Consider the following 72089-nt stretch of genomic DNA (forward strand, 5'->3'; position numbering starts at 1 on the left):
TATCCCAATTGTTTACAAATAGTCCAAGCATCAGTAGAACTAAAACCATCATCACATATTGTTCCCCACTGTCATTACAATAGACTTCCACACGACCTTGATTAGAATAACTACTCCTTGAAGACGTATCATACCAGAATAACTACAAGAGTACAGAGAATGGATTACTGTTCCAGATCTTGTCGTATCTGTAAAAAAGTGTAACAGTGCTAAGAAAGTATTGATACACTCACAGCAGTACACAGTAGCATCATAAGAGTTCGTATTAGTACATCACTATCAATGTATGTAGAGAATGAACACTGAAATATAGTAAGGTAGTTGCTTATAGCACAGTTGAGATCATCCATCTTCATAGGACAGTGTGTCAGTGCCATAACTAAATAGTTATTTTAATACCTGACTACATGCATAATTAGAAGTTCAAACCTCACTAATCCAGCTCTAAAGTAACTTGATGCTCCAGTATATCCCAATTGATGACAGATGACATTGGCTTCAGTAGAACTGTAGTGGTAATCATCACAGATATTACCCCATCCATTATTGTAATAGACCCTCACAATACCATAGTAATAAGATGATGAGGTATATCCATTACGATACAATCTTATGGCTCCATTTGTTTAAAGCTATAGTATTATAAAACATTAAATTATATCTTTTAATAGGATTGTTATTGTTACCCAAACTATTGTTTATCTATTGAATAACTACAAGAGTGTTTAAAGATAAATATGAGTATGTTTGTACTCTTAGGGTGGAAGACAAACAAGAACTGTACTAGTGTCTTTATAATAGCACAGAAGTCTTTGAACACATAGAGATTGATACTATTTATATTATTGCTACACACGTCACTCTACTATAAAGTATTAAATTAATACTTTATAGTAGAGTGACGTGTGTAGCAATAATATCAAATTAAATTTCAATTCATAGAGCAGATAAAAGTATACAGTTTTGTTCCACTAGTAATAGTTTGTGGTAAAGGTGTAGTTAATGTATTTATGGATCTGGAATAGTATCAGTATGATATGATATGATTTTTAAAACACAACAAATAATTATGACATCATTTTTCTATTAATAATATGCATAAATTCAATTTCTTTTTGATCAGTACAAAATCTCCTAGCAATATAGCTTTTCAAATTGATAGTTAATAAAACAAACTCTTTAATATCAGTTTAATGTATAGCTAGTAATTATATTGATTTATATATTAATATGACTATGATCACAAAGATTAAAAGTGTATTATAGAAAATGTTATTATAGGTTATACACCGAAGTTGAGGTAACTATAAGATTTATACACAGATGGCAGCAGGCCTGATTTATATAAACACGTAGCTAATGACATGTATCATGTTGACCAATGAAATTGCTTCATTTCAATTATTATATTAGATATGCTGAGTCTGCTGCGTGTGCGTCAAGATCTGCTTATAGCATTAGCCAACAAAGGAATGGTAACCATTTACCCTGCAGTAGGATAAATGGAATTTCTTATTTACGCTTTTGCTTACAATACACAGCAAGACTATTCTTATAGAGCATTCATTAGCCCACCCCTACAATTGACGTTCATTTGAGCGTCGTAACGAATAGCTAATTGGCTTATTAACAATAGTTATTACTTCTAAAAACAGAGGATTATTCTCCAAAATCAACGATGGTTTTTAAAGTTCATAGAAAAATTTTATACTTAGTATTAGACCCTATCTACGGGAAAATTTTGACTACTGAAATTATCTTCCGAGCCAGCCCTTTACTTAGATAAAGACCTCTCAAAGTACCACTGAAATTGTCACCATCTCATCAACATTCATCAAGTTAATTTCTTTAAATCTCAGTCTTTTTTTTTTTTCATTTTCTCAGAGGCATTGCTTTAGATATACAAACAATCTGAGTTGCATAAACTTTAATTTAAATTGATGATCTTTTAAATTTACTGATTTATAGAAAATAGAAAGACATATTTCAGCCAAATTAATTACAATAACCTTGGAAAATCATAGCTTCGATAAGAGGTGTATACTTATTTATTGAGCTAAAAACGGAGCAATCAGAATAGTCAATTAATATAAGGCAAAGAATGGTACAATAATAGTAAATGTATAAAGAAATAGATGGAAACTCATTTAACTGCATTATAATCCCACTCAATACAGCTTTGTCATTAGTTAATAATGCATTAACAAAGCAATACTACATTATACTATAAATCAATCTGATATCCAATAATGCTGGTAATGTGATTTTTTGGCATATGGGGTAGGTCGTGCAAATTTATAATTTAATATATAATATGTATAATTACTTAAAAAGCTACAATGCAATATTAAAATTGTTTTGTCATGTCCTAAGAGAACATTCTCTTAGTAATGACCTTTCACTACTGTATCTTTGATGTTAAAATTTTGTATAGTGGTTTCGCTTCAAAAATCTCAGTGCATACGAGAGATGTTATTTGTTATTTATGTATCACAATTTACTTACTTTACTTAATTTACGTACTTTTATGGATTATGTGAAGTAGTTTTTATGCAAATAACTACTTTAACTGTTATGATTGTCTTAAAAATACATAACATGTACTAGTAAACATCCTTGCTATACTGAATGTCATGCATAAAACATCATTATTATAACAGAAGTCCCCCTAGCTAACAAATGACTAAGAAATTTACAATAGTCTTTATATATATCACGTATCAAAATTAAATATTAGCTTATGGCACATAGTCAAACTTTAAAAAAATAAAGGTAAATCATATCTTGTGAATAGAGAATACTTAAGTTATATAAAAATACAAAATTAAGTAAATAATTAGCTGTCAGTATTTTAAGGTAGCAAAAAGTTAATTTTCACAGTCTTAATTTTAATCAAGTAAGGATACTACTGTTCAGATTGAATGTATATTAATACCTGAAAACTAAACTCAAAGTGTTACATTGTCTACATCACATGAACTCAAAATGTAGACAGTCTAGTAATGATAATGAGATATATTATTTAGTAAAGATACTTGCTCTTAATACAAGAACATAGTTTAAACAATATTGGGTCTAGTCTGAGTGAGTCCAAATTAGAGCAGTCAATGATAGATAATGTATTTGCTAAGATAAACACTAGGAACAAATTGAATTACTATACTCTTCAGTAATTATGGACTCAATAGCTATTTAGACAAATTGTGGACTCAATAGCTATTTTTGGTTTCAAAACTGTAGTAATAACTTAATAATTCTTGCTATCTTTCATCACAGATGTGCAGCAATATAACTCAATCAACTATTAAGCCAGCTGCATAAATGGATCCGTTTGGGTTACATTAGAGTCTAATATTTATTGCTAAATGAAATGATGAAATGTGGTTGTCATACTCTGAACTACAAAAGTGATATACATCACACTTGAAAGAGTGTTATAAAAATACTGCTTAGTCTGCAAAATGTGTATTTTCGTTTTAAACAATAGGAAAATGCCAATATAATTTGATAAAGTAGTGAATGGATATTATTAAAACAAAAAGGGAAATTTATAAGTAGGTTCATTATTAGGTAACAGTAGTAATGATGTCACTACTGAGGCAGCAAGCTGTATGAGGTCATTACAGGGAAAATATATACACTTACATATGTAGAGTGAACTGAATAACTCAAGAAAATGCGAGAAGGAAGAAAACAGAGAGCTGCTGTTCTTCGGCCATCGCTGAAAAGTTTAGCGTCATAAAGGAAGTAAGTAGTATTAGTGTCTATTAATAGCAACCAACAACAGGAAGTCAGGAAACCCAACCAATTGGAAACATCGCGCTGACGCTCGTGATACTCCGCTCTACGTTTTTATTATCTAAAATAAACATCGCCCTCGGCTTCCGTGATTTTAATTAGACAGCTGTTTTTAGTAGATTATAGAAAGTTTATTTAAGGTAATAGAGATCTTTCATACGTCAAATTTGTAAACTGTTACTCTGATTATTATGGGGACAGGCTGCACGACTAATGAAATTAGCATAAATATTTAAAGACATTATCATCTCAATCACACAGATAGCATATTTTCACTTTCCTTCTACACATCATCATTATCATATATGTCAACTACAATTACCAGTAACATATATAGTAGATACAATGTCCTATATACTGGCAATGGAGTATAGTAACACTGTCTATGGGTCTAACCAAAGACTGTTTTATTTCTCCATATATATTGTATTTTGTTAAGAGTAGCAACAACTACTATGTACAAGTAACACATACTCAATTTACCTAAAACTAAATGCTAGTTGTACAGCAGGGATGTTGTAAAGGTAATTGAGCAATTTATTGTCTAATTAATATTAATTAGGAATTTTTTGGCAATAATGATAAGTGTAATAGTTATTGAGTACATTTACATTTAATGATAATAGTAATTATTTCATGATTTGGTGACAGTACTGTCAATGGTAGTGGGTAATTGTGAAGTAAGTTTTGTAATTATTATTTGATAAAGTAATTGATAACATTCCATTATGAATTTAAACCATCTGAATTAAATGATAATATTGTTCCATTAGCTTCTTATAAAAACAAAGAGTGACCATCAAAATCTATGACAATTCACCAGATCTATAATATTATTTTTTTCCACAATAAATTTTTCTGTCAGTTATATTTTAATAAATATATTATGTGAAAATGTGTTTGTTCACCATTGGATACTGCAAAAGGTGGCTTATTTTTGGAAATTAAAACTGATATTGTGATGTATATTTCTATTTCTACGATAGATATGTGCAGAGTCATTCTTTTTTAAAAACCCAAAAACAGAGAGCTGTGCTCTTTGGCCATCTGCTGTCATTGTACAGGAGGTAGTCTTGTCAATATGTTTCAGTGCTGGAAGCTTGTGCATTATGAGCAAGAATTCAGATGATGTATATATATGTATACCATAGCCATTATCCAGAGAAAGCTATCCTAAATCTTAAGCAGAGGTCTTCTGCAGGGAATGAATAATTTACAATATGATAAAGCTTATATTAAACAGAAAGAAACTCAGTAATATCAAATTGAGATCAGTTGCATGACTAAGATTACAGCAAAACATAACTTACAACAAAACAGCAATAACGTTAATGGATTGATACCCATAGTTGTTTTGTTGTCCGTCTCTTAGTACTATCCAGAAAAATATTGCTATAAGGATATTAAGTGGTCCTGTCTGTTGTATTCACAAACTAGAAGATGATTGTCATTAACTGCATGGCTGTTATTCCAGCATCAACCACTTGATCAGATAATTCATATATCAGTTCTGGATAATCTATGTAGCATTATTGAAAGTCATTGTTTTGTATCTAAATGGATACTTAACAAAGATCAACAGAGAAATATTTTTAAATTGCCGAAGCACCTCATTATTGTCCTAGTCATTTCAAATTTGGAAGATACTGGTTCTCTTCAGCTCTTTATAAACACTATGACATCTAGCCAAAATATTCACTATCTGGTATATAATTTCTGCATTTTCACCTATGGGTACCCATAGGTGAAGCATAGAAGTGATATACTATAGTCTGACATATATGAGATATATTATCTAGAATTTGGTGCATACGCTCTCAGAGGTGTCCAATGAACAGAGATGAAGGTCAACACTCTCATCCATATTCTTCACCACCCATTATTAGTCCTTTATATATATATATATATATATATATATATATATATATATATCATATTCCATTGGATGAAATGATTATCATTACGCATGTAGCACATTAATTATATTGGTTTTTAATTATATATCTGGTATACAAGGAATTTACTTTAACATGCACAACCTATTAATCATTCATATTCATAGAATATGGAAACTTTACATGTCATCGTTTGTTACAAGGTTATCCATTATTATTTTAGGCACAGAAAAGTGCTGTATATTGTGAAAATGAAAGTTCTTTCGGTTAATAATAAATCATCAATCGTTTTAGTTATAGAAAATAAAGTTGGTAGCTTCTATTTTTGCCATTTCAAAAAAACATATAAATATGCTCTTGACAATGTTCAATATTTAACCTTAATTATTTAATTATTTCTTCTCAATTTAACTATAATTAGGAAACTGCCCAATATTACTTTTTTTATTTTTACTACATATATAACTGATGGATTAATAAATGAGTATTGTTAACATTTATTCACATTACTTATTATAAGTTTAATAAATATATTTCAAAAAACGTGACAAATATAATGAGAGCTAAAACAATTAAGTTATAAAAATAGATCTAATGTTTTTTAATTAACCATATTTAATAAAATAGCAAAAACTGTTTTGATGTAGTGTGTGTTTTTCACATTTAAAAAAAGGTCAATATAAGTTGGAAGAAACAATAGCCACAATAACTAGTATCAAAATAGAACCAATTGTACCACCATTGGTCCAGCTATGTTTGATGCTAGAAAAAATAAGTAATAATAATTAAACTGTAGAGCTAGAGTATTGCTCTGATAGAGAAATAGCTGCATAGTTACTTACTATTGTAATAATGTAATGACTTACAAATTAATCCGGAACAAGTAGTTTTTAAATTTGGAGTCTTTGAATATGAAACTGCTGTAAACTAAAGAAAAGCAATAATACAATTTAACAAAATGTCCAATTATTTTTTTTTTCTTATTGAATGTCCATTAAATACTACTAGTTTTAAGGGCACAAACTGACTAGAGCATGTAATAATAAATAGTACACTCTATCCTTAAATAAGAGTTAGCTTAAAATGCAAAGTAAGATTTACTATCCTCACTACATGTGACAGTAACATCTTCAGAGTGGGAACAGCTAGTCACTGAAGATGATGGACAGGAATTACTAGTACCATAACATGAGTAGATGAAGAACTAGACATGTATGTACTCCAAATTGGTTGACTGGAACTACCAGATCTATTATAGTGATATAATGAACTGTAATCATTTTAATCAAGATAACAGTATTATAAATTAATATCTGAATAATGATTACTTCTTATCTTACAGACTGAGGTGATCATAATTATAGTAACTGTTATATCCCAGTTGTTTACAGATAGTCCAGCATCAGTAGAACCAAATCCATCATCACATATTGTTCCCCATTGTCCATTACAATAGACCTCAACACGTCCTTCATTTGGATAACTACCTCCCTGAAGACGTATCATACCAGGAAAAGGATTACTATTCCAAATCCTAGTGGCATCTGTTACAAAAATGATAAGTATTAGGAAATATTTATACACTTACAGCAGTAAACAGTAGCGTCATAAGAGTAGTATTAGTACATCCACTATCAATGATGGTTGAGAATGAACACTGAAATATAGTGAGATAGTTGCTACTAGCACAGTTAAGGTCATCCATTTTCATAGATAGACTATCAGTGCCATAGCTAGACAGAAAAAGTTAAATTTCTATAGTTACAGCTAAGTTAAATCTAACCTCACTGATCCAGCTCTTGAGTAACTAGATGCTCCAGTATATCCCAATTGATGACAGATGACATTAGCTTCAGTAGAACTGTAGTAGTAATCATCACAGATATTACCCCATCCATTATTGTAATAGACCCTCACAATACCATAGTAATAAGATGATGAGGTATATCCATTACGATATAGAACAATGGCACCATTTCTAGCAGTATTAGCTAGATGAAAATAGATTGACATTTTCTAAATGTCAACTATTATTCTATTGTTCTACTCAATATATATATTTATATAGATAGTCTGTACAAATGAATGGATTAAATATTCAAATAATTCTAGAAATAATTTCACAATTTCCAGATACAAATCTATCATACCTCAAAGAATGTACCAGTAACAAAACTATGTAGCTTGTAATATAATTGAAATCATATATAATCTAGTCATAACTATGTCATGCTAACTTACGATATAGTCCAGAACAAGTAGTCTGTGTATTAGAAGATTTGGAATAAGAAGTGCTGTAAGCTGAAGGAAATATTATACATAATATTTAAATATTTATTAAGTTTTATCTAGTAAAACAACCAGATTTTTCAAAAAGTGAATAATTTTTAGATAATGTTAATGTGGAAAGTGTTGTGATGTGTCTAAAGATTAATACTTGTAACAGATTAAAATTGAATATTTGTCATAAATGCATCAAATAATTATAGTTATGGGACATTAGTAGGCAATAAAGTGAATGTTGAACAGGTTTTTGAATAATACTAATAGTAAAAGTATATATTCCTTTTACTTTAAAAAGTGATAACATTACTCTCTATTCTTAAAATGCAAAGTACGATTTAGCTATCACTCACTACATGTGACAGTAACATCTTCAGAGTGAAAACAGCTAGTGACTGAAGTTAATGGACAGTAATTGCTAGTACCATAACATATGTCAGATAAAGAACTAGACATGTATGTACTCCAAATAGGTTGACTGGAACTAACCAGATCTATTATAGTGATATAATAAACTGTAATCATTTTAATCATGCATAACAGGATTATACATTAATGTCGGAATAATCGTTATTCTTACACTTACAGACTGAGGTGATCATAATTATAGTAACTGTTATACCCAGTTGTTTACAGATAGTCCAAGCAATCAGTAGAAACCAAATCCATCATCACATATTTTCCCCACTGTCCATTACAATAGACCTCAACACGTCCTTCATTAGAATAATTTCCTCCCTGAAGACGTATCATGACAGGGAATGGACTACTGCTCCAGATTCTAGTTGTATCTGTAACACATATTATAACTGTATCTAAAACATTAAACTCACAGCAGTACACAGTAGCATCGTAAGAGTTAGTATTAGTACATCCACTATCAATGATGGTTGAGAATGAACACTGAAATATAGTAAGGTAGTTGCTATTAGCACAGTTGAGGTATCACCATCTTCATAGGTAGAGTGTCAGTGCCATAACTAGACAGGAAAAGTATACTTACTATAGTTAAAACTAAATTAATCTAAACCTCACTAAACCAGCTCTAGAGTAACTTGATGGCTCCAGTATGTCCCAATTGATGACAGATGACATTAGCTTCAGTAGAACTGTAGTAGGTATCATCACAGATATTACCCATCCATTACTGTAATAAACCCTACAATCCATAGTAATAAATGATGATGTATATCCATTACGGTATAGAACAATGGCACCATTTCTAGCAGTATAAAATAGACGGAAAATAGATTTGACATTTTCTAAATGTCAACTAAAAGAACTAGTTTAAGTCAATATACATATTACTATAGTCTGTACAAAACAAATGGATTAAATATTCAAATAATTTTAGAATAATTTCACAATTTCCAGATATACATATATTATACCTTAAACAATGTACAGGTAAGAAAAAACTATCTAGCTTGTAATATAATTGAAATCATTTAATATAGTCATAACTATGTCATGATAACTTACAAATTAGTCCAAAACAGTAGTTTGTATATTAGATGATTTGGAATAAGAAGTGCTGTAAGCTAAAGTAAATATTAGTCATAAATCGAAGTATTAATTAAGTTTATCTATTAAAACACACAAAAAAATAATTAAAAATACTTTGTCTAAGAATATTTTAAGATCATTTAAATGTAGAAAATGTTGTTTACAATTAAATATTGTAACAGATTAAAATTAAGATTAAAATTAAGTATTAGTTATAAATGAATCAAATAATTATACTCATTGTGCACTGGTAAGCAATGAGGTGAATAGTGAACAGGTGTCCAAATAATTTGTAAAAATTATAATCATTTTATTTTAAAAGGTCATTATACTACACTCTATTCTTAAAACACAAACAAAGAGTTTGGTATTACTATCACTCACCACATGTGACAGTAAACATCTCAGAGTGAAAGCAGTTAGTCACTGAAGTTAATGGACAGGAATTACTAGTACCATAAACATGTGTCTGAAGAAGAACTAGACATGTATGTACTCCAAATTGGTTGACTGGAATTACCAGATCTATTATAATGATATAATAACCCGTAATCATTTTTAATAAGGCTAAATAGTATTATACACTAATGTCTAAATAATGATTATTTTCTTATACTTACAGACTAAGGTGATCATAATTATTCCAACTGTTATATCCCAGTTGTTTACAAATAGTCCAAGCATCAGTAGAACCAAATCATCATCAACATAATTGTTCCCCATTGTCCATTACAATAGACCTCAACACGTCCTTCATTTGGATAACTACCTCCCTGAAGACGTATCATACCAGGAAAAAGGATTACTATTCCAAATCCTAGTGGCATCTGTTACAAAAATGGTAAGTATTAGGAATTATTTATACACTTACAGCAGTAGACAGTAGCATCATAAGAGTTAGTATTAGTACATCCACTATCAATGATGGTTGAGAATGAACACTGAAATATAGTGAGATAGTTGCTACTAGCACAGTTAAGGTCATCCATTTTCATAGATAGACTATCAGTGCCATAGCTAGACAGAAAAATATACTTACTATAGTACAACTAAGTTAAATCTAACCTCACTAATCCAGCTCTAGAGTAAACTTGATGCTCCAGTATATCCCAATTGATGACAGATGACATTAGCTTTCAGTAAACTGTAGTAGGTATCATCACAGATATTACCCCATCCATTATTATTAATAGACCCTCACAATACCATAGTAATAGGATGATGAGGTATATCCATTACGAGACAGACTTATGGCACCATTTGTTAAAGCTATAGTATTAAAAAACATAAAAAATAATCATCATAGTGATTTTTATAGCTTATTTCATCATCATTTGAATAACTACAATAGTGCTAGAGATAAATGTGAGTATACCCTTAGAATAGGAAAGGAACAAGAACTGTGTAATATCTTATGATAACTTATAATAATTAAACAACCAAAACACCAGACCAACTGGAAACTAAAATACAGCACTATTTATACCCCAAATATCACTGCAATAAATTTGTATATATTCAACATAACAATACAACAGTTTTTTTCCCTCAAAAATCAGTCAATAACAAATATAAGTTACATAACAATTGGTGCACTATGAGCATAGGTTGAATAATGTGACTGTGGTAGTAAACAAATTTCCATGTCCATTGGGTGTTTTGTGTACCTGTGTTTAACTAACAGCTGCTTCATTCACAAGGACAAAACTAATAATAATTGTTATAATCAAACATATACTCAAATAATTAGAACTGTAATATTGAATTACCACGTGAGGCTTTTAAAGGCAAAAATTGTTATCCATTAAATACTCGAAGGTGAAGTATGTCGAAGGTATACCATTGAAAATCTATGGAGTTTCATAGTTTTCTACTTTCTTGTTGTACTAGAGAGCCAAATTTTATACATAAATGCGCGTTTGCATGCTGAATTGATTTGTGTAAGTCCATATGGATAGCAGGTAAAATGGCAAAGTTATTATTTACGTGTTTAGTTTGGTCTTCTCAACTCAGACATTCAGCAATCATTAAGTTAACTTGTTGTACACATTTTGATATTATTTACTAACCTTATTTTCACAATGTTTATGGTAATAAATTTATGTTTTAACAGTCTTTTTTTCACAAATCAGGTCTATTCTACATGTATGCAAAACTGTTTTTCTTATGTTTTAACAGTCTTTTTTTTCACAAATCAGGTCATAAATGTTGTGACAGAAGTGGTCCCTTTTTTGAAAATCAAGTCACATATGATTTTAGTATGACATAGGTTAGGTTAGGTCACATTGACAATTGTAATTATAATGTTGTGTAATTACTTTAAAAGCTATAACATTATTAAAACTTCTTGTCATGTCCTATGGAAATGTTTGTTAGTAATATGATAATAATTTGATCTCATTAATTCTCATGGGTGAGTTACATTTTTAATTTTTATATATGAAATGTATCATTACTTTAATAGCTATAATGAAAATAGTAAAAATGTTTTGTCATGTCCTAAGGGAAAAAAGTCCTAGTAATGTGATAGTAATATGCTCATGGGGTAGGTCACATTGTAATTTTATATATGAAATGTATCATTACTTTGAACAGCTATAATGAAATATATAGTAAAACTCTAAGGAAAGTGTCCTAGTAATGTGATAGAAATATAATCTCACTGCTCATGGGGCGAGTCACATTTATAAGTTTATATATGAAATGTATCGTTACTTTAATAGCTATAATGAAATAGTAGAAATGTTTTTGTCATGTCCTAAGGGAAAAGTGTCTTAGTAATATGATAGTAATATGATCTTACTGCTCATGGGGCGAGTTACATTTATAATTTTATATATGAAATGTATCGTTACTTTAATAGCTATAATGAAATAGTAAAATGTTTTGTCATGTCCTAAGGAAAAAGTGTCCTAATAGTGTGATAGTAATATGATCTTACTGCTAATGGGGCAAGTCACATTTATAAAATTATATATATGAATTGTATCATTATTTTAATAGCTATAATGAAATAGTAGAAATGTTTTGTCATGTCCTAAGGGAAAAGTGTCTTAGTAATATGATAGTAATATGATCTTATGCTCATGGGGCGAGTTACATTTATAATTTTATATATGAAATGTATCATTACTTTAATAGCTATAATGAAATAGTAAAAATGTTTTGTCATGTCCTAAGGAAAAAGTGTCCTAATAGTGTGATAGTAATATGATCTTACTGCTAATGGGGCGAGTCACATTTATAAAATTATATATATGAATTGTATCATTACTTTTAATAGCTATAATGAAATAGTAGAAATGTTTTGTCATGTCCTAAGGGAAAAGTGTCCTAGTAATGTGATAGTAATATGATTTTACTGCTCATGGGGTGCGTTACATTTATAATTTTATATATGAAATGTATCATTACTTAATAGCTATAATGAAATAGTAAAACTGTTTTATCGTGTCCTAAGGAAAAGTCTGTTATTATTATGACGCTAATATTATCTTATTCTAATGAGGCAAGTCATATATAATTTTATCTATGATATACATTGGTTTCAATAACAAAGATAAAATGTGGACTCAATAGCTATATTTGGTCTCAAATTGTAGTAATATTTTTAATATTGTTAGCTATCTTTCATTACAGGGTTGTGCATCAAACATAACTCAATAAACTGTTAGGTCATCTGTGTAGAAAGAATATGTTTGGATCACATTAGAGGCTATTATTTGTTCTCACAAAATTAATATAAATTAATTATACAACTTTGTCTGAAACATGTGTCTCTTTATTTTAAATAGTAGAAAATACTAATATAAACTTTTTATAGTAGAATGGATTATTATTAAAACAAAAAGTGAAAATTTATATGGCTACATGTGTTATTATAAAACTATGCAAATATCTTGATGATCACTAAGCTTCTGGAAGTAGTTATTCTGTTACTACTAGCAAGCTGTGTGAGGTGATTACAAGGGAGAAAATTATACACTTACCATATGTAGAGTAAACTGAATAACTCAGAGAGAATTGTAAGAATGAGGACAACAGAAAGCTGTTGCTGCTCATTGGCCATTGCGGTTGTTGTTCTACAGGAAGTAAGTAGTCTTGACAAAATGTTTCAATGACGGGAGAACATGAATTATGAGCACTAATTCAAAATGGTATACTTCTGTCATTCGTCATTGTTTAACGTCATACAGGAAGTTGTATTAGTGTCTATTAATGTCTAGTTATGAAAAAAAAAAAATAATTATTGATCGAAAACTTATTTAATTAGACAAATGGTTTAAATATATAATAGAGATCTTAATAAAGTAGTAGAGAGCTTTCATAAAGTTCAAATTTGTAAAATTGATGTTAGTCTGATTATTATGGGCTCAGACTGGGCCCATAGACTGGACTACTATAGAAATTAGCAAAATTGCAACAGACTTAGTTAACCACGTACCAGTAATGGACTAATTTTACAAGACATTTTTAAAGTTACTAAAGGTCTTGTATTATAATTCTGTATTTTTGAGCAAGAATTCAATTTGGTCAAATATTTGGTAGTTCATATATTTCAGTCTTCATTAGCTGAAATAAATATTTATTAATGTAAATATTTCAACCTCTGTAAAGAGTACTTCAGTGAGTACAGCATTAGCTTATTGTTTTATCTTAATCAATTGAGATGATCTTTATTATATATATAGATATATAGTAATTGACAAGATCCCAATATGCTACTGTCTGAATTAAAACTAATATTGCTCCCATAACATTTTATAAAACAAAATGTTATCATCAAATTCTAGGCAATTCCAAACAGGTCTGCACTAGTTTTGTCTTCAATAAATGTTTCTATTTGCTGTATGTTCATGAATTATATTACCTGGAAATTTGTTTGATCACCATTGGACCTGCAAAAGGTACTTTAAGTTCTTTTGAAATTAAAGTTGATATTATGATGTATATTTCCCATCATCTGTGATATATATGTACTGACTTATTCTTTTTTAGAATCACCATTACTAGCTGGATCTTAATTAAGATCAAAAAACAGAATCAAAATCAAAATGGAATGTTCTATATATATGATGAACTTTATTACTATAAAAAAAGAATCATCAAGATGTTGTGCTTTTACCTGTAGCAATGTCTTCCACATACACTTAATGGATATTATAAATATATACTAACTATTTACTATACAGATACTAGGCATTAATATACTCTGTTCATAATTATTGAGAATGAACATTACATACTCAGTGTTAAAACATGATACATAGCCCATTAAAAGTATAGAACACCGTCACCCTTCAGTTGCTGAGAGAGTACATGCTTGTAGTGCAAGCCATTAAACAAATTAACTTAGTGCCTCAGTGTGGAACAAAAAAACTAAAGTTACTATTGCACATAATTGTGCAGTAATAACTGAAACAGGTAGTTATGCAGCTATTTAACAATTATTTAAGGTTATATACTAATATGATTAGGCAATTGAACAATCTGATAGTCAAATGTAGTGTTGAAGAGGGCTTTTCCAGGAGAGACATGATAACTTATATGCATGCATGTCCAGGTGATGTCTATGTCTGTGAAAACAGTGGCAAGCTAAGGAAAGTTTCATGACTTTGTTGATGCAGCTAATCCAGCTAGAAATTTCCTAACAGAACATGATGCATGGATCACATATTTTATTTGTAGAAAATACAGTTTACATTGATATTCAATATTTCCAGATTAAGTTACTTTAAAGTTTCCAACTTATTCACCAATCAATAGTTCTCAGTTGTGACATGAAAATTAAAAGTAGTTAGCACAAAGGGCTAACAATAATATATAAATTTACATTACAGAAATACTCTTACTGTTGATTCTGCCTTTGCACTGATTATTTTGATCTAAATCTTCATTTGACCAGCTTTCACAAATTTGTACTAAATCTCATAGTAAATCAAATGTGGAATAATGTTAATGTTAGACCTCTCACTTTCAATATAGTTGAGTTAAAAAAAAGTTGCTAATATAAGAAGGAAAACAAAGCATTCAATGCAAGCTCAAGCATTATATAAACTATATGTTATGACGTACTGGTTTTGATTTTATGAGTTCTCTTTTTTGCTTTGTCATCAATTAAAGAAATCTTTAATGATTAATATATCCTACAGGCTACTTGAAGAAGAGAACAAACTCTTACAAAACAAAATTGCTCTCTTGTCAAAAAGAACTTAATGTTTTGAAGAGCCTTTTTGCCAGCTCAGGTGTAAACTCAACCACCAGGGCTTCTTTAAATTAGACACTGAGGATTGTCAAATAATTATAAAAATAAAAATATATGGAAAATTCTTGGGGGCAGGGGGAAAGCATCCTTGGGGTGATATCCAGGGCTTCCCCCCCCCCCTCTATGAACCCTGTCCAGTATGGTGTTTAGAAGAGAGAGAATCATTTCAAGTTAAAGTTCAATGTGCCTACATTTTTTTTGAAAATATCCATTATTGCATTAAAGTGCAGCATTGACTGAATCCTCCCCCCCCCCCAAAAAAAAAAAAAATTCAAATCCTGTATGAAACCCTGCAGTTGCTGTTGATTTAACCTCTGTTTGGACACAACAGATTTGTATAGACTGAGCAAAAACCTAACCTTTTTTCATTTTATTTTTTTATTAGCGTCAACATCTTATGACCATCACTGTACTTTTGAAGACACACATTGTATCCTTGAAGAGACCAATGAAAACAGAAACAAAATGTAACAAATTATAATAACAACTAAGTGTATAATTAAAAAATGAATATATATATATATATGTTTAAATGTTCATTATTGTTTTTTGTATTACCCTAAACAAGTCTTTAAAAAGAAATATAGTATAAAGCTGGGACCAGCAATAAATTATTTTACAAGTTTAGGGTTTAGGTTCTAACAATTATAGTATAAATTTCAAGTTCAATTCAGTATTATTTTGCTGTGACTCAGAACCCAGACACAGCATCATAACTTTCATTATATTGTTACAGTATGCTATTACAAGTATGAATATATAATGACGATGAAGGATTAATACAGCTATTGCTAATTATATTCATATGTGTATGTTAACTGGTTAAAATATGGCATAATTTTGTGAAAACTAATAGAGCAAACTCTTTGTCATTTTCAGTATGTTTGAAAGAGTCAAACCCACCTAGCACTACGGATCACTTTATAGCTGCATTTTTCTTTAAAATTCTAAAATTAATCCTTAGACTAATGATGTCATAATTACAACCAAATTTTTGGCACACACATTACGACATGGAAACTTCTCACCATGTATTGTTCAGGCCTGCTTATACTTCACATTATCTTCATTATATTTCAATATTGTTTACTTTAATTCTTATATTTTTTTCAAAATATTATTAGTTATTCCTTTATGTAATAAAAGATATGTTATAGGTCTCATTGACATGCGATTCAGTATAAAGCAAGTATAACTCCATCTACTTTCTTAGTTTACAGCTGGGTTAATTTAAGTAATATACAGGATTCAAATTTCAGACATTTCACCAACTTGCCCTTCTTTTTAACAAAGAGGGAGTATTTCTCTCTTTCACAGGTAAACACATTGCTGAGACAATGTGAACACATGGAAAACAGCCTGGCCCAGTATTCATAATTCCACAAGTTCATGTTATAAACACCTATTTGAACAAATGGGTTGTGTCTTCACTTTATCTCAGGTAACAAATATCCAAGCAAATTAGTTAGTCATATCAAAATATCATGTAGCATTAAGGCACACAAGTCTAGCCCAGAATTGGTTGATACTCGCCCCATATCACTTTATCTTGTACCGAATGAGCATTGAGTTATCAGACTATTTTTTTGACTGCAGTACAGTAACTTGTTGGTTAATTTTCTATATTATAGCTGGTTCCTCAAAATAAGGAAACTTTGCATGCTATTTTTCATGTTATTACTTAACTATTTAAGACCATTGATTTTATTGTGTACAAGGATGATGGAAAAAAAACAAGTAAAAAGAAGGATATACTTACTATGCATTGTAGACATAGTGTAATGAGGAGCTTAGGGCAAATACTTATCGTAATGTATTGAGGTTATTGTCAACTAATGTCAACTGGACAAACCAAAACAATGTCTTATTGCACAAGAATTAAAATATTCACTAACTTACACTTAAAAATACAATTTATATGTGATACATTATAATTTCTTATCAAATCCACCCTTTTTGTAGCCTAAACTCTATAAGGATTTAACCAGTTCAATATAACATCATCACAGATGCACGAGCTAAAACAATGGCAGCAAAGTTTCTAAGTAAGTAAAAAATGTAATTCACACAATATATATATATATATATATATATATATATATTTAGTGAAAATTAAAAGTTAATTTTCCATTTCTTTCAGATGTAACTGTCCTATTAGAAGCCTGAATAGGAGCTCATTTCAGACACGAAAAGTGGTTTGACCTTGGACTTAACTAGGTCTGCGTAAGAACACACTACAGAATATTGAAGCTGATCATAATCGAGATGGCGTTGAGCGATGCCTATGTGAATGTTTGCAAAAGTGGATAGACAGAGCAGATGAAGTGGACAAATATGGTGGACCAACTTTTGATACTTTGGTTAATGCTGTTAGAAGTATGGGACTAAATTCTGCTGCTGATGGGATCAGTAAGTAAACTATTTCTATGAGTAATACTGTGATAGATGATATACTATAATGATAATTTACATGCACATGGTTATAATTATAACGATTGATTTTTATTAGATTTATTAATACATATATTATTGTGTAAAAACTACTTGAGTTGTCACATTTTTGATTTTCAGCTGTCTTTTTTCTATGGATGTTTCTATTATGTTATCTATTGTGTTTGCTTATATTAAAGATAGTTATTCTTTGGTTGCTTTAGTACACTTAATCCCTTATATCTATAATGTCACACCCCTAAATTTACACAATGAGTATGTGTTGTCAATAAACAGTCTGGTATAATTGACTGCACTTATAAGTAATCAATTAGATGCATGAAAACTTTTATGGGCGCACAACACGTTCTCATGTGTGTGCTTAGCTGGTCTTACAACACAAAGACACACTGCTGTTATCTACCACTACAATTGTTTGAGTTTACAACAACATTAACCATTGTTTAATATTTCTTCTTTTTTTAAACAGAGGTTAACCAAATATTGCACAAACACTCTGAAAGTATCTTGCAACTTCCTCTTCCTACTATGGTTGTTCAGACATTATATAGAGAGGAGATCATTTCTAAGCAGATCTCTAATGACCTAGAGGATTCAGAGGGTATCTAACTTATCCTCAATTGACAGTATTATATACATCAATGTCTGAGAACCAAACCAATTAAGACAATTTGCTACAGTGTTACAACAATCAGAAGACACATTATGTGTAGCAAATGATATATTAAAAGAATACAGTAAGTGTTAATACAATTAATTATAACAACTATACATTTGCGTATAGACAAAGGTTTTTCTCATCTATTGCAAGTTGGTAATCAACACTCTGAAGATGAACCTTCTCATCTCTCTACACTTGAGAATCAACATGGTATGTGTGTAATTATTTAATGATACATGAAGCCATACATGAATGGCTAAAATAGGTGGGCTGATTAATAGATATAGCTTTGATAGTACTCAAACACTCAGCATTGTAAGATGTAAGATTAACAGAGGTCTTTTATCTATTTTCAGCCTGACACCCTAAAATATGTTTTGTTGTCTTTAAGATTGTCATCTATCTACATATGCTTACAGTTATGCAAATGACACTATGAAAGAATATAATATTTATGATATATAAGGCAATATGTAATATTATTCTGAAACATTCGCTGTCAATGAGAATCACTATTAATAATGCAATTTGAACATTACTGAAGAAAGTTAAATGAAAAGTAATAATCTTTGTTTGTTACAGAGCTTCATCTCGCACCTACATATCAATACAATTTTGATCTGATAAAGACAAAAATTTGGAGATCTTATTGATATGGTGTCACCACTAATTGAGTTACTGTCTCAGGTTCATTGAAGAAATTCAAACCTATATCAGGAGGTGTTTTCCTGAACTTAAATCTCAATTGACCCAGGCTAATTCGTTTGATGATATTATGGAGTTAGTCGAAGAAAAATGTACCATAATCAATGTTGCTTGCTTGGAAGCTATTGTTGATCATTATAAAATTGAAGAAGCTAAAGCTCATATCACAGCCTACAAAACAGAAATTGATAAATTTTGTGAGGATGTCAAATTTAGTATGTGTGAAAAGTTTACAATTGGTCAATCCTCTCCTCTCAAGTGTGAAACAGTCGAGTTTGTTTTGGAATGGAAAAACTGATGAACACACATTTAGCGAAATAGAAGGTCTGTTATGGAAGGCTTTTGAAGACATGGCTAAAAGAGTTTTAGTCAAAGAAGCAAAAAAAGGCAATTCCATTACTGTGACATGCTATGCTCCGCGAAAGATAATGGATCTATTATTGATTGAAGCACAAAGTAATCTAGATCTACTTAAAAAGATGGGTGTCATCAAGTTAACTGTTGGCTACTGTACAGTATGGGATGCACGAAAAAGATATGAAGTAAGCTTTAACCAAGATGATTGTAATTTGATGACATTTTATTAGGAGGCAAGCCTTCATGAAATTGAGCTTACTGAGAAGCTTGCAGCAAAGGAAGGTACTAAATTTGACATGCAGCTTAAGTCTGTATTGATGTAATATCATTTATACAGATGAAATGGAAGAGTTAATGCAGTCAACATTTCAAATAAAGAAAGGTGATAGTAATATTTTAAATATAAGTACCAATTACTCTCTTGCATATAGTCCTTGAAATGGAATTAGAGTATGAGAAAAAAAAATCAAAAGAGCAACAATGAACATTTCTGAATTGGAATCTCATCTTGAGCAAAAAACATCGTCTTCATGAAATTGAGCTTACTGAGAAGCTTGCAGCAAAGGAAGGTACTAAATTTGACATGCAGCTTAAGTATGTATTGATGTAATATCATTTATACAGATGAAATGGAAGAGTTAATGCAGTCAACATTTCAAATAAAGAAAGGTGATAGTAGCATTTTCAATATAAGTACCAATTACTCTCTTGCATATAGTCTTTGAAATGGAATTAGAGTATGAGAAAGAAAAATCAAAAGAGCAACAATGCAACATTTGGAAATTGGAATCTGATCTTGAGCAAAAACATAGTAAGTAGTCAAATGTTTCAGTTGTATTACCTGTTTATTATTTAATAGATAACGAAGAGGAATTATTACTGGAAAAGGAAAAACTGCAATTTGAGATTACATCAATCAAAGATGAATTATGTAATTGGAGAGATAAGATGACAAGTAGCATGATGGGTAAGTGAATATAATTGGTTTACAATTATATAATTTTTAGTTATTTTTTTCCTAATAGTATTAAAATCAAGTATTTCAGAATTACCGATATCTTTTGAAGAGCAAGATGCATTAGAGGCTAAGGAAGATGAATTTGAAGAAAGTGAAGATAATAGTGAAGAGGAAAAAAGATCACACGGAACAGCAGATTGTTAATTTACATATTTAAAGAGTTTATTAGCTATCTATACTATATTAAAGTGTTTTTAATTTTAGTTAAAGAATAATTTTTCAAACTTTTGATTTGTCTCTGAATAAGGAATAAAAGTGTATTCAAATAAATACTGTTGGTAATTCAGTTACCAAGGACTTAATGCAAGGAGATATCTGCAACACAATGATAAATAAAGGATAGTTTTTTAAACCTACACGGTAGAAAACTGTAAGAAGTAATACTGAATAATTTATAATAATTAAGAATCAAAACTAATTACAAGGTAGATGATATTAAATAGTTAATGCATTTCTAACAAACTGTGTAGTATTGTTGCTCTGAATTCCAATAAAAATCAGAAATTATCAATTTGTAGCTTTGTAGTAGTATAAAATCCGAGTAATAACGTGTACATTACTTTAAGAATAAAAAATGGGGTTATTTTTAGTACAGTGTGTAGTTGCATATTATAATCATAGCTAAGAAGCTGTGTAGATCATATTTACAAAACTTTTCAATCTATATGTTTATACTAACTTATATATACCAGTACATGTATGTTAGCTACAGTGTTCTGATAAATTTAAGGCCTTGAATGGAGAGTGTGTGGTAAGCAAAAAATGTTAACATGCTTATATAGTACAATTGAAAATTTTGTCTTTTATTTATGAGCTGAGTTCACTGCAAGAAATGAACATATAGTATTATAAAAATTTATAAGTTATACCAACCAACCAATTAACCCTTTGTATTAAACAAAATAAATGAATATGATAGTTGCTACAGTGTTTGGGAGCTTTGATTTTGTCATTAGTACGTCTATATTCCTTCGTTTCTCACTTTCATTTGAATGCAATCTCGATATAGGTGAGTGCACAAAACCACAACAAAAACGTTAGACAACTAATGTTTACATACACTGTTATAATTAAACAAATAATAAAAACAATCACTTAAGAGTAGCAATAGCATACATTATTCCCTAAAACAGAAGAAATATGGCTCAGAGCTCCAGTACTCGATTCACTGGTGAAGAGGTTTTAGATATTCTGATGGATGATGACGATGAAGAACTTTTGAATGAATTCTGTTTTGAAGGTAGTGATGATGAATATTCAGACGATGAGGAATCTATCAGGTATAAGTCTAACATTTGATAAATAGTATTGCTATCATGTAATCTATAGTGATGAATCTGACTCACAAACTGATATTGAAGAAAGTCTAAAAGACATTAGGTAAGTTAATTTAGTAAAGGTATCAAAGGCTATCCTAGCATTTATAAATACATGATAACACTACATTTTCTGTTATAAAGTAGCCATAATTACCATCACCATTCACTGTTGTATATTACGATATATAACATGTCAATCATTACCTTTCAGAGCTGACACAATTCAATGGTCAACAGAGCTCAAGGAAATCAACATAAAAGAGTTCATACCGTATGACAAACCTCATGGTCCAGCTGATAACATAACTTCATACTCACTGCTTGATCTATTTTACCTTTTCTTCACACATGACATTCTCAAATATCTAGCTGACCAGACAAACCTCTATGCTTATGCCTGTTTAGGAGAATATTATGAATCATGGGATAAGGTAACAGCAGATGAAATAAGAGCTTACATGGGTTTTATGATATTGATGGGTCTTGTTCAGCTACCTGCTTTATGTGATTACTGGCGTAAGGATTCGACATTCCATTACGAGCCAATTGCTAGTAGGATTAGTCGGAGACGATTTCTTGATATTTCATCGTTTTCTTCATTTTGTTGACAATAGAGATTTACCACACTATGGTGAGCCAACTTATAGTAAGCTACAAAAAGTAGAACCAATTCTCACATACATGAATACAAAATTCAACGAGATATTCATACCTGGTAAGGAGCAGAGCATTGATGAGGCTATGATTCCTTTCAAGGGACGTTCATCAATGAAGCAATACATGCCAAAAAGCCAATTCGTCGTGGATTTAAAATCTGGATGAGAGCAGATGCTACCACAGGGTACGTATGTGAATTTGACCCTTATACTGGAAGAAAAGGTGACAAAATTGAGAAGGGTCTAGGTGCTGCAGTTGTTTTGAAATTGACAGAAAAAATAAACTCCCATTTCCATCACGTTTATTTCGATAACTTTTTTCACTGGGATTGATCTCCTTTTAGATCTGTTGAGAAGAAAAAATATATGCATGTGGGACAATGAGATCAGATAGACGAGGCTTTTCCTACAACATTTAAGTCTATCATGAAAAAGGGTCTCTCTCAAAGAGGAGACAGCAATAGTGTTCAAAATGGAAACTTGGTTATCACTATATGGCAGGACACAAAAACCTTCTGTTGCGCATCCACAAATGCTAATCCTAATGACAAAGTTTCAACAACAAGGAAGTTAAAAAATGGGTCAAGAATAACAATACCTTGCCCTCAGGCAATTTCTCAATACAATAAATTCATGGGAGGAGTAGATAGGAATGACCAATTGAGAGGGTACTATAATGTAAGGTTAAAATCTCGTAAATTTTATAAATACCTTTTCTGGTTTGTTTTTTGATGTTGCTCTTACAAACATGTTTGTATTGGCTCGTGACTTCATAGACACCCCATACAAAAGCATTAAAAGAATTTCGAGTAGCACTTGCTAAAGCTCTGACTATCGACTACAACTCACGAAAACGAAAAGGACGACCATCAAGAACACCAAGCGTACGTTTTTGCCAGCATCATTTCCCTATTAGAGGCAGTAAGAAGTGTCAGAGATGTTTTTACTGCAAAGAGTATATGTCGAGACGACGGGAGACAATGTGGTACTGTGAAGACTGTGACAAATTCCTTTGTCACAAAGGAAACAAAGATGACTGCTTCATGTTATTTCACAAGCATCATGTGACAAACAGTGACACTGCATTGGAAAGAGAAAGTTAAATACATATCAACTTCAACTATCATTAGTCTATATATAATACAATTATAATCAATAATAATATAATTAGTCATATAATGCACATGAAAAGTTATATAATCTTAAATATTCTAACCATAAGGTAATTAAAAAATCAGAGTATCTAAACACTAAACAGATATCGCTAACTCACCTAAGTATATAGATTCATCCTTAAAAACCCTTTTAGGTCACAAAAATCGTCGTAAAAAAGTCCTTGAAATTCACTTTTCGCCTTCAAAACGTACGCATTTACCTCAAACACAAAGCAGCTACCTGCTGGCCTCATGACTAAAAAATTCGGAACTGACCGTATACGCCCCACGCAATTTATTTGGCAATTAAAGAGTTAACCTAATTTTCATGCTACTTATGACTGTATATACTATTACTAATTCAGAATCTAATCATATTCATAGTAAACAAACTAAATTGGGATGTTGATTTATTTTTGCTTTGATCTTCTAAACGGAGATCTCATCAGCAGATACAGCAGTTACACAATAAGTCGTAGATATTATTAACAATCCAGTAAACTAGAGAGATGGAACGTCCCACTGTTAAAATTAACCATGACCTATTATAGAGTTATTCAGTATAATATATTACTTACCAATAGTAGAAAATAGTAGTTCCAAAAATATACTCAAATGCTTGAGGGTACAAAACAGATCGGACAGTTATAATAGTACCATCTACTACATCATAAGCTATTACAGTATAGTTACTACCTTTTTGAAATATTTAAAATTTATTGACTATTCAACATTTTTTGTATACTAAACTTTGAAACTGACAGTATAGTGAAATCATGATAATAATATTCACGTATCTGCTTGTACAAGATGATTTACTCCATGTGAACTTCACAAGGGATTAAAAGAATCAATTATGAATGGATTACATTATATACATGTAACTGTATAAATTGTACAATTTTATACATTAAAACAATATCTTTTTAAATTAATATAGTAGTTGTATTCCACATCCTTGATAATCAAATATCAGCCATCCATTTATCAAGTAATGATGCACATCTTTAGAAGTAAAAATTGACTGTCGAACAGTCAATAAAATGTTCATAAATTTTAAGAGAAGTCTGCAGCATTACTTTTACACATTACTAATTGAAAAGGATACGCAAATCAGGTTTAAACCCTTAGTACACTTTAACTATATTAAATATAGTAGCATGCTACCAAAATACATGTACATTTTACTTATATCTGGTGCTACACAGAAACAGAGAAACAGTTAGTACAGTATTAGCAATGTAATTAATAATAACATACATAAATTTATAAAGTAGACTCTCTTTTTTTCTTAATCGTTGTTGAAATAATAAAATCATGTGAATGTACATGGATTGATAGTTGACCATATATTATATATTACAGTTATGGAATTGATCTCATTAAATAAATTGTAAAAGTCTGCTGTAAATAAATTAATACAATAGTAATACTTATTCTATGTTTAAAATAACTGTATTGGATGTCATCACATGCACATATAAGATCAATACACTATTACACTATAGATATATATCTGCAGATGCAATAAATTTCAAGTAAGATAATGATAAATTATGATTTAGTATAATATTTGTAAACTTGAATTGCATTCCTTGATAAATCAAATACCAGTGATCTATTTATCAACTAATGATACACATCCTTGTTGTAAAATTTAACTGTAAAAGTCTCTGTTAATTAAATTGTAAGAGATACCTGTTATATTAGCTTCACACTTTGTTAATTGTAAAGGATATTTAAAGGGTTAACCCTACTATACTTTAATGTTATTAAAAATAGTAACGCGCAATTTATTATACTATTTTAAGTAAGCTTGTAACTACATGTGGAGAAGACGAAAATGTTAATACTTTATTAAAGGAATAATTCATAATTAATATGTACATGTAATACTTTCTTTATCTTTCTCATAGGCTTAAGCTTATTAGTGACATACAATCCTACAATGACATGCAACAAAAAGTTTTAAAAGTGTTGGTAATTATACATATAGAATAAACAAAATGATGGTTGGAAGATTTTTTTGTATGTGGTACAGCTTGCTAATCTCGCTGTGCGTTGGCATATAGCGAGGGTTACTGTAGTCTGTCAGTGTGTGTATGTCTCTGTGTGTGTGTACCCGTCAAATGGCTTTGAACAAGCCACTGGTAGCCACCAAACTATAGTCGACGGAAGCAAAACGTATGTACTTCTTAAAAATACTGCCAAAAGGAGCGTAAAACAAACAAAAAGCTTTAAAAGTCTGAAAAACCTTTGAAAAAAAAAGCATAGCTTTCAGTGAAGACTTGAAAATTCAATAAAAACTTCCTGCATACAGATTATGACATTCTCTAACTTTTTAAAGTGAGACTTTTGGCCAAAATACTTCATTGGAAAGTTATGACAGTTTTTTACTAACTTTTGGCAGTTATCTTTGTTGATACATTGAGCGCGAACTACAAATACTAGCACCATAGCTGTCATTGGAGAATCACTAACTTTTACTAAGAAGTTGGAAAGTATTGGACCTTTTGTCAATTAGAGTGCAAAGTACCCAGTAGACGCACTAAAAGGCAAAGCTTTTGTACCTTTGATTGAAGAGAAATGCTGAATCATCAATAATCATGGATAAGACAGCAGCGAGGTTAAGCACTTTAGTGTATTTAATATTCCACACGTAGCTATGATGTCTCTATTAAATATGATATGATGATACTGTAATTTCAATATAAATATTTTGTTGGCTATCTTTTATTTGCAGGCAACAAATGTCAAATCAAAGTGTAACAATTGCTTTGTGATTTGTTATTGTATTAAACAAAATAAATGAATATGATATAAATATAATTATTTCAGTTCGTTCAACTCCTTTGGGTATGTGTGCATTGCTTGTAAAAACTTCTGAGTCACTCTGTTCATCCATGTACATCCAAAAGGGAGCCACTCTTCTATGAAACCAAGATGACCTCCATGAGGAGCTAACACAAAAAAGTGTATTTGAGTTAGCTTCAAACTCATTAATTGGCAAAGCTAAAATAAATGAAAAAGACATGCTTAATTTAATTATTTTATTATGAAACTGACATTGTAGGGGCACTAGTGGATCATCTATTGCAGAGATACTTAACAGTGGGGTTTTATCAAATGAATCCTTTCCTTGATTGCTTGCTTCCTCGTAGTATTCCTTTTCGCTACGGTAACCATATAAAATAATACACTGGTTTGGTCGCAAAGGTAATGATCTCTTAAGTGTTGAAGACTATCGAAAATAAAGAATATCAAGTCAAGTATATAGCAATTCATGATTGTTTAAAAACCAACTTCGGACATTATATTGAGTGAGTTATTAGACATTTCTTTATCATTCAATTCATATCACTAAATAGGATTATCCAAAATCAATACAAAAGTTATATATTTCCAATACAACCTTAGTTTCAATTACTATGTCGTATGATCATGAGTAAACCCTATAATGCACTATGATTAAATGTCCTAAATTTTTAGCAATAATTAAATATATGTTACAAGACATGTTGATTTTAACAGACAAGTTTGATTAGATGATATAAAAGTCATGACTTCCATGACTTAAGTTATTTTAAGGTGATAACGTGTGTGATAACATGTAAAGGAAGTTTGCATATATATAATGTATTAGATTTCCTTATTAGCACACATGGAAATCTTAGCAGTGTATCTTTTGAAGTGAGTCATTGTAATTGTTTAGTTACATATATTATCAATAGTATTACTATATGTGATAAAGCTATTGCAATGTACAATATAAATTAACTTACATTTTGTATTTTTTCTCGTATATCTTTACAAAAATCAACATCAACATTACCACATTTGATGAGATTGTAGTAGTTGCTAAAGGAAATTGTAATGTCTGTTACAATCATATCAATAAGCAGCTCAGTTTATTGAACAAAAATTCACAGACAATTTAATTACTATTACAAGTTAGTGGTAGTCCTTACACTTCACAACACTTCATCATGTGATTTCTAAGAATATTGTAATATAAAAAATTTCTAGATTTATTATCTACAAGTGACACAAAGTTGTAGACATTCCATGGTGAAGAGAAAGTAGCTACTGCAAGTAGGCCACTATGTTCTTGAGTTTTAATCAGATGTTTAACAAGTAACATACTATAGAAAAGAACTCATTGATAATACTGAATAAGATTTTGTTTAAATACCCTCCAAAAGATAAGCCAATAGCAACAATAGAGACTTGTGGGAAGCATACATGGATATGTTCTATAACTGATTCAACATCATCAGAATTAACATATTGATATTTTAAGGTCTATTAATAGCATGATGTTAAATACAAAAATCATCCATTATTTATACCTTTAAAAGAACACCCATCTTCTCCTCTGTAGTTCATAACTACTGGACGATAGTTTTGATTTGCTCCATCATGTACTATCCACTCAACATAGTTATCTTCCCTGTTTGCTTTAAAATGAAAAGATTGTTATGAGAGCTGTTAACAAATTAAATACAAACATACAAGAATAGCCTGGTAATATTAACAATATTGGTGTGTCTTCATTAAAGTGACAGTTGTAATAGTCAGCATCATACCAATCCAAAGGTAGTTCCCCACCATCAGATGCAATAAAAATTTTCCCTATAATAAAAAAAAAAATTGAGAAAACTAAAACTAAGTACAGTTTACAATCAATTTTTAATTAAAAATGTAAGCAAAGAGACCGTTTATATTTGATTTTTAGTCTTCTTTGTATCAGAGGTCTAGAAATGGTCATGATATGTCCATTGAAAGCCCACCATGTGCCCCAATATCTCTGTTGTAAGACAGAACAATTTTCCAGTAAATAAGTACGAAAAGTCCCATGTTGACCAACAGTTGAGGTCTACAAACAACTCTTTTGAAGAAATAAAGTAGAACAAATACTACAATTAGAAAGAAAAGCATAGACAACATAGTTAACACAATTAAAATTTTAAACAATGACGATACCGTATGTAAGCGAATTTAGCGACTGCACATAATTATATAATTTTTGTGTTTTAAGTCTCGAGCGGCTAATGAATATTTATTTAACCAGCGACAAGGTCAAATGACAAATATAGTAAACAAGTATACCGACATATCCACATTCCTCTTCTATAAGTCGTATATGGGCTTGTCCCCACACTCTTCCTCTCTAGAGGACATGAAATTGTTGTATATATTTCTCTGATTTATAATTTTCTGTTATAAAATGGTTGTAGATGCACTAATTCTACATCTATGATTAATACTATATATATATATATAGAGAAGAGAGAGAACATTATATATATATATATATATATATATATATAGCAGCTTAAGTATGAGAACTAAGTCAATTGAACTATATGAGGGCTGACGGCCATAGTCTGTATGAATGAAGTTAACTTCAACAGAGTATCTCTCAATGGCTACTATAAGAAATCCACCTTTCCAGAATATATTATAAAAGAACCCACATTGGATAACATTGTGAACATACTCTAATTGGTAGTATATAAATGGTATCTGTTGGGAATCCTGTGCAAGCTAAACTCTAAGAAGTTGGTTGTCATTTACAAGCTACTAGATGACTCCTCTTATAAAACAACAAAATGTTTGAGTTATGGTTGGATACCAACTCTTATGTTACCAGAAGACAAGTTATAGATACTTGAGAAAAGGGGTCATTGAAGAAAACACTATTGCTTGTGAGTAAAAGGAGACATTGGAAAAGGTTTACAACCCTAGCCCTGCTAGCGAGTTAAGTAATATTTATATATATATACACTCTCATAAAATAAATGGTGAGTTAACTATGTGTCATGTATTTATCATAGAAGCTGATTATCTTGGCACTGAAGCAAGTAATATACTTAGGTGTCATATTGATTCACTATCACAGCATCTCATCAGCCATGTAAGTGTTCATCTGTTATTTAGTGAGAGATGTGTCATAGAAATGAACATATATCTGATAAAATTATTACTTAATATGGTGAGTGGAGAGTTAAATCAAATACAGTTAGTTTTTATTCAAGCATATACAGATGATATCATGACATATAGCAGTTGTCAAGAAATAGCAAGGACAAGTTATAACAGTTATGAACATCTCACCACTGACATTTCGTGTTGCCATTATAGTACTCTACTCTCTTCGTTATCTTATCAGTGTTGTACAATAACTCCATAAAGAGAAAATAATCTTATTATTATCAACTAATGATACTCATCCTTGTTGTAAAAGTTAACAGTAAAACAGTCAACAAAATATTAATAAAATTGTAAGAGATACCTGCAATATTAATTTCACACACTTCGTTAAGTATAAAGGATATTTAAAGGGTTTAATCCTTACTATACTTTAATATTATTAAAAATAGTAACATGCAATTTGTATACTATTACTATTATAAGTAAGCTTGTGACCACATTGGAGAAGACTGAATGTTAATACTTTATTAAAGGATTAATTCATAATTAATATGTACATTTAATACTTTATCTCTCTCATAGGCTTATTAGTGACACACAATCCTACAATGAGATGTAATAAAAAAGTTTTTAAAAGTTGTTGGTAATTATACATATAGAATAAACAAAATGATGGTTGGAAGAATTTGTATGTGGTACACCTTGTATTCCATATGTATCTAACATACCTCAATATATGATTATATTGTATCTTCAATATATAAATATTTTGTTGGCCATCTTTTACTTGCAGGCAACTAAACGCAATGTGTCAAATCATAGTCTAACATTTCTTTGTGATTTATTCTGTATGCTTGTATTAAATAACGTAAATGAATATGATATAAATATAATCATTTCAGTTGAAATTCTGTAGGATACGTGTGTATTACTTGTAAAAACTCCTGAGTCACTCTGTTCATCCATGTACGTCCAAAAGGGAGCCATTCTTCTATGAAACCAAGATGACCTCCATGAGGAGCTAACACAAAAACTGTCTTGGAATTAGCTTCAAACTCATCGATTGGGAAAACTAAAATAAATGAGAAAGACAGGCTTAATTTAATTATTTTATTATGAAACTGACTCTGTACTAGTGGATCATCAATTGCAGAGACACTTAACAGTGGAGTTTTTATCAAATGGATCTTTCCTTGATTGCTGGCTTCCTCATAGTATTCCTTTATGCTACGGTAACCATATAAATAATACACTGGTTTGGTAACAAAAGTAATGATCTCTTTAAGTGTTGAAGACTATCAAAAAAAGAAAGAATATCAAGTCAAAGTATATAGCTGTATTCGTGATTGTTTAAAGATCAACATTGGACATTATATTGAGCAAATTATTAAACATTTCTTTGGCGATTCATACTACTCAAAAGGATCATCCCAAATTAACACAAGAGTTAAATACTTTCACTGTAAAACCTCGTTTAAATTACTAGGTTTGTGTGATCATGAGTAAATTCTATAATGCATTATAAGTATATGTCGTAAATTGTTAACAATAATTAAGGTATATGTAACAATACCTGTTGATTTTAACAAACAACTTATTATAACAAATTTTTATAGGTCTAGTGACTACTACATATATGGTTACAACTTCTTTACTATTGTATGCATATTAATTGATTTCTGATTGTCATTTCACATCATTAGAGGATTTTGTGATGGAAAAATACATCAGAAGTTACATCATTGTTACTATTTTATGTCAATAATGTATTTTGATTGACAATTTATGTCTTCTCTGCAACTCTATAACAATGCTTGTTTACTTGATGGAAATATATATCTGCTATAGCATAGCAATAATGTGTCTATGATGGTAAATTTATACTATTATTACAATAGTTTACAAAGATTGAGTGTTTAATGGTAAATATACATCTGATTTACATGTAATTAAATATTGATTTATTATGTTGTAAAACCAATTATAAATACCCATAAAATTTCCATCATTTACACAACATATGTACATTTGAATGTATTTTCCATTGAAAAATACATCAATAAACCAATAGTGGGTTTTTGTGGATAACATTAACCACTAGTGAAAGTATTGTAACATTTAAAAATATGTGTGAATTAAATGATCTAAAAAGTGATGACTTTGTTGACTTAAGTGATGCTATTGTGATCCATGTGTGATAACTTGTAAAGGAAGTTTGCATATATATAATGTTTTAGATTCCTTATGATCACACATGGAAATGTTCAACTATATCTGTATTGCTGCAAGCTATTATCCACAGTATACTGTTATGTGTGTTGGAGCTATTTCATGTACAATAGCAATAGGTAAATTAACTTACATTTCGTACTTTTTCTAGTATACCTTTACAAAATCAATGTCAACATTACCACATCTGATAAGAATTAGAATAATTCCTAAGAGAAATTGTAAATATCTTTTACAATCATATAAATACACAGCTCAGTTTATTAATATAACCAGAAATGACAGACAATTAATGTACTATATAAAGTTAGTGGTAGTACTTACATTTCATTCACACTGGTTCATCATGTGATTTCTAAGAAAATTGTAATATATAAAATTTCTAGATTTATTTATCTACAAGGGATACAGAGTTGTAGACATTCCATGGTGAGGAGAAAGTAGCTACTGCAAGTAGGCCACTACTGTTCTTGAGTTTTAATCAGATGTTTAACAAGTAACATACTATAGAAAAGAACTCATTGATAATGCTGTATAAGAATTTGTTTGAATACCCTCCATAGATAAGCCAATAGCCACAATAGAGACTTTTGGGAAGCAAACATGGATATGTTCTATAACTGATTCAACATCATCAGAATTAAAATATTGATATTTTAAGGTCTATGAATAGCATGGTATTAAATACAAAAAATCATCCATTATTTATACCTTAAAAGAACACCATCTTCTCCTCTGTAGTTCATAACTACTGGACGATAATTTTGACTTGCTCCATCATATACTACCCACTCAACATAGTTATCTTCGCTCTTAGCTTTAAAATGAAATGAATGTTATGTGAGCTGTTAACAAATTAAATACAAACATACAAGAATAGCCTGGTAATATTAACAATATTGGTGTGTCTTCATTAAAATGACAGTTGTAATAGTCAGCATCATACCAATCCAAAGGTAGTTCCCCACCATCAGATGCAATAAAATTTCCCTATATAAGAAAAAAAAATTGAAAACAAACTAAAGCCAAGTAAAGTGTACAAGGCAATTAAAAATCTAAGCAGATAGACCGTTTATATTTGATTTTTAGTCTCCTTTGTATCACAGATCTAGCAAGGGTCATGATGTGTCCATTGAAAGCCCACCATGTGCCCCAATATCTCTGTTGTAAGACAGAACAATTTTCCAGTAAATGAGTACGAAAAGTCCCATGTTGACCAAACAGTTGAGGTCTACAAACAACTCTTTTAAAGAAACAAAGTAGAACAAATACTACAATTAGAAAGAAAAGCATAGACAACATAGTTAACATATTAAAATTTTAAACAATGACGATTCAGTCTCGATCGGCTAATGAATATCTTATTTAACCAGCGACAACGTCAAATGACAAATGTAGTCAACAAGTATACCGCCTTCTTAACATATCCACATTCCTCTTCTATAATTCGTATATGGGCTTGTCTCCACACTCTTCCTCTCTAGAGGACATGAAATTGTTGCATATATTTGTCTGATTTATAATTTTTCTGTTATAAAATGGTTGTAGATGCACTAATTCTACATCTATGATTTAATACTAATATATATAGAGAACATTATATATATATATATATATATATATATATATATATAACAGCTTATGTATGAGAACTAAGTCAATTGAACTATATGAGGGCTGACAGCCATAGTCTGTATGAATGAAGTTAACTTCAACAGAGTATCTCTCAATGGCTACTATAAGAAATCCACCTTTCCAGAATATATTATAAAATAACCCAACATTGGATAAACATTGTGAATATACTCTAATTGGTAGTATATAAATGGTATCAGTTGGGAATCCTGTGCAAGCTAAACTCTAAGAAGTTGGTTGTCATTTACAAGCTACTAGATGACTCCTCTTATAAAACAACAAAATGTTTGAGTTATGGTTGGATACCAACTCTTATGTTACCAGAAGACAAGTTATAGATACTTTGAGAAAAGGGGTCATTGAAGAAAACACTATTGCTTGTGAGTAAAAGGAGACATTGGAAAAGGTTTACAACCCTAGCCCTGCTAGCGAGTTAAGTAATATTTATATATATATACACTCTCATAAAATAAATGGTGAGTTAACTATGTGTCATGTATTTATCATAGAAGCTGATTATCTTGGCACTGAAGCAAGTAATATACTTAGGTGTCATATTGATTCACTATCACAGCATCTCATCAGCCATGTAAGTGTTCATCTGTTATTTAGTGAGAGATGTGTCATAGAAATGAAACATATATCTGATAAAATTATTACTTAATATGGTGAGTGGAGAGTTAAATCAAATACAGTTAATTTTTATTCAAGCATATACAGATGATATCATGACATATAGCAGTTGTCAAGAAATAGCAAGGACAAGTTATAACAGTTATGAACATCTCACCACTGACATTTCGTGTTGCCATTATAGTACTCTACTCTCTTCGTTATCTTATCAGTGTTGTACAATAACTCCATAAAGAGAAATAATCTTATTATTTATCAACTAATGATACTCATCCTTGTTGTAAAAGTTAACAGTAAAACAGTCAACAAAATATTAATAAAATTGTAAGAGATACCTGCAATATTAATTTCACACACTTCGTTAAGTATAAAGGATATTTAAAGGGTTTTAATCCTTACTATACTTTAATATTATTAAAATAGTAACATGCAATTTGTTATACTATTACTATTATAAGTAAGCTTGTGACCACATGTGAGAAGACTGAATGTTAATACTTTATTAAAGGATTAATTCATAATTAATATGTTACATTTAATACTTTATCTCTCTCATAGGCTTATTAGTGACACACAATCCTACAATGAGATGTAATAAAAAGTTTTTAAAAGTTGTTGGTAATTATACATATAGAATAAACAAAATGATGGTTGGAAAATTTGTATGTGGTACACCTTGTATTCCAAATGTATCTAACATACCTCAATATATATGATTATATTGTATCTTCAATATAAATATTTTGTTGGCCATCTTTTACTTGCAGGCAACTAAACGCAATGTGTCAAATCATAGTCTAACAATTTCTTTGTGATTTATTCTGTATGCTTTGTATTAAACAAATAAATTAATATAATATAAATATAATCATTTCAGTTGAAAATTCCGTTGGTTACGTGTGTATTACTTGTAAAAACTCTTGAGTCACTCTGTTCATCCATGTACGTCCAAAAGGGAGCCATTCTTCTATGAAACCAAGATGACCTCCATGAGGAGCTAACACAAAATCTGTATTGGAATTAGCTTCAAACTCATCGATTGGGAAAACTAAAATATATGAGAAAGACAGACTTAATTTAATTATTTTATTATGAAACTGACTCTGTAATCAAATGGATCTTTCCTTGATTGCTGGCTTCCTCATAGTATTCCTTTATGCTACGGTAACCATATAAATAATACACTGGTTTGGTAACAAAGGTAAAGATCTCTTTAAGTGTTGAAGACTATCAAAAAAGAAAGAATATCAAGTCAAAGTATATAGCTGTATTCATGTTTAAAGATCAACATTGGACATTAGATTGAGCAAATTATTAAACATTTCTTTGGCGATTCATACCACAAAAAGGATTATCCAAAATTAACATAAAAGTTAAATACTTTCACTGTAAACCTTGTTTAAATTACTAGGTTGCGTGATCATAAGTAAATCCTATAATGCATTATAATTATAATTATGTCCTAAATGTTTTTAACATAATTAACGTAAATCTAACAATACCTGTTGATTTTAACAGACAACTTTAATTATAACAAATTTTTATAGGTCTAGTGACTACTACATATATGGTTACAACTTCTTTACTATTGTATGCAATTAATTGATTTCTGATTGTCATTTCACATCATTAGAGGATTTGTGATGGAAAATTACATCAAAAGTTACATCATTGTTACTATTTTATGTCAATAATGTATTTTGATTGACAATTTATGTCTTCTCTACAACTCTATAACAATGCTTGTTTACTTGATGGGAAATATATATCTGCTATAGCATAGCAATAATGTGTCTATGATGGTAAATTTATACTATTATTACAATAGTTTTATCAAAGATTGAGTTTTTAATGGTAAATATACATCTGATTTACATTTAATTACCTTTGATTTATTATGTTGTAAAACCAATTATAAATACCCATAAAATTTCCATCATTTACACAACATATGTACATCTGAATGTATTTTCCATTGAAAATACATCAATAAACAAATAGTGGGTCTTGTGAATGACATTAACCAATAGTGAAAGTATTATAAAAAAACAGCAGTTGGAAATAAGTATCAATTTCCTGTGAATTAGACAATCTAAAAAGTGATGACTTTGTTGACTTAAGTGATGATACTGTGATACATGTGTGATAACATGTAAAGGAAGATTGCATATATATATATATATATATATATATAATGTTTTAGATTTCTTTTATAATCGCACATGGAAATGTTCAACTGTATCATTGCAACTGTAATGTTACAAGCTATTATCCACAGTATACTTCTATGTGTGATAAAGCTTTTTCAATATGTACAATAGCAATAGGTAAATTAACTTACTTTTCGTACTTTTTTCTAGTTTACCTTTACAAAAATTAATGTCAGCATTACCACATCTGATAAGATTAGAATAATTCCTAAAGAAAATTGTAAATATCTGTTTAAAATCATATAAATACACAACTCAGTTTATTAACAAAAGTGGACAGACAATTTAATGTGCTATTATAAGTTAGTTGTAGTTCTTACACTTCACAATGCCTCATCATGTGACTTCTAAGAAGATTGTAATATAAAAAATTTCTAGCTTTATTATCTACTAGGGATACAGAGTTGTAGATATTCCATGGTGAGGAGAAAGTAGCTACTGCAAGTAGGCCACTATGTTCTTGAGTTTTAATCAGATGTTTAACAGTAACGTACTATAGAAAAGAACTCATTGATAAGACTGTATAAAATTTGTTTGAATACCCTCCAATAGATAAGCCAATAGCAACAATAGAGACTTGTGGGAAGAATATATGGATATGTTCTATAACTGATTCAACATCATCAGAAATTAACATATTGATATTTTAATGTCTATTAATGGCATGGTTTAAAATATAAAAATCATCCATTATTTATACCTTTAAAAGAACACCATCTTCTCCTCTGTAGTTCATAACTACTGGACAATAATTTTGATTTGCTCCATCATATACTATCCAATCAACATAGTTATCTTCCCTGTTTGCTTTAAAATGAAATGATCGTTATGAGAGCTGTTAACAAATTAATTGCTAACATACAAGAAAAGCCTGGTATATTAACAATATTGGTGTGTCTTCATTAAAGTGACAGTTGTAATAGTCAGCATCATACCAATCCAAAGGTAGTTCCCCACCATCAGATGCAATAAAAATTTCCCTATAAGAAAAAAAATTTGAAAACAAAGTAAAACCAGGTAAAGTGTACAAGACATTTCATTTAAAAAATCTAAGCAGATAGACCGTTTATATTTTATTTTTAGTCTTCTTTGTATCAGAGGTCTAGCAATGGTCATGATATGTCCATTGAAAGCCCACCATGTGCCCCAATATCTCTGTTGTAAGACAGAAACAATTTTCCATTAAATGAGTACGAAAAGTTCCATGTTGACCAAACAGTTGAGGTCTACAAACAACTCTTTTGAAGAAATAAAATGGAAAAAATACTGCAATTAGAAGGATAAAGATTGAGAACATAGTTAAAACTGATGATACCGTATGTAAGCGAATTTAGCAACTGTATAATGATATAAACGTTTGTGTTATTGCGTCGTTGGTCTCGGAGCAGCTAATGTTTTAATCGGCGACAAGGTCAAAATGACAACAAGTATACCTCCTTATTAACATGTCCGTATTCCTCTTCTATAAGTCATATATGGGCTTATTCCCACACTCTTCCTCTCTAGAAGAAATGAAATTTTCGCATGTATTTCTCTGATTTATAATTTTTGTGTTATAAAATGGTTGTAGATACCGTAATTGATACATCTATGATTTAATGCTATATGTATTCTATGAAAGGAGGAACTTGAGCTTAATTCATGTATAGTAGACCATCAGGAAGTTGCCTCTTTACAGCTTCTCTACCCATGTACTCACTCTTGTTATATAGTCAGTAATTTACATGAATTCTAGATTCTATAGTAGTCCACCCACAGCAACAATTGATTGGACTTTAGAGTGTGCATTATTCTTAATCAGTCGAGATTGACACTCCTCTTTGCTGATCTATGATAAGGATCTAGCAAAGGTGACATTACAACTACAATTAATAATTATTATGAAAAGAAAAATCATATAAAGGAATCCATATATACACCAGCATTCAACATTATCAATCACTTTAATACATACAGACTACAATTGAAGGTCAACAGTCTTTAAAAACAATATGACAACTAGAAAAATTAATATGTCATTTTAACAACTAATTTCTACCTTACATGGATGGATTACTATAGAATATACTCACTGTATAATTTGTTGGTATGTTGTACTTTTAGAAAGCAAAAAAAATTATGTAGTGAGCAATTCATATGAACTCTAGATTCCACCAGTAACCCACGAATGCAAGCTACAAATTAAATGTTAAAATAACATATTAATTTTTACAATGTATACAAATATAACATAGTCCTACCTAGAGAACAAGCAAGAAAGAGCTTTTTTTTACTTCATAAAAAGCAAGATAACAGAGAGCTGACAGCATATATAGTCTTCATGCAGTCCACATATAGACTAGTTCCAGAATCTTGGTAGTGAAATCTAATTCATAGCCACATACGATTGTAATGAACCTCGCTGTGCGTGGGCGCAGAAATTTTGCAAAAAATACTTTGGAACAGTCTTACTAACTTTTGGCAGTTATCTTTGTCGATACATTGAGCGTGAATTAAAAATACTATCATTATAGCTGTCATTGGAGAATCACTAACTTTTACTAAGAAGTTGGAAAGTATTGGACCTTTTGTCAATTAGAGTGCAAAGTACCCAGTAGACGTACTAGACGGCATTCCCTTTTGATTGAAGAGAAATGCTGAGTCATCAATAATCATCTTGGGCATCACGTGAGATTTCTCTTGTCTGTATTCTATGGTATTGGTCACTTGAGGAGGCTAAAAAGAATAAAGAAAGTCTCTGGATAAGACCCCAGCGACACTTTAGTGCATTTCATTAATTTGGGTGTGGTTATTTTCAAGCTCCACCCAATTTCAAGCTCCACCCAATATAGTGATATATAGTTGAAGGTAGCCCTCACATTCCTAAACCACATCATAGATATTCTAAATGCCAGGAATGTTCAGCTAACTTCAACAGAGTGTGTCTTATCTCTTAAATGGCTACTATAAGAAATCCACGTTTCTAGAATATAAAAGAACCCAACATTTGATAAACATTGTGAACATATTCTAATTGGTAGTAAATGGGATCAGTTGGGAATCCTGCTCAAGCTAAACTCTAAGAAGTTGGTTAACATTTACAAGCTACCAGATGAATCCTCTTAAAAAAACACAAATGCTTAAGTTATTGTTGGATACCAACCCTTATGCTACCAGAAGTCAAGTGATAGATGCTTTGAGGAAGAAAATCATTGAAGAAAACACTCATGAGTAAAAGGAGGCATTGGGAAAGGTTCACAACCCTAGCCCTGCTAGTGAGTTAAGTAATAATATATAGATACACTGAAGCAAGTAAGGACTTGCTATACATCATTTGAATCATTATCACAGCATCTGGGAAGCCTAATAGATAAAAACAACTCCGTTGTCTGCTATTCATCTTCAGATTGCAACAAGTTAAATGTGTTAGTTAGAGTACTGTCTAAATTTAAAGAGATGAAATATATATATGATAAAATTATCACTGAATATAGTGAGTTAAATAAAATACAGTTAATTCTTGTTTTGATAGGTCAAGCTTATACAGATGATACGATCACAGCTAGCAGTGTCAAGAGATAGCGAAGAGAAGTCATAATAGTTGTGAAGATCTTACCAGTGATATTTTGCATTGCCATTATGTACTCTCTCTAAGTGTCTTTGTTATCCTATTGGGATTGTACAACAACTCTATGAAGAGAAAATGATCTTAAGGGTTACAATAAATATTATAAAGACTACTGTGGAAGCTCTTTCTGAGCAGAAAGACATCTTACTATTATCAAACGCCATGTGCTATGCTATACATATCAATTTACTTTAAACCTGGAAATGTTTGCTAATATATAAACTAACAATGTACCATGTGCTAGGGCTATCCTAGCTAGCTAGCTATGATCAGTGTGTGGTTTAAAGCATTACTCTGATTTTAAATGATTTTTAATAATAGAGAGAATATTTTCTGAAGATACCATTACAAAATAGAACCTAATGTAAGATCTAGTGAAGGTGAAGTAGATAATAAATATATAACAATTTTCATTCATTTAAAAAGCTTTTGTCATTTCAAATAAGGCAAAAGATTAATCTTTGTAGTATATTGTTGAAGCCATGAGAAACTATTTCAACTGGTTAGAACAGTTAAATTAACCAAACTGGTTAGTTCAGTTAAACTAATATCCTATCATGGTTTCAATTGAAGTTATGAACAGAAATTATATTTTGGCTTCTGGTAGCTTTAATGTGTACTATCATGACACAACAGTAATTATAATTAACCACAGAATTTTTTCAATTTGGAACTAATAACCAAATATTAAGGTCAAAGTTGTCATATACACTATAAAAATCGCAGTGTGCTTTGCACACCTACTTTTTTACACACCTATGGTGTGCTAGTGTTAGGGCACACCGAGTATCAATTTTGGTGTGTTAAACACACTTTAGTTGTAACCATTTTACTAAGTGTCAACAAGATGATATTTCAATGGAACAAAACAAAATTAGGATATGAAGTCAACTTGTAGTATGAAAGACAATAATAATCAGCAATATTTGTAACATTGCATATAATGTAGTCAGGGTGATCTTTGGAAACTTGGTAAGAGTGAAAGTGAGTGTTAAAGCAATGTGTAGTAAGAATTTCACACACTAAATAATAGTTATCAACGGGTTGTTCCCAGAATGTCTACTCCCAGAATCCCAATTACACCAAAGTTCTCCTGAAAAAAATTTAAGTTGAAGATAATTTGTTTCAAAGCCCAGAAAAAGGATTTGAGAGAGTTTCCGTGATTACTTCCATCAGTGAATCATTAACATCATTTGAAATTTGGATACAATACTCTTCTAACACTTGAAGAAGCATTTTTCTCAAATTATAAACTTTTCTTTCCAATAGTTCATTAACATCACCAATATGATGCTCCAAGTGGACCTGTGAAATTTTATACATGACTTTGGATTTTAAAATAAACAATGCAGAATTCTTTTTGCCGTCCAAAGTAGTTGAAATGCATATACCAGTATTAGAGTCATTTTTGTTGAAAAATTTCTTCAGCGTTCATGACATCTTGATCAACTATTTTATTACTATTCAATGATGGAATTCTTACAGTAGTTCAAGTACCTCTCTGTGTTTTCTATAGGCGTGTTTTTAAATGAAAAAAGTTTGAGTATGTCCTTGTGCAACCATGAATTCCACAAACAGTGAAAAAGTTTGGCTCCCATGAATCGACAGCAGCCGTATGACGCAGCACTCTTTCTAATAAAGGTGAGGCAAACTCATTATAGAGCCAGCAGATTGCCATTACCACGTCAGTTAACCACCCCTTTTTTTAATTAACAGCTAACCACAAAACACGTGCAAATAATTGAAATGTAGTTATACGTTTTTTTTCTTCTGTTTATGAAGGCTTTGCGAAGTGTTTTGGTTTGTTATCTTGAACACAAGAAAGTGATCAGACTGCCACCACAATATGGACTTCAGGACTTAACTTACTTAAGTTAAAAAGATTTTCAATACCATGGCTGTAAGGTATTGTATATGCAGTGTATTGAATATCTATATGTATATGCAGATAATATCGGGACTGCATTAATGTTATTAGCTTATATATTACCAGATGTCCAATCATCGCCAAATTCTGAAAAATTTTATACTTTACTAAAGTAAGCTATATTAACTTAAAGTGTATAATTTCAGTGAATCTGTATTCCTTAGAATGCTACCAATATTGACAAAATTGCCAAAAATATAAGTTTTTTCAACCCTAGTTTGAGTAATTGGAGATCCAGTTGGCTTCTCTCAACCTTTTTTAGTGACAGACTGTAAAGTTCTTTTTGAGGTTAACATAGATAGCATTCTAATTACTTTGATGGCAGCTTTTTTCGTCTTCAATATATATTTGTTATCCTCCGGGATGCAAGAACTATTATTCATTTTTGGAAGTTGTCATTCTCAATTATCCAATTGGTAAGGCATCACCTTCAGTTCAACATTTGTACTCAACATTAAGTAATTGACTTTTCTTTTTTCAAATTTGTACTCAACATTAATTAATTGAGTTTTCTTTTTCATATTTGTACTCAACATTATTAAGTATAGACTTTTTTTTCAATAGTTATACATTTATACTCAAATATACCACTCCTGTCGCGGTGTTTAAAGTGTGCAGTTAATTTTAGCAGTGTAACACCTATAATGAGAAGTGTGTTGCACACAAAAATTTAATTGTGCTAGTCACCTTTAGAAGAGTGTGCTAGGAGGTGTGTTAAGAGGTGTGTAGGTCACACCTTGTATGAGAAGTGTGTTGTGCACACATAATGAGGTGTGTGTATTGGTACAACAATGGCACACCTGTGATATACACACTGCCGTTTTTACAGTGTACAAAACTACCAATCAGTTTTTTTGGGATATTTTGAAAATCATTAGCTCTTATTTCCTAAAGCAAAAAATAAAACCAATAAATACAAGATAATAGTCTTAACTTAAGTAAAAATAACATCAAATGTATTTGTTACTTTGCCTTTAATCACACGTAAGATAGGGACATATGGACAGTGAGTCCCTTTTAAATAGTCCTAAGATGACACAGTGATCATCTTTTTGGTATCTGTTAATGGACATACATGAGCATAACTCATGGCTTGAAGCTTCTCCTTTTAGCTTGCTTCCTTTTCAATACACACAATGCATTCCTTGCCAGTGTCAGTAACAAAATACTACGCACAAATAAATATATATTAAGTGCTACATTTTACCAAGAAACTACACTAACATAGGACTTTCAAAACAATGATAAGTTGTTTATGTCAATTTAGTAGTAGTTATGGTTTAAACTTGATTTGCATTTCCTTGATAATCTAACATGAGTGATTTATTTATCAACTAATGATGCACATCTTTAGTAGTAAAAGTTAACTGTAAAACAGTCAACAAAATATTAATATGTACCGTATCATTAATTTCACACTTTGCTAATTGTAAAGGATACTCGATCGGGTACCCCTACTACACCACAACCATACTAAATATAGTAATCCCTTATCATGCTAAAATATTTTAATGAAAGTCGTGGTTAAATGCTTAAAATAACTTCTCATCATATATACAGTGAGTGCATTGTAATATATACTTGTAACGGTATATATTTTAAAACTATTATACTTTAAAACAATGTGTTGTTTTTATCAATTGTTTATGTTCAACTTTATTTACAATTCCTTAATAATAAAATATATATTCAGTATTTAGTTGTCAACTAATGATACACATACTTGTAATAAAAATTAATAACTGTAAGTACTCAAAATGTTAATATAACATTGTAAGAGATACTGCATTATTACTATTTTACTCAAACACATGGTTCAAAATATACTGTCAAAAACATTAATAAAATTGTAAGAGATACTGCATCATTAATTTCACACTTGGCTAATTGTAAAGGTTATTGTATCAGGTTTAAACCCTTACACCATACTAAATATAGTACATGCAATCATACTATACCATTTGAAGTGACATCATTGTTTCAAGGAGAAAGACACAATCTTAGTATTGTATTACTACTACAATTTTATTATTAAAAATACATTTTCTCTAGACCAATCAGCTCGTCGAAAGAAGAAAGAACTAGCTTAATAGCTGTGTTTTACCAAGAAACTATGTTATCTTAATTCATTAAGACTCACATTAATGCTTCCAGAGATAAACTGTATTATTATTAAATCAGAGAAGCGTCTATCTACCCTGATGACAGCCATCAAAGTACTACCTTGCCTATCTAACCATTCAATTGATCATTATTCATTGACTTTTTATCTCAACTAAGTAAGGAGATGATTATAGTCAACAATTGATGTTATACTAGCAAAGTAGATTGATATATATAATGAACCTGTTTATGTCAATTTTAACATAGTCCACCTTATTAGAAACTACAAATTATGAAGTCATATACAAATGTGTAGCTATATATATGATAATCTGTTAGTAATTTTTACTAAAGCAATGTAAGCTTTGTTGTTGAAATAAAATCATGAACATGTATAAGTACATGTTGGCTATATATTTTGCTGTAAATTATTGATTGTCAGCTAGTAAGCTATATTATTAAAATATATTTTAGCTTATTGTTCACCTAACAATATCATATTAGATGTCATCATATATAAGATGAATCAATTATTCTATATACATAAAATTGTGTAAATGTGAAAAAATTATACAGTATAATAAGTTGTTTATGTCAATGTAGTAGTTATGTCTTAAATTTAATTTGCATTTCCTTGTTAATTAAGTATATCAGTGATTTATTGTGAACTAATGATGCACAACATTAGTAGTAAAAGTTAATGGCCAGCATTCTAAAAATGTTAATAAAGTTGTAAGACATATCTGTATCATTAGTTTCACACTTTGCTAAAAATAAGGGATATTCCATTAGGTTTACACCCTCACTACGTTTTAACAATACTAAATATAGAAACATGCAATCATGTTACACTATGTGATGAAACTCATGGCTACTTACTTAGAAAAATGCAAATCAATATACTACTTGAATAATGTTACAGGAAATAAAAAATAATACAATGTAAAAATCTAATGTCTATGTTTAGTGGCTCCAATGTAATACACAGTGACTATTATAATTACATTTTTTTGCCTCCAAATTTTAAATATATGCTTTTTGATTCATTCTATTATCTATTTATTTATTCATCATCCTATCAAGTAATCTAACATCAATATTTTATACTATGTTTTAATTAATATTGATAATTCGCTATACAGTCATCAGTCAGCTGAAAAAGACTTTCAATATTTCTGTTAGTAATGCTGAACAATTATTTAAAAGGAGAAATGAGAAACAGTTGTTTGTACAGACATACAAATTAATTGATGTCATTAATAAATTGCAAATGTTTGGTGGTATTGTAATACTTTAGTTAATTGTAACCTTAAAAATAACGGTACTTCATGTCATAATTATAAGATGAATACATTATATACTATATAAATGTAACTGTGCACATGTAATAACAACTTTACTACTTTAAAACAATATTTTGTTTTTAGCATGTGGTCACCTTGATTTGCATTTCCTTGATAATCAAATATCAGCGATTTATTTATAAACTAATGATGCACAACTTTAGTAGTAAAGGTTAAATGTAAACAGTCTAAGAGTATTAATTAAGTTGTAAGAGAACGATATCTGTAACATTAATTTTACTCTGAAGGAGGGGCTACAAGACACTATATAAATAAGCCGTTTGTCTGTGATAATACTGTAGTCGACATTGGCAAACTAGTCCCTCTGAGGAGAAGATCATATTTTTCTACTCTTGAGTCCGTGTGGCCAAATATTGTTAACATCATAAGAACAGTACAGAAATTATAACGTGTATATCGCAAAAAAGTTCGTCAATTGCCTTTAATGATGCAGAAAATCATTTCTTTTCTACTAATATTTTGCTTAATTGCTGTTGTCAATAGCCAAAATTGCAGCAACATATTGTCAAATAACAATTGTCGTCAAGAGTTTATTAATTTCGTAGACGATGTTTACCTCGAAACAATCCCTACTAATATCAATTACGCTCAATTGAACCAGAAAATATCTTCCTACTGTTCTAGTACATGTAAGAATACTGCAGTTCAATATTTACAATGTGAAAAAGATACTAACGGCCTTTCTTTATCAATAACGGTTTGTGTGCAAAGATCAATCAGGATTACTGCTTAGTCCATCACGTATATACGTGGAACAATTGCACAAACGATACCTCCAGTAAAAACTTTGGACTCACCATCAATCTGTCCTTCCCAGAACATTAGTGGTACGATAATTTTAACTTGTACGACTGGAGATAGTTGCCATCAAAAGTTGCAAAGTGGTGCTGATTACTTGATGTGTTGTGCTGGTCCTTTTTTAATTATTTTTATGAACTAAGTGATTCGTGTAACATCACCGCTAGCGTTCCCTGTTTACCAGTAACAGTCTTTCCTACGTTTTCTTCAACTAAAGCAGGTGGAGATACCACTGGAAAAGCTACTCCCACTAAACCAGTTGGAGGAGTTACTCCCACTAAACCAGTTGGAGGAGTTACTCCCACTAAACCAGTTGGAGGAGTCACTACAGTTGGTAGAGTCGCTCCCACTAAAACAGTTACTCCCTCTGGAGCAATTGGTGGTGATAGCTCCCTCTTGGTCCTGATCACAGTAATCATGATTCATGTTATAGTCATGTTATACTGACTGAATATTGTGTGCGTGTGTTAATTTGATATGAATATATTTACTTTCTACCTAGTGTTAGTTTTCTCTCTTGTGTTTTGTCTCAATGATAGTTTTGCAATATTTGAAAACTATTGACTATTCATTTTTTTGATATTAATCTTTGAAAATGAAATTCTAAGACAGTATAGTGAAATTATAATATTGGATCTTATTCACATGTTAGCATGCATGGGATGATTTGAAGTCCGCAAGAAAGAAAGGGGATTAAAAGACTCAGTTCATATATGATGAGTGAATTGCACTATATATATATATATATATATGTAACTGTTTAAATGTAACAATTTTCTACATTAAATGAAAACTTGTTTCATTAATGTATAGCAGTTGTATTTGCAAATCCTCGATAATCAAATAGCAGTGATATAATTATCAACTAATCATCCACATTCTTACAGTAGAAGTTAACTGTAAACAGTCAATAGAATGTGAATAAAGTTTAAGACAAATCTGCAACATTACTTTCATGCTTTCCCAATTGCAAAGATTAGTTAATCAGGTTAAAACTCTCACTATACTTTAACTAAATAACTGCTATGGCAAATATAAGAATGAGAGTAATGAAATATATTTAGTAATACATAATGTAATAATGTCTGCGGTTAGTTGCTCCAATGTAATAGATTCTCAGTATTATAATGATACACATCCTTGTAGTAAAGGTTAAGTGTAAAACAGTCAGAAAATGTTAATTAATTTCATGTCTGCAACATTAACTTCACACTTTGCTAATTTAAAAGGATACGCAAATCAGGTTTAAACCCTTACTACACTTTAACACACTAAATATAGTATTATATAATACACTACTGTTTTAATTAATTTCGTGATTACATGGATAAAGACAAAATGTTAGTACTGTATTAGCAACGTGATTCATAATTCTATATATTCATGTACAAAACAGGCTTTCTTTTTTTCTTAATTGTTTCTTAAATAATAAAATCTTATCTATGTAATTGAATACATGGCTAACCATATATTATATCCTACAGATATGTAACTTATGCCATTACTTCCTACATTTTTTCATTAGTGTTGTAAAGAATCTTCCTTCATTTTTTTCATTAGTGTTGTAAAGAATCTTCCATCATTTTTTCGTTAGTGTTGTAAAGAATCTTCCATCATTTTTTTCATTAGTGTTGTAAAGAATCTTCCTTCATTTTTTCATTAGTGTTGTAAAGAATCTTCCTTCATTTTTTCATTAGTGTTGTAAAGAATCTTCCATCATTTTTTCATTAGTGTTGTAAAGAAAGATCATTTTTTTCATTAGTGTTTCCTTCATTTTTTTCATTAGTGTTGTAAAGAATCTTCCTTCATTTTTTCATTAGTGTTGTAAAGAATCTTCCTTCATTTTTTTCATTAGTGTTGTAAAGAATCTTCCATCATTTTTTCATTAGTGTTGTAAAGAATCTTCCATCATTTTTTCATTAGTGTTGTAAAGAATCTTCCATCATTTTTTTCATTAGTGTTGTAAAGAATCTTCCATCATTTTTTTCATTAGTGTTGTAAAGAATCTTCCTTCATTTTTTTCATTAGTGTTGTAAAGAATCTTCCATCATTTTTTCATTAGTGTTGTAAAGAATCTTGCATCATTTTTTCATTAGTGTTGTAAAGAATCTTCCATCATTTTTTCATTAGTGTTGTAAAGAATCTTCCATCATTTTTTCATTAGTGTTGTAAAGAATCTTCCATCATTTTTTTCATTAGTGTTGAATCTTAAAGAATTCTTCCTTCATTTTTTTCATTAGTGTTGTAAAGAATCTTCCATCATTTTTTTCATTAGTGTTGTTTTTTCATTAGTGTTGTAAAGAATCTTCCATCATTTTTTCATTAGTGTTTTCATTTTTTCATTAGTGTTGTAAAGAATCTTCCATCATTTTTTCATTTGTAAAGAATAAAGAATCTTCCATCATTTTTTCATTAGTGTTGTAAAGAATCTTCCATCATTTTTTTCATTAGTGTTGTAAAGAATCTTCCATCATTTTTTTCATTAGTGTTGTAAAGAATCTTCCATCATTTTTTCATTAGTGTTGTAAAGAATCTTCCATCATTTTTTTCATTAGTGTTGTAAAGAATCTTCCATCATTTTTTTCATTTTAGTGTTGTAAAGAATCTTCCATCATTTTTTTCATTAGTGTTGTAAAGAATCTTCCATCATTTTTTTCATTAGTGTTGTAAAGAATCTTCCATCATTTTTTCATTAGTGTTGTAAAGAATCTTCCTTCATTTTTTCATTAGTGTTGTAAAGAATCTTCCATCATTTTTTCATTAGTGTTGTAAAGAATCTTCCATCATTTTTTTCATTAGTGTTGTAAAGAATCTTCCATCATTTTTTCATTAGTGTTGTAAAGAATCTTCCTTCATTTTTTCATTAGTGTTGTAAAGAATCTTGCATCATTTTTTCATTCATTTTTTTCATTTTTTTCATTAGTGTTGTAAAGAATCTTCCATCATTTTTTTCATTAGTGTTGTAAAGAATCTTCCATTTTTTTCATTAGTGTTGTAAAGAATTTTTCATTTTTTCATTAGTGTTGTAAAGAATCTTCCATCATTTTTTTCATTAGTGTTGTAAAGAATCTTCCTTCATTTTTTTCATTAGTGTTGTAAAGAATCTTCCTACATTTTTTCATTAGTGTTGTAAAGAATCTTCCTTCATTTTTTTCATTAGTGTTGTAAAGAATCTTCCATCATTTTTTTCATTAGTGTTGTAAAGAATCTTCCTTCATTTTTTTCATTAGTGTTGTAAAGAATCTTGCATCATTTTTTCATTAGTGTTGTAAAGAATCTTCCATCATTTTTTTCATTAGTGTTGTAAAGAATCTTCCATCATTTTTTTCATTAGTGTTGTAAAGAATCTTCCATCATTTTTTTCATTAGTGTTGTAAAGAATCTTCCATCATTTTTTTCATTAGTGTTGTAAAGAATCTTCCTTCATTTTTTTCATTAGTGTTGTAAAGATCATTTTTTTCTGTTGTAAAGAATCTTCCATCATTTTTTCATTAGTGTTGTAAAGAATCTTCCATCATTTTTTTCATTAGTGTTGTAAAGAATCTTCCTTCATTTTTTTCATTAGTGTTGTAAAGAATCTTCCATCATTTTTTCATTAGTGTTGTAAAGAATCTTCCATCATTTTTTTCATTAGTGTTGTTTCATTTTTTCATTAGTGTTTAGTGTTGTAATCTTCCTTCATTTTTTTCATTAGTGTTGTAAAGAATCTTCCATCATTTTTTCATTAGTGTTGTAAAGAATCTTCCATCATTTTTTCATTAGTGTTGTAAAGAATCTTCCATCATTTTTTTCATTAGTGTTGTAAAGAATCTTCCATCATTTTTTTCATTAGTGTTGTAAAGAATCTTCCATCATTTTTTTTTCATTTTTTCATTAGTGTTGTAAAGAATCTTCCATCATTTTTTCATTAGTGTTGTAAAGAATCTTCCATCATTTTTTTCATTAGTGTTGTAAAGAATCTTCCATCATTTTTTCATTAGTGTTGTAAAGAATCTTCCTTCATTTTTTCATTAGTGTTGTAAAGAATCTTCCATCATTTTTTTCATTAGTGTTGTAAAGAATCTTCCTTCATTTTTTTCATTAGTGTTGTAAAGAATCTTCCATCATTTTTTCATTAGTGTTGTAAAGAATCTTCCATCATTTTTTTCATTAGTGTTGTAAAGAATCTTCCATCATTTTTTTCATTAGTGTTGTAAAGAATCTTCCTTCATTTTTTTCATTAGTGTTGTAAAGAATCTTCCTTCATTTTTTTCATTAGTGTTTTTTCATTAGTGTTGTAAAGAATCTTCCTTCATTTTTTTCATTAGTGTTGTAAAGAATCTTCCTTCATTTTTTTCATTAGTGTTGTAAAGAATCTTCCATTAGTGTTGTTTTTTCATTTTTTTAGTGTTGTAAAGAATCTTCCATCATTTTTTCATTAGTGTTGTAAAGAATCTTCCATCATTTTTTCATTAGTGTTGTAAAGAATCTTCCATCATTTTTTTCATTAGTGTTGTAAAGAATCTTCCATCATTTTTTTCATTAGTGTTGTAAAGAATCTTCCATCATTTTTTCATTAGTGTTGTAAAGAATCTTCCTTCATTTTTTTCATTAGTGTTGTAAAGAATCTTCCTACATTTTTTCATTAGTGTTGTTCATTTTTTTCATTAGTGTTGTAAAGAATCTTCTTCCATTAGTGTTGTTTTTTCATTAGTGTTGTAAAAAGAATCTTCCTTCATCATTTTTTCATTTTTTCATTAGTGTTGTAAAAAGAATCTTAGTGTTGTAAAGAATCTTCATCATTTTTTTCATTAGTGTTGTAAAGAATCTTCCATCATTTTTTTCATTAGTGTTGTAAAGAATCTTCCATCATTTTTTTCATTAGTGTTGTAAAGAATCTTCCATCATTTTTTTCATTAGTGTTGTAAAGAATCTTCCATCATTTTTTCATTAGTGTTGTAAAGAATCTTCCTTCATTTTTTCATTAGTGTTGTAAAGAATCTTCCATCATTTTTTTCATTAGTGTTGTAAAGAATCTTCCATCATTTTTTTCATTAGTGTTGTAAAGAAATCATTTTTTCATTAGTGTTGTAAAGAATCTTCCATCATTTTTTCATTAGTGTTGTAAAGAATCTTCCATCATTTTTTCATTAGTGTTGTAAAGAATCTTCCTTCATTTTTTTCATTAGTGTTGTAAAGAATATTTTTTTTGTAAAGAATCATTAGTGTTGTAAAGAATCTTCCATCATTTTTTCATTAGTGTTGTAAAGAATCTTCCTTCATTTTTTTCATTAGTGTTGTAAAGAATCTTCCTTCATTTTTTTCATTAGTGTTGTAAAGAATCTTCCATCATTTTTTCATTAGTGTTGTAAAGAATCTTCCTTCATTTTTTTCATTAGTGTTGTAAAGAATCTTCCATCATTTTTTTCATTAGTGTTGTAAAGAATCTTCCTTCATTTTTTTCATTAGTGTTGTAAAGAATCTTCCTTCATTTTTTCATTAGTGTTGTAAAGAATCTTCCATCATTTTTTTCATTAGTGTTGTAAAGAATCTTCCTTCATTTTTTTCATTAGTGTTGTAAAGAATCTTCCATCATTTTTTCATTAGTGTTGTAAAGAATCTTCCTTCATTTTTTCATTAGTGTTGTAAAGAATCTTCCATCATTTTTTTCATTAGTGTTGTAAAGAATCTTCCATCATTTTTTCATTAGTGTTGTAAAGAATCTTCCATCATTTTTTTCATTAGTGTTGTAAAGAATCTTCCATCATTTTTTTCATTAGTGTTGTAAAGAATCTTCCTTCATTTTTTTCATTAGTGTTGTAAAGAATCTTCCATTATCATTTTTTCATTAGTGTTGTAAAGAATCTTCCATCATTTTTTTCATTAGTGTTGTAAAGAATCTTCCTTCATTTTTTCATTAGTGTTTTCTTTCATTTTTTCATTAGTGTTGTAAAGAATCTTCCTTCATTTTTTCATTAGTGTTGTAAAGAATCTTCCATCAATCTTCCATCATTTTTTCATTAGTGTTTTTTCATCATTTAGTGTTTAAAGAATCTTCCATCATTTTTTCATTAGTGTTGTAAAGAATCTTCCATCATTTTTTTCATTAGTGTTGTAAAGAATCTTCATCTTTTTTTCATTAGTGTTGTTTTTTCATTTTTTTCATTAGTGTTGTAAAGAATCTTCCTTCATTTTTTTCATTAGTGTTGTAAAGAATCTTCCTTCATTTTTTCATTAGTGTTGTAAAGAATCTTCCATCATTTTTTCATTAGTGTTGTAAAGAATTAGTGTTGTAAAGAATCTTCCTTCCTTTTTTCATTAGTGTTGTAAAGAATCTTATTTAAATTTTTTTCATTAGTGTTGTAAAGTTATTTTTTCATTAGTGTTCTCTTTTCATTACTGTTGTAAAGAATCTTCCATCATTAGTGTTGTAAAAATCTTCCAATTTTTTCCTTTAGTGTTTGTTATCACTTTTTTCTGTTGTAAATCTTCCTACATTTTTTAATTGTTAACTATATGAAGTGGTCAGTAGCTGGATGATAGTATTATTAGTGCATCTCAGCAACCGTTGAAGAAATATCAAACCTTCCAATTCAACCTCAAAAGATCAATTTCTGTAGGTTTCCCCAAAATTAGGTTGAACCCAGTGCACTAGATCCTAGCTTAGTGCTGTATCTCCACAAAACTAGATAGTATCAGATTCCTCCCACTGCAAATTTGATTGCTACACGTTTATTGTAGATATATAATCAACAGGACAAACAAAATTTGATTGTTCGATACATCAACATAAAGAACTGAAAATCAAAGAAACTGTTTAAATATAAGTACATTACTATGTGTAGTGTTCTAGTACACCATCAAATATAAATAACTGATTGATAAATAAAAGTACTGACGAAAAGTAATAAGTTACAGAAAACACATGTACACACGTTTATATGTGGAAATCCATAGAATATTCTAGAAGTTCTTCACGTGGTTTCACACCCCACAAACCATAACATATTAGCATATTATATTAGCATGAAAAGAATAGTAAGTTAAGATTATCAAGAGTTGTTGAGATACCACACTCCTGCCCCTTTAAGTGTAACATGAGGGTGAATATCTGTCAACTGGTGGACGAGACCAGGTAATGTCGGATAGGAGCTGTTCCATCAGTTGAGGGGATAGGACGTCCGAGGAATACAGCGTTGGGAAATTACCAGAGAACCCATCTTGTCCATCATCCATGCATGAGGGTAATTGGGTGTCTGACTCACTTGTTTCATCTGCATAGTCTTCTCAGCTGGTCTACATGTCTTCGTAAGAGTAATCCTTCATCTGTTTCAATCTGGTATGACACAGGTCCTATAACTTTAACTATCCTCCCTGTAATCCATTTCGGTCCATGGAAATTCTTGGCATATACCTTTTCTCCAACTTCAATTATCTCAGCGCTCTTCCTGGAATACTTTTCTCCTGCTTGTCATTCATTCGCACAGCTGTATCCGGGTGAAGTAGATCCAAATGAGTCCTCAACCTCCTCCCATCAAAGTTGAGCTGGAGAGAGTCCTGTTGTTGTCTGAGGGGTAATACGATATTTAAATAAGAACTTACTGAGTCTCACTTCCATTGGGCCATCTAACTTTGTTACTGCATTCTTGAATGTCTGTACCACTCTCTCAGCTAGTCCATTGGATGATGGGTGGTATGGCGATGTGAGGACTTGTTTTATTCCATTGGCCGCTAAAAATTGCTGGAACTCTACACTAGTAAAGCCAGTACCGTTATCTGACACAATTTGCTCCGGGAGACCAAATGTAGCGAAGATGTCTCGTAATTTAGCAATAGTTGATGCAGCTGATATAGAGGGAACTATATGTACCTCCATTTACTTGGAATGTGCTTCCACTAGTACTAGGAAAAGCTTCCCTTGAAATGGACCCGCGTGGTCAATGTGCACTCTGGACCATGGGCGTGAAGGCCATTCCCATGGATAAAAAGGAGCTCTTTGGGGAGACGGTCTGTGTTGTTGACAAGTGTCACAGTGCTGAACAGTGGTAACGATATCAGTGTCAATCCCTGGCCACCAGACATACGAGCGAGCAAGACTCTTCATTTTACAAATCCCAGGGTGAGTATCATGAAGTTGGGATAATACTAGCTTGTGTCCAGGTGGAGGAATCACAACTCTAGCCCCCCAGAGAATACAGCCATCTACAGCACTCAGTTCTTCACGATGATTGAAGTAAGGTCGAAAGGAGGAATCAGAAATTGTTTTTGGCCAACCGTGAAGGAGGTAGTGGTGAATTCTTGATAATGTAGGGTCTTTTTCTGTCTACTTGCGAATATGAGAGGCAGTTATTATAGTGTCTGTAAAGTGCTGGAATAACGTTTTGATATCTCCTGGTGGTGGAATGTCCGACACCTTTGGATGTTCTGGAAGTGGTAACCGACTTAAGGCATCTGCATTACTGATCTTTTTCCAAGGTCGATGTTGGATACTATATTGATATGCTCCTAACGTCAATGCCCATCTCTGTATTCTTGAGGAAGCCATCACTGGCACTTGTCTGGATTCATTAAAAAAGATATTTCAGGGCAGATGGTCTGAGTAGATAGTGAAGGGCCGTCCATACAAATATTGATGGCATTTTTTCACTGCAAATATTATGGCTAACCCCTCTTTTTCAATTTGGGACTATTTTGCTCCACTTTAGCGAGAGTAGAGGAGGCAAAACCGATGGGTTTCTCGGAGTTGTCGTCCATCATATCGGCTAAAACGGCACCCAATCCATATTGTGATGCATCACAAGACACAATCAGTTTTTGTTCACTATCATAATGAACTAACACGGTGGACAATTGTAATAGCTGTTTGGCTTGCTTGAATGCTTCAGAATGTTCTTTTGTCCATGATCATTTAACATCTTTTTGCATCAACCTATAGAGGGGAGAAAGAAACATGGCAAGGTTAGACATGAATTTAGAATAATAGTTTATGAGTCCCAGGAAGGATTTTAGTTCTGACAAGTTATGTGGTTCGGGGGCATCCTGAATTGCTTGGACTTTTTAGGGCAGGGTGCAGACCCTCCTTATCAATTATATGTCCCAGGTACTCGACAGTTGGGGCCAGAAAAATACACTTGGGTTGCTTCAGAGTTACCCTAGCCGATATTTTAGGCGATCCATCACCTTATCAAGGTTCTTGAGATGTTCTTCCTTATTTGGACCTGTCACCAGCACGTCATCTAAATAAGCTACGACACCAGGTATATCTTGCAATAAGCCCTCCATTGCTCGTTGAAAAATAGCTGGTGCTGATGATATGGCAAACAGTAGTCGTTGGTATTCAGAAAGACCTTTGGTAGTGTTTATCGTAGTATACTTTTTTGAACTCTCTGATAACAGCACCTGCTGGTAAGCATGTGTGAGGTCAAGTTTTGAAAATACTTTTCCTCAGGACATTGCAGTAAATAAGTCGTCCACTCTCAGTAATGGGTATTTGTCCAATTTTGACACAGTGTTGACTGTCACTTTATAGTCACCACAGATGCGGATGGTTCCATCCACTTTCACAATTGGTACTATTGGAGCTGCCCAGTCTGAAAATTGGACTGGCCTGATGACTCAAGCTTCCTGCACCGGTCAAGCTCCTTCTCCACTTTGGCTTTTAGTGAGTATGCCAATGGCCTAGGTTGAAATAACGAGGTTGTGTATTGGGTGGAACATGTATTTGAGCTTCCACGCCTTTGAGAGTTCCTAACTCCTCGCTGAATAACTGTTGATGTTTCTGGAGCAGGACGTAGGCTAATATCTGTTGACTCCAAGGGCACTGTATCCTTCAACACTGTATTGTAGTAGACTCACTAATATCAGAAACTGATGCTCCCGTATCCAATTCCATAAGGAGTAGATGGTTATTAATCATAACGAACAGGGTGAACGGTTTGGATCTGGAGACCACTGGAAACATTGTATATACTTCAGATGACGCAGCAGTTCTTGAACTAGATGGGTTGCTGGTTGTCCTAGGAGATAGATATGAAGATGAGTTGGAAACTTCGTGAAGATGTGTTTCCGATACAAGGATCAGTTCTTGAGCTACCGGATCCTTGGAACTTGTACCATGCTCTAAGCGTTTGCTTCATCACACTCTGGCAATATGGCCAGTCTTGCCACATGCTCGACAGGTTTCATGAACAAAACGACACGTGTAGCTAGATGAGGTCCCCAACAACGGTAACAAACTTTGGGAGGGTTGACGGGATAACTAGTCTGCTGCTTGCCTTTCACCAGGTTCACTGATACCTTGCTGTCTGGCATTTTCATCTGCCTTGCTTGAACAGATGCTCTCTCCACACTGGTGGCTATTTCCACAGCTCGATCGAACGTGAGATCATTGTCCTCCGTGAGCAAGTGTTTACGAGTTGCCTCGTGGGCCAAGCCACACACAAAACGGTCTCTGAGTAAATATACTTTGCACATGAGGCTCGTACTGACAACAAGTAATTGACTTCTTTAAACCGACAAGAAAGTCAGCTATACTTTCATTAGGGGTCTGACAACGGCAATGAAGGAGTATTGTTCGGCGATGACCGATGTAGTAGGCTGGAAATGCTTGGTCAACATGACGGTGATACGTTCGTCAAGAGATTTGTCTTCTGGTTCAGCGGGCTTAAGAGATTCGACAATAGGTTGTAATGCTTTCTACCAAGTGAATTTAAGAATACATACTTTTGTTTAGCATCAGCAACCTCGTTGCGGAGAAGAAATTCTTAATTCTCTTCACATAGCGGGGAAAAGTCTCTTGTATAGGGTCAAACCTTCAATTATACCAACGGATGACATGGTCGTGGGAACGTTACGATACCTCGTCGCCAATGTAGTGTTCTAGTACACCTTCAAATATAAACAACTGATTGATAAATGAAAGTACTGACGAAAAGTAATAAGTTACAGAAAACACATGTACACACGTTTATATATGGAAATCCATTAGAAGTTCTACACGTGGTTTCACACCCAAAAAACCATAACATTTTAGCATAATTATATTAGCATGAAAAGAATATTAAGTTAAGATTATCAAGAGTTATTGAGATACCACACTATGTGAACCAATTAAATTCTAAATGGCAAATACAATCTTCTACTTCATTCATAATGCCTGTTTCTTGGTAATTTCATTGCCATATATAGTAAAATTTTAATAGAAATGGCTTCCTTTCTTCTGTTTTTATCTGTACATTATAATGTGTTATATTATATATATATTACTATGCATAGTAAGTATATACTTATGCTAACTTTGCTTACTTATGCTAACTTATTTTATACAAATATATTATTGTTAAAAGGTATAGTTTCAATTTAAAATACTATTAGCCAAAGATAGAACTGCTTCCAAATCCAGTTTCTGTTATAGTTAGTAGGGAACGAGAGTTAGTACAGTAACATGTTTACCTTTTAATAGCATTGTAAACCATACTTATAATTTATATAGAGAGAAAGAGAGAGAAAGAAATAGTAGAGTATTATATACTTTACCATTTAAATAACCAAATTTATGTAATTTATAATATGTTACTACTATAGTGAGCATTGAAGCATTGAAGCAGTGATGCTAATGGAGAAAGTTTCAAATCCTACACCATCATGAAGGTTGTGTGCTACAAGATACAATGAAGGAATGACAATAGGAGATATACTAGAACCTGATATATGGCTACCTTATGGTATGTCCGCTGAAAATCAAAGTCTATTGTTCAAAGTCTTTCAATTCGAATTGTATTTGTTCCTGCATATCCCAAATATGGTACTACATAGATGCAACAGATAGTTCATTAGTATGGAACAATGGCACAGAAGATGGACGTGATATTGACAAGGCTTTATCTTGAATAGAATCAATGAGTTTAGAGGAAACTGTAGTCAGTTACTTACTTTGATTGAAAAATACTCTTTAACATTATAATCATTTAGTTTATGAAATCTCAATGAGGCTTCAAGACTCAAGCACCTTATTATTTGATGCCTGGAGGAGATTCTTTAACAAACACGTCTCAAGCTATCTAAATATACAGTGTATACCGAAACCCTAGATGTAGCAGTTTCTTTGTTTCAACATTCTGATGCTTTTAACTACATATGTGGAGTTGTTTGGGATGAAGGATTTTATATCTGGACGTGTGATACATGGATGTTATTTCGAGCATATATTAGGGGTGGTGGAAAACACAAAGGTAAATATATACTTTTTCTTGTTATCTTACATTGAATCTGTTAAAATATATAGATTGCTTATTGCTTAACTGATTCATTTTTACATTACACTTGGATTGCATGCATTCACAAATAATACATTGAATAGATTATCAAACATGCACTGTTATTATAAATGAGTCAGCACAAATTATGTATTTAATTAATTCTAAAAATGCAAATATAAGTGGTAGAGGGATGTCCATAGTGGCAACCCTTACAATAACACAGGAAAGCGATCATATACACAAATTACATAGCAGCAACCTTTTATGCATGCATAGATGATAATTTTTTTTGCCTAGCTAATGTAATGTTAAACACAGAATCTCATTACAACTGACAATATACCACCATCATTACCATAGTAATGACAGCATGTGATGCTTTCTAATCTTACTATTTTTTGATATAAATGATTATGGATTAGTGAGATAGATCAATCCATTTATATATTATATGTATATATATCAAACTGTCTACTTTGTACCCTCTGACAAGCCTTAAGATCCAATTTAGATATTGATATTGATATGAAATGGACTGGAGGATGATGAAGCAATGACAATAGAATGAATGTTGAAGTATATGTAGAAAAAATACTTAAACCTTTCTGCTATAGCCTATAAAAAAGATGGCATGCTGCATTTATATGGACAATAATTTGAAATGTATGTAACAGCAGTTTAGAAATGAGTGTGATAGCAATTCAAATCTTGCTTTGTCTAAATATTTAATATTATATATACCATATTCATAGCTTTGATATGATACAGCTTGAACCCTTTCAAGATTGATGTTTATATACAATATGTATGTGTGACCATATATTATATTTTACAAATATGCTGATCTCATTAATAAATTATAAGAGTTAGCTGGTAAATAAATTAATACAATAGTAATGCATAATCTGTAGTTATAATGCCATCACATCCACATATAAGATCAATATACATTACAGCACTATACATATATAACTGTAGATGGAATAAATTTTAAACAATATAATCACAACTATAATCTAGTATATATTCAATTAATTGATTTGCATTTCCTTGATAACCAAATATCAACTAATAATATACATCCTTGAAGTTATAGTTAACTGTAAAACAGTCAACACAATGTTACTTAAGTTCTAAAAGAGATCTGCAATATTAATTTCACACTTTGCTAATTGTAAAGGATATTCTATCAGGTTTAAACCCTTACTACACTTTAACTATCACTATCATGTTATACTATCTATGAAACTTGTGGTTACATACTTTGAAAATGCCAATCAATTTATGTCTTGAATACTGTTATAGGAAATATAAAAATGAGAGTAGTGGAATATATTCAGCAATACATAATGTCTAGATCAATGTCTGTGGTTACTGGCTCCAGTGTAATACAGTCTCGTTGCTATATTAAGTTCTCTTTTGTATCCAAGATTTAAATATATGCTTCTTGATTCATCCCTTTGATTCATTCCTTTTATCCATTTCTTCATTCATCTATCCTATCAATTACTCTTACCTCAGTACTTTATCCTACTCTTAAAGTTGATATTGAAAACTTTCTATGCAGACATCAGTCAGAAAAAGACTTTCATCAGTTTTATTAGAATGATGAACAAATATTTGAAATGAGAAATGGTTCTTTATACAAACATGCAAAATTTAACGATCGCATTAATAAATTATAAAGTTAGCTGGTAGTGTAATAATTTAGTCTATTGTATACTTAAAAATATCTGTATTTGACATCATCACATATAAAATGAATACATTACTACTCTATATACATGTAACTGTATATATGTAACAACTTTATACATTAAAACAATATGTATGTTGTTTTTATCAACTCAACTGTATGTGCTCAATTTTATTTGCATTCCCTTGATAAACAAATATCAGTGATTTATTTGTCAACTAATGATGCACACCCTTGCAGTAAAAAGTTTACTGCAAATTATCAAAGAATGTTAATTAAGTTGTAAGAGTATCTGCAACATTAATTTTAACTTTTGCAGTCATAATCGAAGGAGGAATTTTCTCAATAACGGTTTGTGTGGAAAGCTCAATCAGGAATACTGCTTAGTCCATCACGTACGTGGAACAACTACGAGAATGATATCTCCAATAGGAAGTCTGGACTCTGGGATCTGTCCTTCCACGGAAACTGATGATGGCATAACTTTAAATTGTATTGGAGGCAGCTCTTGCCATCAAAAGTTGCAAAAGTTTTCTGATTACTTGAGCTGTTGTACTTTGCCTCTTTTTTGATTACTATAAAGATTTAAACAACTCATCATGTAACATCACCAATTCCTGTTTCTCAGAAACAGTCAGTCCTACCATAACAACATTTACTTCATCTAGAGCATTTGCAGGCGCCATATCAAGAATCATTGCCACTGGAACAGTTGGAGGAGTCAATCCTACTGGAACAGTTACTCCCTCTAGAGTAGGTGGAGGAGCCACTCCACTAAAACTGTAGCTCTCTCTGGAGCAATTGTGGGTGACAGCTCCCTCTTGGTCCAAAGACTCACCGATAAGTGCATTATACTATACATGTAACCATAGGGGAAGGAAAGGGGGGCTGAAGAGCCCAACTTCAAATCAGGGGGGCAAAGCCCCCCCTGATTTGCACTCAAGACTATGTACATAATAACCTCTTGACTGAAGCAGTTGTTTTGTAATTTGTGTACATTAACAATCAACCACCACATTATTGTGTGGTCATCTTACCTTCTGTCAAAATTAATTGCTATAACAAAGGTATTAATAGAACGCAATGCACTTTTCAACCTTACACCGACTAAAAAATTACCTACAAAGTACTATGACCCAAGAATGACTAAACCATATCATGCTGTTTGTTATATACACATAAGGACCGTACTGATAACATAAACTTATTAGAAATAGCTAAAGAGCTTGTTTCCTTTAGCGACAGATGAATTAATTTTTTTAATCATTTTGAACTAAATATAAGGTCAGCCCTTCCAACTTAAACTTCATTCCTACCCCTCTGCATGTAACTGTATAAATGTAACAATTTTATATATTAAAACAATACTTTTTTTAATAATGTAGTTGTTGTATTTACATATCCTTGATAATCAAATATCAGTGATCCATTTGTCACCTAATGATGCACATCTTTAGTAGTAAAACTTAACTGCAAAAATGTTAATAAAATTTAAGAAAAGACTGCAACATTACTTTCACACAATTTCATTGAAGAGGATATGCAAATCAGGTTTAAACCTTACTACACTTTATTACACTAAATTTAGTAACATACTATCATATAATACAAGTACTGTTTTACTTATATCTGGGACTACATAGAGAAAAGACAAAAACGTTAGTATTGTATTAGCAGTGTAATTCATAATTGTTATATATACATGTATAAAAACAGGCTCTCTTGTTCTCTTAATTGTTGTTGAAATAATAAAATCATGTGGATGTAAATGAATACATAGTTGACCATATATTATATATTACAGATATGCAATTGATCTCATTAATAAATAGTAAAAGTCAGCTGCTAAATAAATTAATTCAATAGTAATGACTATTCCATAGTTGAAAATAACTGTATTGGATGCCATTACATACATATATAAGATCAATTGATTACACTATAGATGTACAACTGTAGATGTAATAAAATCTAGTATTTATTTCGTAAACTTCATTTACATTTCCTTGATGGTGATCTATTTATCAACTAATGATGTACATCCTTGTTATAATAGTTAACTGTAAAACAGTCAACAAAATGTTACTTAAGTTCTAAAAGAGATCTGCAATATTAATTTCACACTTTGCTAATTGTAAAGGATATTCTATCAGGTATAAACCCTTACTACACTTTAACTATACACTATCATGTTATACTATCTATTAAACTTGTGTTTACATACTTCGAAAATGCCAATCAATTTATGTCTTGAATACTGTTATAGGAAATATAAAAATGAGAGTAGTGGAATATGTTCAGCAATACATAATGTCTAGATCAATGTCCTGTAGCTACTGACTCCAGTGTAATACAGTCTTGTTGCTATATTTAAGTTCTCTTTTGTGTCGAAGACTTAAATATATGTTTCTTGATTCATCCCTTTGATTCATTCCTCCTGTCCATTGTTCATTCATCTATCTTATCAATTACTCTTACCTCAGTACTTTATTTTACTCTTAAAATTGTTATTGATAACGTTCTATGGAGTCATCAGTCAGAAAAAGACATTCATTAGTTTTTATTAAAATGGTGAACAAATATTTGAAATGAGAAATGGTTGTTTATACATGCAAATTAAATGATTGCATTAATAAATTATAAAAGTTAGCTTGTATTGTAATAATTTAATCTATGTATACTTAAAAATATCTATATTTGATGTCATCACATATAAAATGAATGCATTACCCTATATACATGTAACTACATATATGTAACAACTTTATACATTAAAACAATATGTATGTTGTTTTTATCAGTTGTATGTGTTCAACTTGATTTGCATTTCTTTGATAAACAAATATCAATGATTTAATGATGCACATCCTTGTAGTAAAAATTAACTGTAAATTGTCAAAGAATGCTAATTAAGTTGTAAGACATATGTGTAACATTAATTTTACCCTAAGATGTTTTATTGAAAGGGGGGCTTACTAGACACTATAAATAACCTTTCATCTATGATAATACTGTATTCTAGACTGGCAAACTAGTTCCTTTGAGGTGAAGATTGTATTTTTTGTAGTCTTGAGTTCATTTGGCCAAATATTTGTTAATCATCTTATATCATTAAGAATATTACAGAAAGTATAACGTGTATATTGCAGAACCGTTTGTTGATTGTTCATAATGATGCACAAAATATTTTTTTACCTTCTTATATTTTACTTAACTGTTGTTGCTAATAGTCAAAATTGAACAGGAATAATTGCGGGTACAAATTGTGTCCAAGAATTCCTAATTTCGAAGATAGTGTTTATTTGACAACAGTCCTGCTAATGTCACTTACGTCCAATTCAATCAGGAAATATCTACCTTCTGCTCTAGTCAGTGTAAGAATACTTTAGATCATATTTTCAGTGTTTAAAGCACACTGACTACCTTAATTTTCTCAATAATGGTTTGTGCGGAAAGCTCAATCAGGAATACTGCTTAGCCCATCACGTACATGGAACAACTACGGGAATGATATCTCCAATAGGAAGTCTTGATCACGGATTTGTCCTTCCACGGAAATGATGATGACATAACTTTAATTTGTATTGGAGGCAGTTCTTGCCATCAAAAGTTGCAAAAGATTTCTGAATTACTTGAGCTGTTTTACTTTGCCTCTTTTTTTTTTGGTACTATAAAGATTTAAATGATTCATCATGTAACATCACCAATTCCTGTTCCTCAGGAACAGTCAGTCCATACCATAACAAAACTGTTACTTCACCTGGAGCAGTTGGAGGCACCACATCAGGAATTATTGCCACTGGAACAGTTGGAGGAATCATTCCTACTGCAACAGTTAGAGGAGTCATTCCTACTAGAACAGTTGGAGAAGCTGCTCCCACAAAAACAGTTACTCCCTCTGGAGCAATTGGTTGTCATAACTCCCTCTTGGTACTGATCATAGTAATCAAGATTCAGATTATGCTCACGTGCTTCTAACTAAAGTTGCATGCATGCGGTAATTTGATATAAATAAAAATTTATTTTTATTAGGTAGTGTTAGTTTTCTTCGTGTTTAGTCTAAATAGCAACAATAGAGACTTGTGGGAAGTAAAATGTCTATAAACTGATTCAGAACTAACATATTGATTGTGATATACTTGATAACCTCATATATTAATTAAATATTTATTATTGTATATTATTATGTCATTGTATCGTATTTGCCACAGTTGTTATAGCTATCATTATTATTATTATTGTCATTGGGTCAGTTGTCAGTTTTTGTACAAATACCCGTTTAGTAATTTCTTCAGGTCAAGCTTGTGACAACTGTGTTCTATAATTCTTCTCCAATTCACTACATTGGCAACGAGGGTAATTTGGAAACTTCGTCTTCTATTATTATATCCCGCTGAAATGGCAACTCACGGTAAAAATGTCTTCATTTGACCAAACAAGGAATAATGGACTTCGTCTGCGGAAAGTTTAGATTCCTACTTTGAAGCTAATTATCTCACTTCTGCAGAAACTAAGAGCAATTATTGTAACAGATTGTGGTACCTCTACATTCCAAATATTGAAACGTTTTGTGCAACCTAGCTCCTCGAAAGGAAAGAGCTATACATTTTAATCCTAAGCATCTTCAATAGTTTAACATTTCAAATTCAACACAAAATCAGGTGATCTGTTGACACTTAAGTTGCTGAATTATGTGTTATTTGGTGACATTTTGATTTAATGATTAGAAATAGACTTATTTGTGGAATAATGACACACACATCCAAAGAAGATTACTCCAATAACCTAACTTAACATACAAAGAGGCTTTCAAACAGCCGAAGCCATGGAAATTGCAGCTAGGGATTTTCAAGACATTTTTCAGCACCAGCATCAAATATACAAAACTGGCTGGAGCCCTACCATGGTAGCTGCTATCATCGACTGTTTTAGATGTGGTTGAAAATGTCCATCACTTCCACTATTTAGTTGTTCCAGAAGATGGCTAGGCCGTAAAGGCTTGATGAAATTGGTCATGCATTAAATTATTTAACACTATTATTATTAACAGAGGAACTTCCTGTTCTATATAGGAAGTTCACACTATTCTGTATTACTACCATACACAAGGCAAACTAATTATTCACAAGAGAATTGTGCTCCACTGGTATTAGATTATACAGATTACTAAGATAGCAACTACATATTCTAATAATTTAATAAATGTAAAAGGCTGTGGTATATAAATTATTGTAATAATAGTCTATTCTATTTTACACTTTACTATTTCTTGCCATGATTTGTAAGATGAATATATATTATACTACTATATTTAACTGTATACGCATGACAACAATATAATGATAATGATAAGTTGTTTTTTTTATCAATGTAGTAGTTATGGCTTAAACTTGATTTCATTTCCTTGATAAACAAATATCAATGATCTATTTGCAACTAATGATACTCATCCTTGTAGTAAAAAGTTTGCTGTAAATTCTCAAAGAAATGTTAATTAAGTTGTAAGAGTATCTGCAACATTAATTTTAACTTTTGCTGTCATAATCAAAGGAGGGCTACTAGACACTATATAATTAAGCCTTTTGTCTATGATAATATTTGTACTTCAGACTGGCAAACTAGTCCCTTTGAGGTGAACATAGTATTCTTCTAGTATTGAGATCATGTGGCCAAATACATTTCTTAACATCTTATGTAACTACAGAAAACTATAACTGTATATTGTAGAACAGTTTGTTGATTGTTCATAATGATGCACAAAATCTATTTTATCTTATATTTTGCTTAACTGCTTTTGTAGTAGTCAAAATTGCACGGCAATATACTCGCAGGTACATATTGCACCCAAGAACTCAGTAACTTTCACAGAAAGTGTTTATTTCACATCAGTCCCTACTAATGTCAATTGCGTCCAATTCAATCAGAAAATATCTAACTACTGCTCTAGTCAGTGTAAGAATACTGCAGATCAATATTTTCAATGTTTAAACGACACTGACTATCTTAATTTTTTCAATAACGTTTGTATGGAAAGCTCAATCAGGAATCACTCCTTTGTCCGTCACGTACGTGGAACAACTACGGGAATGATATCTCCCAATAAGAAGTCTGTATGGACTCATCAGGGATCTGTCCTTCCACGAAACTGATGATGACATACTGGCAAAAAAAAACAGTTAGAGGAGTCATTCCTACCGGAACAGTTTGGGAGGAGTCAATCTACTGACCATGGGGACAGTTTCTCCGTCTAGAGTAGTTGGAGAGCCATCCACAAAACGGTTGCTCCGTCTAGCTCCCTCTTGGTCTCAATCACATTTATCATGATTCAGATTATAGTCATGTGCTACTGACTAAATGCTGTTTAGATTCATTACTTTGATATGAACTTATTTACTTTCATAGCTAGTGCTAGTTTATTTTGTGTTTTTGTCTAAAGTATGCTTTTTCTAATATTTGAAAGCTATTGACTATCCAATTTTTTTTAATATTAAACTTTTGAAACTGGACTTCTATACGAAAGGAGTTGTTTGGGATGAATAGTTTGAGTTTTTTTATATCTGGATGTGTGATATATGGATGTTATTTCAAGCATAAGCTTATGGAAAACACAGAAGTAAATATATACTTTTTCTTGTTATCTTACACTGAGTCTTTTAAAAATAGATTGTTTGTTAATTTTCATTTTTTACATTTACACTTGGATTGCATCCATTCACAAATATTATATTACCTAATACTTCATTAATTTTAAAAATGCAAATATAAGTGGTACAGGGATGTCCATAGTGGCAACCCTACAATAACACAGGAAAGCTCTCACACACACAAATTACATAGCACCAATTCTTATACTTAGGTTCTACATAGATGATAATTATTTTTAGCCTAGCTATGTGGTGTTTAAACAGAATTTTCATTGCAACTGACAATGTACCACCATCATTACTATAGTAATGACACATGTGATGCTTTTTCTAATCTTACTATTTTCAATGTAAATGATCATGGATTAGTTAGATTGATCAATCCACTTATATATTTTTTTATCATGTACATTCAGATGCTGAAATATAAGTTATGAACAAATGAAGAGAGATCCTTACACTGCTATTAGTAATGTTGGCTCATTCCTTGGTTATCAATTAAGTGAATACACAATTCAAAAATTGATGAAAACACTAGCTTTAACAAAATGAAGTTAGATCTCATGGTTAATGATAGTGGATGGATGAATATCGTAAAAGTTGGAGCACCATCTTTTGTGCATAAAGGAGTGATTGGAGATTAGAAGAATTACTTCAGTAAAAAACAATCTATTAGACTTGATAAATAAGTGGCAGAAAACATGACTGAAACAGACTTAGTATATGACTTTGGTGATTGATTGTTTCTGATTTAATAAGTAAAAATTGTCTTTATAGTAAACTGATTTATTGTAGGCAGTTCAAAAGAAAGTTTATGTGAGGGTGAGAGATTATGTACATTGCAAGTTTTATGTTTCTAACTAACTAACAAACTTCATGAAACTTATATCAGATATACAAGTTTTATATTAATGTTATCATTACATAAAATATTTGTCATGAGCGAGAAATAACAAACAGTAATCAATAAACTTCAGAGATGTTATAATTAATTTCTATTTGTAGTGTTTGTTCATTACATGGAGATCATTTCCTTTTGAGGTTTCACACCTGTAACAGATACCTGTGTGTAGTTTCAGATAATAAAGATTCACTTGTATTAGGTATTTATTAATAATAGTTCAGCATCGCTTCATTTACTTTTGTACCTTTCCAGTTAAGAACCTCCTTTTTATTTTATGTGTTACTTATTAGTTTAATATATCCTTGTTAACCACATTTGTCTCTTTATTTTATATAAATATGATGCATTATACATTGTTTAGAAGAGTTTACATATAGACCAACAATCTTTATTCAAAATACTATATTATTTCAAACACCATTCACTATAAACAAGAACATCAAGTCTCTAGTATTTAGTTAGTGTACTAAAGTACCCAACAAGGATAGCTCCCAATGAGGAAATAAAAACATTCTGGAGAATTGAAACCATTAATGGCCATAGAGTGGTATGGTTCAGATCCTACTGGAGAAAAGATATAGTAGCCTATGGTAGATGACACTTACAGGTAGTATATTCACAATCTAAGATGACACTTAGAGGTGGTACATTACAGTTTAGACTTTGAAAATACATAATGAAGTTCTTTATGGTGTAAAAAGTGCCCATGTATTTTATTTGATTTTTGTGAAGGCATTTTGGTACTGAGGCGAGGTCATATTGATATACGTGATATGTAACCAAGACGTCTAGTGTAATCATGTAATAGTTAGATCTACATACTACAAATGTCAACTCTTGGAAAGATTAAGGCTGTACCATGTCAAAGACATGAACATAATGTATACACAATGTTAAAAGCTTAGACAATGCAAAAATTTATATTGCAATCACATTTATTCTCTTAACTGCTACTACACATATTTTCAAAAAATATTGCCCATATATTTGCAGCATGTCATTGTAGTTCTTCTTATAGGCCATAGCAGAAAGGTTTCTATTTTTCAATAATTATATTTAACATTTATCCTATTGTCATTGTTTCATCATCATCCAGTCCATTTCCCACTATAAATATCTAAATTGAATCATAAGGCTTGTCAGAGGGTACAAAGTGGACAAGTTGAAGTATATTAGAAGTGAAAGGTACCAACTGCTACTTGACCTCAAGTTATGCGACAGACCTAATAAAAATTATTAGTTTGTGTATTAATAAATCAAAAAATACTAAATTTTTATCATTAAAATATATGATATTATATAGAAAGAAAACTATTCTAATTTAAATGAATAATGAACAAAGCTGTATATGTAGCCAGTATTTAATTATCAGCAAGGTATGTGAAACATAGTGTACAAGTAGCACACTGTTAACTTGTGCTATTTTATTTGTCCTTTGAAGAGGTTATAATAATGTCACTGGCCTTTTTCCTCCCGATCATCATAGTGGCTCCTTGAGTTGCCAGACACAGTGTTTGGGTATAATTGAAGCATCTACAATTCGAAGCCCAGTAACACCATAAACCCTCCAATGTTTCAGGGGAAACTACAGCCGTTTTGTCAGATTCGGGACCCCTCTTGGCTGTACCAGCATAATGATAACATGATCCTGCTGTACTGAGGATGTACTCTCGAAGTTGTTCATAAGTTGAGTCAGGTGGTGGATGCAGTTGGGAATTCGTACCAATTTGCCATTGCATTTGCTGATCCAATGAAAAATTTTAATTGCTATTTGAAGTGCTTTAATGCATCTATCAAGGTCATCAGAAGGTAGCAAGATAATTTGGATCAATAAGTGGATCATCAAGATGCTATTAGATTGAAGCTTCACATTCCACGACTTTTTAGTTTTTGTATGTTAGGATATAGCCAATAGGACTGCTTTTGCTCAGAAGGGAGATCCATTCCAATCATTTCACCACTTGCCATCGATGACCTCTACATCTGTAGGAACATCATCATCATATTTCTTGGAAGACAAACTAGAAGGCCAAAAATAACTGCACCTAGTAGACCATATGGCTGTGGATCAACATATTGTTTAGACATGAATGCAGGGCTGTCACATACAGGTCATCCTGCAAGTTAGAACCTACACCTGGCAAGTCAGAAATCACCGGGATGCCAAATGTACCAAGTTCATCACTAGGCAAACAACCCAACTCCAGAAAGCATAAGAATCTGAGGTGTACCAATTGATCCAGTAGAAAGAATTACATCATTTCAATTGTTTACTTTCACTTGATATGTGACATTAGTTTTTATTGCCATGTCATAAAATTCAACACCAATACATTTTTTGCTGCTATCAAACAAAACAACGATTTACTACTAACACATCGGTACGAACTTGTAAGATTGGTTGGGATTAGCTAGTGGGATGTATGAACGAAACGATGTTTCTCTCTGCATATTGCTGTCAATTAAGAATTGAAATGAGGAGATGCCAACTCATCACCAGATTGGTTGTAGTTTGGGTTGTATGGAATATTATTTTCCTCACATGCATCTATCAATGAGAGAATGAACTCATTCTTTTGGGCTTCAAGAATATTAACTTGATTTTCAACTTTCTCAAAGTAAGGGACCACAGAGTCATAATCCCATCCTGTACACACCCTTCAGCTGCCATCATCAAAGCCCCTTCTTTTCCCTCCTCGAAACATACACCATTGCATTGTGAATCTGCATAGTAACAAAAATGTTTAATAGGTTATATGGTTTTTAAGGCAAAAATAGGAACCTTAAAAGTTACAAAATAAATTTTTAAATCATATGCCTTAAAATAACTCTTTCATTACACAGATCATGTGTTTCAAGAAAGAACTACTAACTAAGACAAATTTATTATATGTAGGCTTGACAATGCTATTATAAATTTCACACCTTATGCATTGGTTTAGCATCTATGGTAACAAATTTCTTCTCCTTACTAATGAGACATTAGAAGAGTTTTCACTATATTTTAATATTATAACATCACTATTAATAAAAACTGTTAAGTGCAGGAACATAATTCACACTGTAAAATTTGATTTAGCCAATATATTGTTATACAGGTTGCATGTAACAAACTTAATATGATATAATAACTAAATACAATCCTGGTTTCATTATACAAATGTGTACTACTGTTATGTAGCTTACATAAATAGTAGTTTATTGACAACCAAAACAGTGTTATGTTTAATTTACTTGCTACATGTAACCTGTGTGACTATCAACCAATCAATTTTTACAGTGCACTTGTATTTTGTCTGGTTTTGTTTTCATTGGCAATTTTAGAGCTACAATAATCCATGATGTTTGCCTACAACTATTATTGCTATAAACTATGTTGTTTGTTGAGTTAGAGTAGTTTAAACTTAATATATATTATATGTTACTATAGAAAGTTCTCCGTTGGAAATCGGGTTCTGGAGGAAGGAAACTTAGGCCCACGTCACAGACAAGGGTTAATTGGTATATATATATAATATATATATATATATATATGTGATATGCGTTGTGATTTGCAATAAGGCACAACTTTTTGACAAAACATTGTGTACATAAATTGCTAAGTGACCACTATTAAAGCAGCTCAAAAAAAGTTTTACATACATACAGTTACTATAAAATATACAACTGTTAATGATAATTCTATGTTAACTGGTTATGAGGTGTTTTTAAACAGTTTGTATCAACCAATTCATTTTAGATTATAACACTGAAAGGAAAAGTTTACCTGACAACCTCCAAGTGCTTTGGCTCTTTCCATTGCATAACACGATCATTCATATGTGTCTGTGGCACTGACTGATACCCCATTCAAGAGATGGGATCCCTGCTACTAGAGTCCAGTTTTTTTAGGATCAGAAACTACCTCATTTGACCATGACACACTACTTCCTCTTTCAAGGATGAGGACAGTATATCCAGCATTGGATAATCTAGCTGCTACAATTGAAGCCTGCAGCACCACTCCAACTACTATGTAGTCATAAACAATTTCACTTTCTTAACAAGACTGGTTCATCTTACAGCGTTTTTTCAAAAGGTAGGCGTTTCTGCACAAGACAG

The 72089-nt window shown here is 30.9% G+C and overlaps 2 protein-coding genes across 2 annotated transcripts; one reads left to right on the forward strand and one right to left on the reverse strand.

The window, feature by feature from the left end:
* Nucleotides 1-22079: 22079 nt before the first annotated feature.
* LOC121390839 lies at nucleotides 22080-22866 on the forward strand. Its single transcript, XM_041522719.1, has 2 exons — nucleotides 22080-22219; nucleotides 22470-22866. The coding sequence occupies exons 1-2, from the start codon at nucleotides 22080-22082 to the stop codon at nucleotides 22864-22866; spliced, it is 537 nt and encodes a 178-aa protein (XP_041378653.1).
* Nucleotides 22867-53918: 31052 nt separating this feature from the next.
* LOC121390840 (uncharacterized protein K02A2.6-like) lies at nucleotides 53919-54363 on the reverse strand. The gene is made up of 2 exons (XM_041522720.1): nucleotides 54119-54363; nucleotides 53919-54054 (listed from the first exon to the last, which is right to left on the reverse strand). Exons 1-2 carry the CDS (start codon nucleotides 54361-54363, stop codon nucleotides 53919-53921), a joined length of 381 nt encoding a protein of 126 aa, XP_041378654.1.
* Nucleotides 54364-72089: the final 17726 nt, after the last annotated feature.

Source organism: Gigantopelta aegis, unplaced genomic scaffold (genome assembly GCF_016097555.1).
Source record: "Gigantopelta aegis isolate Gae_Host unplaced genomic scaffold, Gae_host_genome ctg1003_pilon_pilon:::debris, whole genome shotgun sequence".
Lineage (NCBI taxonomy): Eukaryota > Metazoa > Mollusca > Gastropoda > Neomphalida > Peltospiridae > Gigantopelta > Gigantopelta aegis.

Bases quoted from the DNA above. Each gene is read 5' to 3' on its own strand.
- LOC121390839 (XM_041522719.1), top strand. From the start codon at position 22,080: ATGGCTCAGAGCTCCAGTACTCGATTCACTGGTGAAGAGGTTTTAGAT. The intron at 22,220-22,469 runs GTATAAGTCTAA...ATTACCTTTCAG, and splicing joins GACGATGAGGAATCTATCAG to AGCTGACACAATTCAATGGT.
- LOC121390840 (XM_041522720.1), bottom strand. From the start codon at position 54,363: ATGGAGGTACATATAGTTCCCTCTATATCAGCTGCATCAACTATTGCT. The intron at 54,055-54,118 runs GTTAGATGGCCC...ATTACCCCTCAG, and splicing joins TTCAAGAATGCAGTAACAAA to ACAACAACAGGACTCTCTCC.